This window comes from Ochotona princeps, chromosome 7, assembly GCF_030435755.1.
Source record: "Ochotona princeps isolate mOchPri1 chromosome 7, mOchPri1.hap1, whole genome shotgun sequence".
Classification (NCBI taxonomy): Eukaryota; Metazoa; Chordata; class Mammalia; order Lagomorpha; family Ochotonidae; genus Ochotona; species Ochotona princeps.
Window position 1 is genome coordinate 31,844,456 of NC_080838.1, and position 72,089 is coordinate 31,916,544.

Consider the following 72,089-nt stretch of genomic DNA (forward strand, 5'->3'; position numbering starts at 1 on the left):
TAGTGATGTGATCATGTAATCATGTGGGTAAGCAAGGGATACCATACACTGCATACACTGGATACCATACACTTCCATATAAAATGGGTTTGTGTTAGATCATGGGTAAGTATTCTGAGTATTTTACAGTGGACTGCAATTTTCAGTAGGTTTATTTTGTTACTTTTGACTTACAGTATTTTTAACTTATGGTGGTTTTATCAGGACATAACCAACCCCAATTCTGTGCTGAACAGCAACTATAAACATATATCTACTTTTTTATTAGCTGCACATGTTTAGATCTTTTAAAATTGTGTTAGCCTTCCTGTCCACACAGCTTTTACAAGACAAGCCAGTTTGTTAGATGTCTTTAGGAAAGAACTCATACTGTGAGAATGACAGAGTTTAAATAGTTTTCAAATAAAAGAGAAGACTCAAGCAGCTAAATCAGTTTGGACTATTCTACCTCCCTCTGGTTTAATCTTCCAGACTTGTGACCTGACAGGTTTGCAGTTAGAATTGATGAATAGGTGCACTTTTGTGAAAATACTATGTGTGGTTAGATTTGCTCTTAGAGGGTGCCAACAAGGAGCCACAAATCAAATTCTGAGCTAAAGTTTCTGCTTGGAAAATGTTAACATGCATGACAATACCAGCAAGAGAAAAATCTGTAAAAATAATAGATAGAGGGGCTCTTAGTAAAATCTCAAATCAGCCGGAGTTGGTTCGTAGCTCAGTGTTTGGAGTCAGACAGAATGAGGTTCTACTGTGGCTTGGCCACCTGTGTTCTAAACCTCAGTTTCTTCATCTGTGTAGTGGAAATATTACAGCTTTTACACTGGATGTTCTGGGAATACTTTAAATTTGTAAACAAAACATTATTTCAGACTTTTGTATACCTTGTCAAATCTGAAATATTATGATTTTGCTTATAAGTGATTTCCTGATTAGGCCAGGTCAAACATTTTCATGAATCTAAGGGAAACTCCACCTGTGATAAAGGTTGGCAGTTATTTAGTGCCCATACTGAATCAGACACTTTAGTCAAAATGAGTAAATATTGACAATAACTATCACAGTCATTTTTTTTATTATCCCAAGTTAACCTATCACAAACAGAATCTCTGAGAGATTAAACAACTTTGTGAAGTCCACACATTCCCAGTTCCAAAGTAACTATGCAGTGCACCCAAGATCTCAGACTTGGAAAGCTAAGTCTATATGACATCTATTGCATTTGATGTCACATAGGATCACAACACTAAAAAAATAATAAGGCTTTGTGTCTGTGTGACTTTCAGATAGTATGTACCATACCACATAACTAGCAGGAACTCAAGTCAAATTTCTCACTTAAAGGAGTTTTCTTCTTTAGCTCTACAATACTGCAATTAAATGAACCCAAATTATGGGGTAATACTTATCTCACGGTCCCAGACTCTCTGGTATGGAAGCACCTCTATTTCTGTTTCTTTCTGTCCTTTTTACACTCTAAATTGGTGGTGTGTTTTTTCTCACCTCTGTGTTTTTCTGTGCACATAGCTTTGGTGCTGCACAGTACTGCTGGCTTAGGCTCGCCTTGCCTCTCACAGCTGCATAATTGATACAGTGTAGGGTTATTGAAAACAATGTTCTGTGTTGATTTAGTAAATTGACCCAGACCAGGGAGTAGTGGTGGAATAACACAGACTCATTGGCATCACTTTATTCCTTCTTCTAGAACACAAGAGGTTCTTGGGAAATATATTCTGGTTTGACATTAAAAATATTTTAGCTTTTACATTGTAAAAGCGCACACACAGGCACACACACACATTTTTGTAGAGGCAGAGAGAACTCCCTTCCATCCTTTGTTTCATTCTTCAAATGCCTCCTGATGAAGAGAGCTAGGCAAGACTAAAGTGGGAGCCAGGAACTCAGTCTGGGGCTTCTACATGGGTGGCAGGGATCCAATTACTTGTTTTATCATCATCCATTCCCAGAGTCTGTGCCAGCAAGTGTCTAGGGTCAGGGACAAGTGCTAGGCGTGGAACCCAGGTAACTAGCAAATTAAATGCTTGGATAAACTAGTGCCTGCTTTAGTATTTCTTAAAGTTAGATTTTGCCCAGTACCAGGAGGATGAAGCCCAGATGTCTCTCTGCAACATAATCTATTTAGTCTGTGTAAGTTGTGTATTCAATTTCTTTTGTTAGGAATTTCCTTAGCATCTTAGCATTTGTTACTACTTCCTCAGGTGTAGTAACATTTGGTGTTTGATGCTCTGAGCAACATTTGAAAGCCAACTAATGGGCCCGGCGGCGTGGCCTAACGGCTAAAGTCCTCACCTTGAAAGCCCCGGGATCCCATATGGGCGCCAGTTCTAATCCCGGCAGCTCCACTTCCCATCCAGCTCCCTGCTTGTGGCCTGGGAAAGCAGTTGAGGTCGGCCCAATGCATTGGGACACTGCACCCGCGTGGGAGACCTGGAAGAGGTTCCTGGTCCCGGCATCGGATCGGCGCGTACCGGCCTGTTGCGGCTCACTTGGGGAGTGAAACATCGGATGGAAGATCTTCCTCTCTGTCTCTCCTCCTCTCTGTATATCCGGCTTTCCAATAATAATAAAATCTTAAAAAAAAAAAAAAAAAAAAGAAAGCCAACTAACTTATCACCATCATGTCATAAATCCTGTAAGGGCAAAAGTAACAATTTTCTGTTTGATATAGTGCATCCTCAGGGTCTGGAAGGTGCTAGCCCTTCAATAAATACTCATTAAATGGGAAAAGGAATGAAAGAAAATAATCTAAACTCATCTTACAGATTTGTCCTGAGCAAATGTTGTATTTCAGATACTTTTGTATTTCATTCAAGAACTCAGTATGGTAAACAAATAAGAATACATTTTTAAGAATTTCTCTGGAAACTCATTCAAATTATTTGAAGTTTTGAGTAAATGTTAACCTTTTCTATTTCAATAATTCTTTTGTAAGATGTTATGTTTTGTAAGATACTATGATTAAAATTGAATATATTGAAACAGAATATTATCATGATTTTGAAATATCCCATTTTACTTCTCATGTAAACTAACACCCAAGGAAAATATGTTGATTTTACATACATGGATATAATTCAGATGACTTTTTACAGTAGTGATTAATTTTATAACATTTCCTACATATGCCAAAATCACTGATGTCCCTTTCTTCTTTAAAATCTTCATACATTTCATATCCCTACCCTAACCTAAGATAATTAACCCATTTTTTGCATTTCTCATTAGCTTGTACCTTGACTTCCCACGTCACACTCCTCATGGACTTGCATAATCTTCCCCTTTTCTGTCTTAATATCATGTAACAACTACCTCACTCCCCACTCAATGCAGGTTCTCAGGCTAAGGGACTCACTCTTTTCATTCCCAGCAGCTAGTGCCTGGCATGTAATAGGTGCTCAACAAATATTTATTAAGTGACTAAATACCCTTGGGAAGAATAAAAGATGACTAAGACTTTGTGTTTAAGCTTTGCATTAGGTAAGTGGGTAGAAGCAATCAGATTAGAGGTAATCATTAATTCTAAAGAGACTTTAGAAAACTATTTCATGTACTTTGTAACAATCTTGCCATGGAGACAGTGGGATAGGGAAGGGCTGCGCAAATGAAATAACAGACAAAACAATGCCTAGTGCTAGATAATTAAGAGGGTGTAACACTGTTGATTTAGAATTTAGGATCTGTAAGATGGTTGTCATTAGTTATCTTGTCCCAGTCCCCATAGTAGAGATGCTGACTGTAATATTCTGTGAAATTAACTTTATATGTATAACAGGCCTATTTACCTTTGTGTATGATGAGAACCCCACCGTAAAAGTACAATTAACCCGGCAGTCAATCTATAGGCACACAATTATAAGTCTTTCATGCTGTTTCAGTCTCCTTTCATGATTGTGCCTATTGCATGTGATGACCTTAAGGACTACGTTACAGTCTTAAAAGTACTGAGGACTCCAAGGAACTCTTTAAGGTTTTTATTTTATTTATTGTCTGAGAGAGAAAGAAAACTAGTTATCTTATTACCTGGTTCATTCCCCAAGTGCCTGCGATAGCCATGGTTGGTTAGACTGAAGCCAGAAGTCAGGAGATCAATTCAGGCTCCTCCAAGAATGGTGGAGACTCACCCATTTGATATATCATCTGCTGCTTTCAAAGGTGCAGTTTAGCAGGAAGTGGGAATTCAGAGCCAACCTGGGACTGAAAGTCAGGCCCTCCATTGTGAGATTCCGGTGTCCACATAGCATCTTAGCGTCTCTGCCCAACATCCACTCCTATAAGACTGAGTCTGTCAGTATTCAACTTTCCATGAATTGCAAAAAAAAAAATTTTTTTTGAAAATACTTGCTTATTATTTATAGAATAAATGTGGTAAACCTGCCACATGTTAACATTGTAACACTATTAAAAAAAACTGTTACTTAAAGAAAACAATGAGAAAATAATATCAGTTTACGTTGTTGTTAATCTGATATCTGGCTTAACAGAAGAGTCTCATATCATTTCTGCGGTCAATCCACTGTCATTAGCTCTTCTGTTTGAAGTAAATGAGGAAAATGTTACCTTACGTAGGTTAGTAGTTGAAAAATGAAGAAATGCTTTGATAATCTTTTCAGATATTTCTGCACATTTTTCTTTCACACTAAACCTAAGTTTAAGAAATTTATAACTGAGGACTAAGAAATCCTATCAGGTAATTTTTCATACCACTTAAACGTTCTTGTTGTGTTTTTGTGCTTTGAGTGCACATTGTAGGTCATTTATGGTTTAATAACAATGTAATGATTCATGAACCTTCCAAATGTTGATTCATTTCAGTGCACAATATTTAATATCAAAATAACTCAAAGGGTCAGAATTATACCAGAAAAGGCTTGCAGTACTAGAAAACTATCAAGCACATGGTGGTAGATAGGGGTTTTCTAAATTCTAGATTATTTTTACTTTAAAAGCTCATTTTTTTAAAAAAAAAAAAAACTTCCAATTGTTTACCTTGAAGTAACAAGGTCATGTCATTCATTGTTTTCAATTTTTCTTTCTAAATAGTCTCATAAATATCCTATAAATGTTCATGTCTGAGTCAACACAGTCTGTAATGTGAAAATAGCTCGTTTTAGCTCACAACTATACATACTTTGGCATGTGGCAGAAAAGCTTGAAGTGCACTTCCACTTTTGAAACAAGAAGACAAAGTTAGGAATTTCAGTTCAATAAAATGAATAATTTTACTTCATCAAAGACTGTCTTAAGTGAACCTGACATTTATCTCAGGGAAAATACAAGAATTACTAAGACAATTCAGGGACACCACCTTGATCGTGCTATGGTGACAGCTCTTGTATATTATCAGGCTAGTAAGTGTCAGAATTACTTTGAAAAGCGCTTTGACCTTGAGGTTCTCCCTTGAAACAACCTCAGGAAACCCTAGGCTTTCGTGTACCACTCTTAGAAGAGTATTGCCGTGAGACGGATGAGAACTAGGCATTCTCTTACACAAAATTAAATTATACTCATCATTTTATAATTGTTTTTGATTTCTGTCCAATTGACTGAATATTTATGAATTGCAAAATTTAAAAGTGCCATGAATAAGGAAATGTCAACTAAACCTTAAAAACCTTGCACTAGCCAATCCTCTTTAATGTGTTCCATTTTTATAATCATAAAAAAGATACTGAGGCTTACAAATATCTTCTATTTTAGAAAATAAGTGTCCGAGTTTAGAATTAAATCGAAACCTGGCTAAATAGTACATCGGGTACATTGCCCAAGTTTCTCAAAATGCTCTGAAGATGCTAAATTTACAAATATAAACAGGAGAACACTTCAAAAATCCATGGAAAATAAATTTCATAGATAAGTTTATTTTGGTACAAAATATAAGGGAAAGAAAAGCTACGACCTTTCTGAAAACCCCTTGTATCCATGAATGTCATATTATTTTTGTACCAAAATGAGCTTATTTTAAATTCTTTCATGAATTTTTTAAATATATATATATGTATATATATATATATCCACACACACACACAATACTGTTGGTATTACAAGCAGCCTGCTTTTTTTGAGAGGATAGGACATATTTAGATATGTAATTCAAAATGTTCAAACATTTTTTAGGAATTTTCATGAAGTGTCTTCACATACCTCCTATAGAACTTCTCCTGTAGCTTCAGATTTACCACTAATTGGTTGAATTAATAGACAAGTCACTTTAATGTCTTTAGCACTCAGCTTCTTCCTGGTGGGAACTTAATTTCTTTTCTTTTTTTTTTTTTTCTTGAGAGCAGAGTTCATGTTTTGTGTATTTATATATCTATGTATATATGCAGGCAGACACAGAAGAGAGTGTCCAAGACATGGAAAGATCAGGAGACCTCCCATCCCACTGGCTCACTCCCCAAGTGCCTGTAAGGCTCGAGCTGAGTCAGGCCCAAACCATAAACATGGAATCCAACCCAGGCCTCCCTTGTGGGTGGCAGGGCCTCAGCCACAGAAGCCCACTGCCCTCTCCCAGGGTGTGCACTGGCAGGAAGCTGGAATCAAGCCAAGAGAGGACTCAGCTTAGCCATTCACTCCAGTGTGAAATCCAGGCATTCAATCAGCACCCTAACCACTAGACGAAATGCCTGCTCCCTGGAGTGGTAACTTTAATCTCCAAATCACGGGTTCCTTGAATTCCCTGTAAACACTGTGAGATTCATAAAGGAGGTACTACAGTCCTCCTGGTATTCAGAAGGGAACTGATGTAACAGCTTTCTCGGCTCTGTCTTCAGCCTCCTCCCACTCCTAATATCCCCCTCTGAATCAAGCAGTGTGAACCAGGGATTTCACTACAGAAAAAGCAACAACTGTAACTCAACAACAACTAAACATTTCTTTTCCCATAACTTTCCTTCTCTACACAACCAAACTGCTATGGAAATGAGTTCTGATCTCACAGGTCCACCCAATCACTATACAGATCCTTCAAGTACACGCAACACAAAAGCATCACTAGCATCGAGATCATGGAGGTGCTGGTGCTCATCCCATTCCAATCTGCCCCCATTCTACCCTGGCTACCAGCCCTGCTCTCACTTTTGCTGCAGCCACGCTGCTCCATCCCTGTTCCCTCCTGTCCGCTCTGCTGCTCATCTCTTTCCTTTCCAGGTTGCTCTTACTCTCCTCTTGGTCAGAACACCAGTGCTCTTGCCATGTCTCCTAAGTCCTTTCTTCCCCCTCTCACGATCTCGGTGGAACATCTGGGTGCCCATGGCTTTTGACATCTCCTCCCCACTTGCCTCTTCTCTCCCAGGAAGTCTCTGGCAGGCTGCCTGTGCAGCTCCACACCCCAGGTCACAGGGACATCTCTGACTGAAGAAGTTTCAAACAGAACTCTTTCCATTCTTTCCCAAGCTGCTATTCTCATCACGTTGTTTCTCCTGGCTGATGGTAACATCCCCTTGCTTGTTGCCCCTGCCAGAACACAGGGAACCAGCCTAGACGCCTCCCCTTTATTCCCCTTCATATCCAGTCAATTACCCTAAAGAGCTCTAGAGATGTCCCACCCTCCCAAGTGGCTAAGTTTAGACCCCAGTTTTTCTTCTGGAAACCACATCCTCACTGTTCTCTCTTACTTGTTTCTCATGGAGGTGCCAGAGGCAGTTCTACAGCACGTATCTGGTGACATTTAAAACCCTCCTCCTTTTCTACCCTTGCTGAAAACCTTTACTTTCCCAAGCACCCACTACCTCCAAGGAAGTTCTTGCTCTCTGGGCCCTAAGGGCAGGTGGAGGTCCAGCCGTCACTGTAACCCAGTCACGTAGTTCCCAGGAAAAGAGTGTACTTCCACATCTCCCTAATCCCCTCACCGCTCTGTTTGTGGAAGGCCCATCCCCTAGGCTCTCCCATCCTTGTTTACTTATTGCTTAGCATTCTCTCCCTTATCTTGAAATCTCTGCGCAAAGCACCTTCTAAAGCAGCATGAGCTGTGTTTTCTTCCTTATTCCCATGGGCCAGGTACAAATATTATAGCGCTCATAGCAGTTGCATTTGGACCTTCTGTGTGCCAGTGGGCTGTGAGCTCCTAACTTCATGTCTTCCTCTAAGATCTCAGCATCTAAGGCATAGCTAGTGCACAGTGAGAAAATTGGGACTGCTTGCTAATGAGTATTCCAGCGACCTGTGCTGCCTCCTATCTCCTAAGTCACCCCTCCAGATCTTCTGAGCTGACATCTTGCACTTCCTTTTTCACACCTCATCTGTCATCTGGAAAAAAAAATCACACACAAAAGGGGGAGGGAAAAAAGCTTCCACAGTGACCTCAGAGGTTCCCCCTTTTTTGTGTCTAAAACTCTAACAACTTTTGCAAAACTATTTGATGGCTTATACAGGGTTTCTTGAATTCACGTACCACTCTATTCTCATGTAGGAGCCACAGAACTTCAGGTGCTACATAGGGCTACCCTCTGTGATCAGACATATAGCAAAGTACTACTACTAATACTACTACTAATAATAAATAGTTCTCGAATTGATCTTGGTAAGGTGAGTGTCCTCCTTCATTTTGTTGTCACAGTCAGAGGGCAAGTGCCTTCCGCCTTTTTCAGAATTGACATCATACCTTAGCACACACCATACAGTATAATCTTAGAACTTCAAACTCTAAACATCAGTCTTAAAAAGCAGCCTTGCTGAAAACTAGGTTGACAGTTGTGAAGATGAGATCATTATATCAGCCGCTACTTTTTTTTCCCTTTGCCCAGGCCAGGTTGCTAATTAGGTAACTTCTTATCATAATTACCTAGTCAGCCTTAAAGGCTTCGAACACGTCTTTCCTTCACTGGGTCCCATAGGGCCTCTTTTCAATTGTTCAAACAGCTGCAGAGTTTCTGACTAGGAAAGGCTGGGTCCCAGAGCCGCTGGGGAAGGCTCCGGGATCAAGGGCTATGGTGGGCTGGCGTTCCGGTGGAAGTGGATCAAGAGTGCACAGTTTGCACACTGCCTCCTCAGCCAACCTCCCTCCTGGATTTCACACCGCCCCCCTCCCATTCCGCCCTCAAGGCAACCGCAGAGTTCCCCTCTATTGTATGCCCGCTTCTTCCCGACAGTGCCAAGGTCCAGAGCTCCGGTCTTGGGCTGGGGGTCGCCTGCAGTTTGGCCAAGGTCTCAGTGGGCCTCGCGGTCCTTGTCCCCAAGTGGCGGGAGGTAAGGACTGGGGCAGGCAGCCCGTGATGCTGGATCCTTGGGCTGGGCGCGCTTGTCTGTGAGAAAGATGGTGGGGAGTGTGTGTGTGTGTGTGTGTGTGTGTGTGTGTGTGTGTGTGCGCGCGCGCGCGCGCCGCTCGCTGGCGCGCCTCAGGAAGGAGGAAAGGAGGGGACAGAGTGGGAGGCAGCGGGCAGAGCTGGGAGGGAGGGGCGGGCAGGCAGCGGAGGGGTGGGAGGCGGAGAAGCTCTGCTTCAGCTGTGACACTCCAGAGCGAAAACACACTACAGGCTCTGAGCCGCCACTGAGTGCAGCGGACTGAGTGCAGCGGACAGAGCGCGCGCCGCAGTCGCCGCCGTTGTCGCCCGGTGCGCCCAGCTCGCCCGACGCCTCGCTTCCAGCCCCGAGCCGGTACTGCGAGCCTCAGAGCGCGGAGCCCGCGCCACCTCGGCCGGGCTCTGCAGCATCTTTCCGCCACCTTGCCACCTTCCCCGGCAGGCCCCGCGCCCTTTTAAAGGGATCTCCCGCCGCCTCGCAGCCCTGCCCGGGATTCCCCTCCGTCCCCCAGCCCCACGCTGCACCCTGCTGCAGTTCCCAGTAACTTCGGAGGCCGCGCGCGCCGGCCCAACGCCTGCCTTTGAAGTTTGCAGTGCGGACCGCAAAGTTGAGACACTCAGCCGACTGAATTTTTCTGTTATCTGCCACCGCCCCTGTCTCTAGTCCCCTTGGTGCCTGAATATTGGTGCTCTGCATCTTGGCCGGAGAGGGGAAAGTGGACTGTTTGGCACCCCATCCCACGGGGAGGGATTTTTCCGCTTCCCCTTAGGAAAAACTGAGTTTTCAAGGTAAGTGGAAATAGGAGCGCAAGCTTGCGGCTCCGAGACGCTGTGACTCGCCACCCCGGGACCTGGCGCGCTGAGCGTTCACGCCTGGGCGCTTGTCGCGGGTGGGAGATTGTGGCGCGCGCTTCGTGACTGGACAGGACCTGGCTAGGTTCTCGAGGGCAACAGAGCCAGAAGAGCTGAAGCCAAGAGGGATGTGGAGCGGGTCTCCTCCTGACGATTTTATGTTGGTGTGGAGGCTGGGTGGCCCCAAGCAGTATTAGGAGGTGGAGAGACTGCGCACAGGTCGGGGAGATGAACGGCCACTATGGATCCCGGCTGTGGCGGGATCGCAGAGCTGCAGAACCTTGATCCCGGTCTTGGCTACTTACTTTTCCCTACTACCGGGAGCGTGTTTATCTCCTTGAGGTTCGTGCTTTCTGGCCACCCTAGGGAAAGGAACTGGTGGGTTCTGCGCCTGGGGCGAGAAATGAGGATCGAGGCAGAGTGTGGAAGACGCGCGGGCAGAGGGCGGGCGCCCCTAGCTGCGCAGCTGGCTCCGGGATCTCCAGTGGTCTCCCATGGCGGTCCGCGACCCCCCACCGCTTAGCAACTAAATTGTCCCCCTGCTGGGTAGGCGAGAGCCTTTGGAGAAGCTAACCCAGGCTGATCAGAGGGCCTGAAACCCTTTCCAGACTTTGCTGGGAGAGCTTAGCAGCCACGGAGGGAACTGCCGTCCCGTCCCAACCGGCTCGGGGACCTCGCAGAGTCTGTGTGCCATTGAGGTTCGCTCTGTTCCGCCTGCCTTTCACTCCCGAGCTAAGGGTTGCGGCCGATCCAGTGCTCGGGAATCAGGGCGAGTGGTCTCAAATCCAAGCTGTTCTCTAGGGGTCCTTGGCAAACAGTGGACTTTGGGGTGCCGTTTCGCTTCATTGTGAGCATTTGGTTCCCACTTCTGCCTGCGGCCCCGCGCTCTAAAGCTGTGGGGATCGCAGGGATTGTGGGAGTTTGCCGAGCCCCGGTAAGCGGGCGCGGAGCTGTCCCTACATCTTCCAGGAGGACCTACTTAGAGGCGCTGTCCATCCTATCTTCAGGGTGCGGACGACTCCCTGACCTCGATACCTTGAGCGGGAAATGAACCTGAGCTAAGTCTTCTTAAACTTTTGTTTGTTAAGGAGTTCTTTCCCCACAACTTGGTTGGGTTGCTAAATATTTTATTTTTCGTTTTACAATTCCGCGAAGTCGCCAAGAAGCAGCTAGTTGTTTTCCTCAAATTGCACACCTTCCCGTGCACTGCCCTGCCTCTCCCCCACCTCCACCACACTCCTGCCGCCTCGCTGCCTGAACTCTTTTTCTTTTCCAACCGAGGGAATCTCCGCACCTCCTCCCCTCTCCTCCTCCCACCGGGTCCCTGCGCGCCCGTGAGAACCCCGGGAGTCATCAATGGAAATAAATAAGACTACTTTCCCTTCTCCCCCTTCAAACAAGTAAAATCCTCTCGGGCTCGGGGAGGATGAAGCCCCCTTCAGAGGGAGCGGCTGCGGAGGATTTGATGGGGTTGAATTGTTTTATTATCCTCAAAGAAGTGACGGGTGGAACCGACCAGGAATATGCGTGCGTGCGTGCGAGCTGTCTCCCAAGGGCGGTCTGTCTTTATTATTATTCATCAGTGTTTATTAAGAGTGATAATAAGGCCGTAACCCGAGCTGAAGCCTGTGTTTACACTCGCTTGGATTTTTATGTCAGTCTCTTATTTCATTGGTTTCAGAAAGTGAAAACACCGTAACCTTATTAATTCCTCACGCTCATTCTGCATATGGGATTAATCAGCCTTCAAAAAGATACTGTCATTTCACTAAAGTTCTAATCCACGAGTTTGCAGGAGGTTGCAGTTGTAGGAAATGCCATTTGCCTCAATCAGTCTCCCTAAAGTTACAAAAAAAAAAAAAAACCACTTGGCAACATAATTAATGATGGTCCCAATTCCCATTTTCAATCTAAACTTATATTCATGATTATATTAAAATATCCTATCATTTACTCTTCAAAACTGACTCTTAGGAATTTAAATTCCTGCTGTAGGGCCGGGGTGGGGATAGAGGGCAAATACTGAGCCTGAGAGGCCCAGAAGTTAGTGAAATCGGTACTACCTCAGAATGCTCTCAAAAACCCTCTACTTCTTCCTTCAAATAAAGGAATTCCGAATCTTTTCTCTACACAATCCTTAATTTAGTACATGCCCTAATCTACCACACACTTGCAGACTCGTCTATTAGTGTTTTCATTTTTGTGTCCAGATATTTTATTCATTAAACCCTGTGTGTCAAAGACTCAGGCTCAGAGTGGCAGTAACACTTTGTTTTAATTAGTAACTAGCATTTACAAAAAGAAGAAAGAAGAAGCAGCTAGAAGTCTGTAATGGGCCTAAATTGCTATGAATTATGTGTGGTTTAAATTACGCATTTATTTCAGCAGAAATGAAACCATGAATATAAAGCATCTTTTAATCACTTGCAGACCAGCTTTTATCTCTTCAGATGTAACACAATATATAATTGAAAAATATCCTTTGGAGCATGAGGGAAGCCTCCACGCTCAGGCTGTTTGCCCCTGGGTGAAGTGTGAGTGTTCTAACATAAGGACCGATGTCCTAACCTTGCCGAGCCATCCCGCCTTCCAAGCAGGCGTAGCAGGTTGATCTTCAAATAACTTGAGACGTTCTCCAGTCACTTCATGAGCCTGATAATTCAGATTGCAGTTCACTCGCCTGCATTTTCTAATTGGATTTTGTGGGTGGTAAGGGGGAAAAATTTGTTGGGGGAGAGGATAGGTTATCATCATGCTCTTAAAACTGTACTTATACGAAATACATAAAATGTGTTCCCTTTGTATAAGTAGAAAGTAAACAAGAAAAAATTAAAAAGGAAAAAACTCCAAAAAATTATCAAAAATGAAAAAAGAAAGGTGGAAATAAAGTGTGTCTGTAACCTTTTCTGTGTTTATTTTTACAGCAGCTCAATTCAACCTGTCCAGAGGTGAGAACACTTTATTTTGAAATTATGTTGTTTTTATGATTGTCATAACTAACCTCAGTTTTTCATGGTGGTATGATGGGGTGAGCAGGATTGGAGATGGAATGATGGTTTCTGAGTTAACAGAGCCTGGGAGCAGAGTGTGAGCTTCCATTTAGCTTGTGCTGCGTAGTTATCTTAACCTTTCCTCTCTGGTTGCTCAGCGGCAACGTAGCCCATTGGAGTGAACCAGTACTGTGTTCTCTAGGGTTAGTTGGTGCTCCCTCTGCTGTTTGAGGCTCTTGCTTTGGGAGCCTTGCACTCCTAGGAGCAACTTGTTAATGATTGAACTTCACTACAGTCAGTTGCTATCAACTGATCACTAGGAAGATAGTGTATCCAGAGTGATCTGTGTTGGGCCAAAGACAAGCATAAGCTTCCAAAGACAGTCAGTGAATTCATTCAACCTTGAAATAAAATCTAGAAACTCTAACTGTTTATTTTGGAATGAATATCCTTAGGAATATAAGTTATTCTTCTCCTGTTAGTTCACAGTCATTTCATTTAAGCCACAGCATTGTTGAGTAGTAAAAACAAACCACATCAAATTTTTGCTTTACAAACTGATTTCGAAACCCGAATTCTCTAGTATTTAAACGCTTCATTTAAAAAATACTTTGTCATGTATTCCATGAAGTTAGCACACATTCATTTTCTTTTTGTAACTACATGCCAAATGCACAATGAAATGACACCCAGGGTGCATGCGGTTATGATTTCATGTTAATTTACACTGAGAAGTAAAACATGCAAATATTTTTCTGATGCTGCATAAAAATAGCTACATGGGATGATATGGAAAAACAAGAAGGAAAATACTTTATTGTGCCATACATTGATGTGTTGACTGTGGATTCAGTTACGTTTCTGATACTACGCTAGTTCTGTATCAGCAGTTGTTTGGAGGTATGCCCCGATCCGTATATTCTTTGCCACTCTCTCAGTGACACCTGGCACCTGCTGTGCTGTAGTCATCGGTGCCCAAGTCTGAAACACAGTATGTGTACTTGTGGCTGTTTGCCTTCTTTATAAACACACGACCCAAAGGAGGATTATCCACACCGTCTCTCTTCGTTATGGTATTTTTCTGAACATTGCACAGCAACAAAGCCATGAATTTAAGTCTTTTGAAATATATGGAAAACACAATGTTAGTAAGTACTATAATATGAATTCCTCCAAAACTAAAAAAAATGTGTGACTTGTTTTTTCACTTTAGAAATTAAGGGCAGTGAATTTCATGAGTGTCGAGTGGAAGCAAACAAGAAATGTTGCTATAGATTTTTCCCTTTGGGATGAAGACAGATTTGATCACAGAACAGCTGGATGTAGGGTCCTGTTACAGTATCAGTTTATTTTTTCCCCAAGAAACTCACTGAGATAGATTTGATGTAAACTTCACTTTAAAATACAGACTCCAAGTGTATAAGAAAAGTATGGAAACTTCCAGGATTACATGCTATTATGCCTTTGATAATTTCTGCCCCCTTTGGATAATAACTCATTTTGATAAATAGATGACTCATTTTTGCCTATCGTTTGTTAATTTTTTTCCCTGTGGCAAATTTGAACCTGACACTTTCAATGTTTCACACATATCTGTGAAATATTTTAGTATCACTGGGAAGACTGGGAAGACTGCAATGGACTTCTTAAAATTTAACAATGAAAAAAATATTGCTGAATATAGTAGTATGAATGTATGGTCAACATCTTTCAAATTTCTCATTTTAAAAGAATTCTCAGCCTTTTTATACTAGTAAGAAAACAAAAACCTTTTTAGAAATAATCAGTTTATATAAAGTTTGGAAAAAATTTTATAGAAACATGATTATGCATGATTAGATGTCAACTCATTTAAGGACAAATTTCTTAGACACTGCTTCTTCAGTATGAAGACCTTTAAAAATAATCAAATCACAAAAAAATCAAGTTAGCAATACGCATGCATTTTTTTCTAATTGGAATGATTTCAGCTAATATCACAAATAATAGTGTCCAGCTGAAGTAAATGGAGACTGTACAAGTTTCTGTCTGCGTTTCTTCTCTCTGAGAGGAAATTGAGGTAAACACTGTCCTTTTCCAGCTGTGTGCTCAGAGAGCACATATCCACAATCCAAAGACATCAACAAGAGTATGGCCCATATTCAAATGGTTTGTTTTTTTCAGTAACTGAAAATCCATCATAGCTCCATCTTGTTTTCTGAGACAATGTCCTCAAATATATAGATGCAATAAATATTGAGACTGAAATAAGTAATAAAACACGAACTTGGAAACACTTGTGAATTTTTTTTAATCTTGTTTTTGAAATCACAACAATTGTTTTTTTTAAAGATTAGGCCTAGAAACATGTCACGGATGGCAAAGACAAAGTGGTGTATCTGAACAGAAGACCAATGGGGGCGGGGCATCTGGGTGTTGCTTCCGGAAAATCTTTCGTATAAAAAGAAAAAGGTAGTGCAAAAGGGTCTGGTTTGCTCAGGATCAGTTTCTCCAGTTCAGGTGCTACAGTTACTAGATGCCTCCCAGGTGGACATTGCCATAATTTACAACACACCTTGTAGTGGAAAGTAAGCTACCGTAACCAATATCCATCTCAGAGATGGCTTTGATGATTTTTCTGAGTTTAAGGCATATGTATCCGAAGCACATTAGCAAAGCCAAGTGGAGATTATGCAATGACTTCAGTTTATTTTATGAAATGTGTTTCTTATTGAATTGTCAGACACACACACACAGACACAAATGTACTTAATCCATTTGAATTATCTCATTGAAAACTACATTTAAGCACACACAGTTCATTTTTACCCATATAGGTTAGCCTATGTATGTGTGTACATGAGCACTTACATTAATGGCACTCCATGTATAACTTCATATTAAATTGTAGCATTCACCAGAAGGCACTGACATTTTCCAAAGCTTTCATTTTAGGCTGATTCAGAAGTAACTATCCTGTAACTGAAGAATCGCTTGTTGCCATGATGGGGGCAGAAATCAGAAACAGCATAATAGTTAAAGCATCTTGCAACAAACTGCCATCTCCCTGTCTCCTGAGTCTCCAATGTGTCAATTCCATGGGTTATCCTTCCAAATTTACAAAAAAATAATGGACGGTGAAGGCGTTTTTTTTTTTTTTTTTAATGGAAACAGAAAACTGCCTTTTGCGTGGGATATAAAAATGTAACACTCATACATACCTGAAGTAACAGTATGCACTGTACTAGTAGATGACCTTGGACATTGCATGACCAATAGCCTGAGAAGTCCTGGCGAATCGACCCTACAACCACAAACTTCCATGGCCTCTGAGAGTACAAGGACCCAAACAGTAGATATGAGTTCCTTGGGCCTCTACTTTTATGGATCGTCTATCCTTCTTTAGTAAATGCCTACTTTTTTAAAGATTTATTTATTTTTATAAAATAAATGCTTTCCCAGGCCACAAGCAGGGAGCTGGATGGGAAGTGGAGCAGCCGGGATTAGAACCGGCACCCATATGGGATCCCGGGCTTGCAAGGCAAGGACTTTAACCACTATGCCATCACTCCGGGCCCATAAATGCCTACTTTTACCAAGTTCTTCCTCTGATAACTTTCAAATGACTCTCTGGGCTTTCTTTACGAGCTACACTTAGAGGGTCTCCAGCTTGGTTGAAAGCACTACTGTCACCATCTTGGAATTCCTAACTTTTGAACAAGGAATCTTGCATCTGTCCCCACAAATTTAATCACTTGTCTTGATTATGACTTGGTATGAACTCAAGGCATAACATTTAATGCCATTCAGATGTTACGATATTTGAGATCTTCCGTGTAAGATTAAGCCCAGTGAATATTTGCATTTACAAGCAACCTGTGTTTTAAGCAAAATGAAAAATGCGGGATACTCTTAGGCAATTGAGATGGAGCTGTCCCACTGCCTCTCCAGTCACAGGGAACAACAGCCTGTTAGCATTCACTTTGAGAGCAGAGGTCTCTTTGGGGAAAGTCCTCTTTGCCTCATTGCGTTGGGTGTAAGAAGGAAATGTCAGAAGACTTAATGATACCTACTTTAAGATGTAAAGATAAAAAGATTAGGTTTTATGACTATTAGTTTTGTGACTTATACAAATTAATAAGGTCACTCTAAGTAAATTAGGTGGACAATGAACAACAAAAGATGACAAAGGTGATGGCTTCTATGAAGTAAAATGAAGATATTAAAAAAAACACAAAATAAAAATAATGGCATCTTTATTAACTCTGTCCAAAAATGTCCCGATAGTAATTTGGAAAATGTGTCATCCATGCAGTTCTATTATGTGTGTTTTTCATGAACTTTTGAAGTTCATGTTAGTCTTTAAAAGGCGGGAGGGAGCACCAGTATTGACACTTTTGGTTGTGATGTAAATCTGCCTGAGCCTCTCCCCTTCCTGCCTTCCAGCCTGCCAGCCATCATTTACACAAATTCTGTCCCAATCATAAAAGGCAAACTAGGTTATCCATTTGCTTTTGCAAGTGTCTTGTAGCCATGAAATCTCTTCTTAAAGCAAATCCCTTCTTTTCTACAGCCTTCCTCTTAATTAGTCTAAATGGCCAGCCATTCTAGTCTGGGCATTAAAATCCCCTCAAATACACTGTTGAATATTCTTACTTCTCTCCCCCTCCCTTCCCCAGTCCTATTTGATCATCAGTTCCTGTATAGACAAATCTTTTAGCATACCTTGGACACAAGTTATCTGCAGAAAGGATTAATATAACATTTTCTTTAGTAATTAGAGTATAGTAAGACAATTGTGGATGAGAGCAATGAGTGGTAAACTTATTAGAGACAAGTAAAGACTGAAACCTATTCCAAGACTATAGGATGACTCTAACAGTGAAAAGTTAATGAGTTGTAACATTTCTTTTGAAGTTAGATGTAATCAGTGATTCAGCTGTGTAATTCTATTTATCATGTGGCATTCTTGAAAGGTAAGAGTTGAATTAGATCAATTTTAGACTTGTTAAAATACATAATTTAAAAAAATTATGTAAAATCATATCTTACAATGATAGTTATTATACATATATAAAAGGATATTCCAAGTTTTCTACGCATGTTAAATATGAGAAAAAAGTCAGGGAAAGTATTTACACACACACACACTCATTCATATTAACAATCAGCCACAGGGTGCAATCTATTAGTTTTAAAAATCTCTGTACTTAAAATGTATTCACCTCTGCAAAACCATGGCAACCAGGAGGCAGTTTGGAAACCTTCCCCCACTTGATAGGCTCTTTGTCATGCAAGGACCCTTGAACACCTTTGACTCTCAGTGCTTTCCAGCTGCAGCCTCTTCCTTGGTGCTTCCCTTTCTAACAACAACATATATATGGTAGGAGGAAAACCACACCTAAGTGCTGTCTATTACTTCTTTGGGGAAAGGACAACATAACTGTGGCTGTATATTCCCATAACAAGTCACTATTTGTGGCTTGTCATCTCTTTATTGTAGGGTTATGTACTTGTGTTATTTCTTCTTGATTTGCTATAAACTGTTCATTAAAAATGACTGTGGGATCTGGCAGCATCATCTGCCTCTCAGAAGTGTCATTTTCTTTAATCACCTCTTAATCCAGAAATAATAATGCAGAACATCCCAGGAACTGATCCTGATCCGCAACGCTCTAATCTCAACACGTGCCTCTTCAATCCTTTGCGAGCTCAGATGCCTACAAAGCTGGGCATGTTCACCTTGGAGCTGATTTTATCCATCTTTATGTATCAAACAGTTTTGATGTCCTCAGATATGATGGATCAAGGCTAACAAAAGCAATATTGAGTTTACTGTTTCTGTGATTTTTTAAAAATCTGACATCTTGACCTTTCCTAGCCTAGCCAGTCTCTCCTTGCATGAGCTGCTAACCTTTATCGGATAGGTTTGGTACATAAAGGCAGAATAAGTCTGATGCTGAAATTCACTCATATTTCTGCTTTAACAATAAATCAAACACATGCAATTTTGCTACTGAACAAAAGTTCTGCAACTAGTTTGAGAAACTGGCTTACACTATTATCAGATAAATAGAAACTTTTGAATTCTAAAATAATAGTCATATTAATGGTTTCACTTGATCTCATAATTGTCCTGGAAATAATTGCCTCCATTTCTTAGACATAAAAATATTGGAAGACTTTAAGAGAGTCACACAAAGGAAAAGAAGACAAAAATAATTTAACTATGCTTTCTTCAATGCAGGTCTTGTAGACTGAGTGATCTTTTCTATTTTGCCTTGGTAGTAACTTTAAATGTATTTTTATGTATTTGAGGGGCAGAAAAAGACAGACTCTGCAGATAGAGCTTCTGTAGGTTGGTTCTATCCCCATATGTCTGCAACAGCCAGGGCTTGGTAAGACCTAAGTTAGGAACTGGGCACCTAATCTGAATCTCCTATGTGGGTAGGTGGCAAAGACAAATCATCATTTGTTGCCTCTCAGGGTACACATTAATAGGAAGTTGGAATTGGGAGCTGACTTACGACTCAAAGCCAAGCTTTCTAACAGGTGTGTGGGGGAGAGAAGGGATTCTCAACCTGCATCATATCTACTTGCCCTGATAGCGTTGTAATTGTCCCCAAACAGGAATGAATAGAATAGAAGTAGAAATTGAGCTAGAAGATGATGATAGAAAAGAAGAAAGGAGAGCCCATCATTTAAGCATGGGAGTTTGTAAGCAGATTAGACCCCAAAATAAAGGAAAGCCAAAGTCACATGTGAGTCCTGAGCAAGGAGGGAGAGTGAGGCAAAGGGAAATGATTTAATACTTCTCCTTTTGTACTGGGTTCTCCAAATTGTCGGAAATTAGCATCCTTGACGAGTACGATCTGGCCTCCCAAAGATGTGTTTTTGTTTGGTAGCTGGACTTGGATTTTTTAAGAGGTCTAGTAGAAGAAATACATATTTAAAGACTGTTATTGTTATTTTTTGTTATTGAAAACAAGGCAACTACATACTCGTATGTCTGCCTTTCATTTCTTATTTTTTCCTGCAAATAAAAATAATTTAGGATTTAATTATTTTCACTAAGGCCTGTGTCGCATCTATTCACTTGTGTATTTGAGGGCCGTACTATAGTTATCTTATTATTACTTCTTGGTTGTGTTGTGTACTTTGACACTGCAGGCACCCTGAGTCCTCCATGTTTTTCAGGTGGTGGTTCTGACAAACTGCTGAAGCCAGGCAATAGGGAAGTCAGATCCAACAGCTATGTGGGAATACGAGCTTCAAAAAGTTCATGAAGCTGACACCTGCTTAGCACAGTGTTTTTGAAGCTCCTTATGCCACCCACGTTTGAGGTCCAGCTCTGTGTCTAACTCCAGCTTCCTACCAGTTCACATCTTGGGAGGAAGCAGGTTCTAGTTCAAGAAGCTGAGTTGCTGCAGCACATCTGGGAGATCCATAATGAGTGACTAGACCCTGGCTTCAGCCTGACCCAGCACTAAGGCATTTGGGCAGTGAGCCTGAGGATAAAAGAGTTGCACCTGCCTATCTCTGTCTTACTACCTTTCAAATAAAGTAAGTAAATAAATATATGGATTTTTAAAATCCATGGCAAAATGATGTTAAAATAAAGTATAGGGGCTGACATTGTGGTATCACAGGTTTTGCCATCTCCTGTGGTGCCACCATCCAATATTTGAGTGCCAGTTGGAATCTCAACTGCTCTGTTTCCATCCATCTTCTTAGTAATGTGCCTAGCAAAATAATAGAAGATAATCCAAGTGCTGGAGCCCCTGCCACTTAGGTGGAATACCAGGGGTGACTTCCTGGCTTCTGGCTTCAGCCTGACCTGGTCTAGAGCATCGCAATTGCAGCCCTTTAGGAAGGAATCAGCAAGTGGAAGATCTCTGTATTTCAAATACATAAATAAATCTGGGGGAAAATAGAGTGTGAATTTTCCACCAGCTTTATGAAGCAAGATTAGGCCTGTGGAATAAAGGTAACTTCTTTTTGCATTGCACTTATTGTCCTATAGCAGTCAAAATGATAGTATTTTCTTTATTAGTAGTGTTTTAAAACTCCAATTAAGTATATGAATAAATCAAAAACTTTGCTGAAACCTTAAATCTTGTCACAATCTCCCAGATGACCCATTGATCCACACTGGGTTTGAAAATAAACTATTCAGAGAGGATGGATTTTTACTTTACGTAAAGGAAGCAGAGAAGAGAGAACACCAAATCCGCATGGATATAGCAATAATCATAAAGAAAAAGGGGGAAAGGATAAGTGAAACATTTAATCCACACTTCTCCCTAATCAGATGTTTAAAATATTTAAACCCAGGCAATGAATGAAAATTGGCAATCATAAAGCTGGAACAAGCAAAATAGCAGAAGTAGAAGAATAGGCAAAGTGGCAGGAGCATCAGAGCAGAGGAAGCAGCCTGTGCTACGGCTTGCAGGAGCAGGGCACCGGGAGCATGCAGGGCCTGGGTCTGACGGCAGGAGTGGCAGCGCAGGGAAAGGGGGGCACGTGCACCAGGAGCTTCATCCTCAGCACCAGTTTTGTATTTGTTTGGCTTTGTTTTGTGTTTTTGTTTTGTTTGTTTTGTAATTTTGGAACAAAGGCACAAAACAGGTTTTTGTTTAGAAAGGTAATAATGCTAAGTGCCACTGAGGAGAGAGGTTGGGAATGAGTATGACGGCAGGAAGGTAGAATGCAAGTCATGAAGAATTTAAGGTACTGACGCTTTGGCTGGAGAAAAGAGACCAAATTGGAAAGGACATGCAGCAGAGAAATTGGCAGGGATTAGTGACTAAGTGGGCAATAACGCGAGGTCTTTGGTTTGGTAACTGAAAGGATTTTGTGGGACTGCAATAAATTGTTCTGATTTTCACCCAGCACTCAGTTAATTCTTCAGCAGCCTCGTCAGGAATCACTGTTGCATCAATGAGAAGGAACCCAAGGCTCTGGGTGGTTCTGTTAGCTGTGCAGTCACAATGGTACAGAGATGTTCCTGGCAGAGAAAGGAGCGGGACTGAGGATCCTTCTAATTCAAGCCTTCCTCCCAAGTTGGGCTTGCAGGGGCCAACAGTGGGTTGTTTTTCTTGACTATTGGGTGTCTGTGTATCAGAAAAGGAAGAGATGTGCAGACTGAACCTTGAGGAATTGGCAAACAGCCTGCCCCAACTGCCTTGCACAATTCAGAAGTGTCAGAGATCTTTCTGATGGAAAGGATTTCAAATCACCTGAATTTCTGCTGCTTATCTCTTTGAAAAAAGTCTAACTCATAAGCATTTATTTAATACGTACTGTGTGTAAGAAGAGTCAAAACAGGTACCTAGGGTGGATAACATTGAATAAAAAGTAATTTTTGGTCATAAACTGTTGTCATTTAGCTTCATGAAGAGATCCTCCATAGGGAGGAAAAAAAGATCCAAAAAAATAATAATTTAAATGATATAAGAAAATACGTAAGAAACGGTGTCTCCTGCTTTGCTGGAATGTTAGCACTTGGGGTCTTACAATAGGCACTTACTAACCATTAGTTGACTTACTGACAATGTACAGAGAAAGCTCAGATAACTAAGTCAACACCACACCACAGCAAGAGATGTTACGGCACTCAGTGTTTTTGATAACTCACCCTGGAAGTTCAGGAAGCATCCTTTCTCTTCTGAAAGCCCTCTTCCTTTTAAAAACCCTCCTTGCCCAGTGAAACTGCTGGATATATCTTGACAACAGGATATTGGCTTGTCTGCCTCTGTCGGTACCACAATGTCAGGATACACTTAAATAGCAGAAAGATGGACTTATGACTGCTTATGAAGGACTATACTATTGTAACATTAAAGGGGAAATCAGTGAGGGGGGTGTGAGGGATTTTGGGGAGGAGGTAAGGGAAATCCCAGAGCTTATCAGACTGTATCATTAAATTAAAAATAAAATAGAAAAACAAAATAAAAACACTCTTTTCAGTGGGAAGGCTTTAGGAGATAAACTCTGTTTTGAAGCTGCAGTCTCCTTCCCTGTAATGCTCTACTGACACAGCTGGAATTCCTCTAATCCAGCCTTCATCTGATAATGGGTCTGCCAGCAGCTTAACACTGGCTGGCCTCTCCTCATCCAGCAGGGCTGCTGTGCCCTCCATGAGCCAGCACCTGCTGCCAGACCCATAGCTGTTGTTTGTCTACTTGGTGGCTGATGGCTGCTGTCAGCTCACAGGTGAGGCCCGAGGCTACGTGTGAAGTTTGGGAGGCCAATATCTGTCCTTCGCTTCTCTTCCTCAGTGTCCTCGTGTCCTACATCCCTTCTAGTTCCAACCTCCAGGGGCTCCACACGGCTTGTCTTGCTTCTCAGCCCTTGCTGATGTGTTAGTTCCTTAGAGAGGCCATCTTTGACCATTGGCCAGGTGACTTCCTTTTCGTTCAGACTTCCTTCCCCTCACTGTTGTTTCCATGTTGCATTTTCTTCATCATGTACCTGCCTTTCTGAATCACTGGTTGTGCTGAGCTGCTCACTTCTTTGCTGAGAGGGTATTCTCCAGGCACAGGCCAGTAACATGTTGGACACAGCTGTACTCTCAGGAGCATAGGCAATGCCCATCACAGAGCAGATGTGCCAGTGTCCATCACAGAGCAGATGTGCCACAGTTACCAAATCCTCCCATTAACTCTAGTTCTACCTTGCTTGCTCCCTGAAAGTGTGTCCTTTGTCACTGCCTTGTTCATGGTATCACATTTTATTACATCCCCAGAAACTGAGTCATACACGATTCTTTGATTACAAGTCTATGTAAGTTATAGTCCCGTGTCTGGAAGATATCACTGGAAGAGATGCCAGAGTGAGTTTTAAAGCCAGGCTTATGGAAAGAACGGAAGTCTCTTTGAATCTTAAAATTCAAATGCTTTGTTTTGATAACATGGACAACCTTTTGAATATTTAAAATTCTTTGTTGAAATAAATGTACTACTTGAAATAGATGGAAAGTACATATAAATGTGGTATATCAGGGACTGGGATGGCAGCACAGTGGGTGCCACATCCTGTTTTGTGACAATATCTTATTTTGGAGCACGGGTTGAAGTCCTCAGCTGCTTGGTGTCCTATCCAGCTTCTGGCTAATGTGAAGACAGCAGAAAATGGCCCATATATTTGAGGCCTTGACACCCATATGAGAGACCCAAAGGAGTTCCTGGTTTCTGGCTTCAGCCTAACCAGACTGGGGTGTTGTGAGTAGTTGGGGAGTGAACCAGTGGATGGAAGATCGCTCTCTGTCTCTCTCTCCCCCTCTTATCTGTTATTCTGCCTTTCAAATAAAGTAAGTAAATGTATCTTTTAGAATTGAATAGATAAATGATAAAAGGATTGTTGCTTATAGAAGATTGAAGAGGATAATAGTTTTCCAGACTTTTCCCTGCCAGAGTATTCTTTCAAGTTTTGTTTTTTAATTTATTTCATTTATTTGAAAGGCAGAGGCACAGAGAAAGAGCTGGAAAGCTCCCATCCATTGGTTTACAAGCCAAATGCCCTACAACATCTGATCTGGGCCAGGAGCCAATAGCCAGGGGCCAGGAACAGGAGTTCCATCCAGGTCTCTCATATGGATGCCTGGGACCCGAATGCTTCTGCCTGAAGAGCACACATCAGAAGTTAGCTGGAACAGAATACAGGACTGGGACTCTAATGCAGGTACTCCAGCATGTGATGAGGGGTCACAAAGGCCATCTCAACTGCTCTTGCCCAATCTCCTGTCACGATCCTTAAACTTTCAACTTTTATGTCATTATTAGGCAAAGCTCATAATAATCACAAGGTAGAAAATACATTGATTAGTCAGTTTAGCTCATCAATTCTTCCAAATTTATTGAGGACTTGATAAATATACGAATGAAATGTATGAAAGAATCTATTTTCCATGTTTATCATGAGAAGATACTCCAAAAAGTTCATTCCCGGAAAATGGAAATGAAGATAAGTTTATTTTGGTGCAAAATATTTTGAAGGCATTTACATGTTTGACATATATATTTTTCATGAACTTTTAAAGATTATACATATGCATAAATGTCAACTTTTTGAACCAAAATAAACTTACCTTTTAATGTCATTTCTCAGTAACCTTGTTTTTCAGGTGTTTTGTATTATACTTCAGAACTTGGTACCCATTCTAATGACCCTGGATGCCCTGGTGATTGTATTTGGTTAGCTTCTGGTCTTTTTTCCCTTAAGCTCACTTCTCGCCCATTCCTGCCTTAAACTTGTTTAGCTCTGCACCCCATATTATCCTGCTGACTTCAGGATCCCTGCATAAATGAATGATATTGCCATTCCAAGAGAAAAAACCTGAAAAAATTCTTATTCTCTTGATTTTAATCCTACTGATCATGTCTAGTTTTTGTTGTCCTATAAAGAATACATGACGTATCTTACTGAAAATTTTCTTCTTAGTTAAAATGATTATTTGAAAGTCAAAATTTTAAGGCCTGGAGCAATGGCCTAGTGGCTAAATCCTTGCTTTCCATGCGCCAGAATCCCTTATAGGTGCAGGTTCATATCCTGGCTGCTCCACTTCCCATCCAGCTCCCTGTTTGTGACCCTGGGAAAGTAGCAGAGGTTGGCCCAAAGGCTTGGGACCCTGCACCTGTGTGGGAGACTTGGAAGAAGCTCTCGTCTCCTGGTTTGTTTTGGCTCGTCTCTGACCATTGTGGCCCCTTGGGGAGTGAACCAGAGGGTAGAGGATCTTTCTCTCTGTTGCTCCTTAAAAAAAAAAGTCAAAATTTTAGAGTACTACACAGAGCAGGAATTAATCATTTGCTGGTTGACCATGGCAAGCCGTATGTCATCTTCTAGGCTGTGATGTGCTGTTACTAAATGCTACTGGCAAATCATTCTTACTCTGTAGAATTACCCATCATTTAAAATTGGAATACCCTGACTTTGACCCTCTTAGGAACTACGTACACATCATGAGGATCAGAGAATCAGGGTGACAGAATGGAAACTACCCAAATTCTTGGCATATTGCATTTTTACATTGCTTTTCTGTATTAATTTAATTTCCTTCCAGAAAGAAAGTTGGCAGGCAGTAAGAGAAGTGTTAGTGGAGGTTGGAATCACTGCAGCTTAAATGCATGTGCAAGTCCCTAATCCATAGATTATTGACATAATGAACTCTAAAGCCTTTCATAATCATGCCATTATGTAACAACTGCCTGCATTTGGAGAGATTTAGTGCATAGGTCCTGTGCATCATGCCAGTTCCACTTTATTGGGTGGAGTTGGTATATTTCATGTGCACTCTACAGTTACTGCAAAATGAAAGCACAGCTAGCACAAGCCAAGAACCAGTCCTTACAGGAGACTGTGAGTTGAATTCTATCTGCTTTGTTTCCACTCTTCAAATATGGAACTACCAAATCACAATATTCTGTATATCCCTCCAATTTTCCATCATGGTAGAAGATATATGAATTTAAAGAACAATATACTAACTTGAGAGAACACTCATTGTTTACAAAACTATAAAACAAAATAGTTTACTGTTCTGTTTCTGCGGACTGCTCAGGGATCCTGGTTGTCGTTTCGATGACCCTGGATCCTGCAAGGCAGGAATTGGGCTTCTTCCATCCCACATTGTAGGTCCAAATGGGGGTGGGTGACCTCAGAGTTCTTGGCCTCTGAAGGCACTCCTTTTCCCCCGTGGTCTCCTTGGCAGTAGGGATGTAGTCCTCGGTGATCGTACTGATAGTCCTTGGTGAAGCTTTGGGAGTCTTCAGGGTTGGGATACAAGCCTCCTCCTGTCCCCCTGCTCCACTCTGGGATCCCCTCCTGCTGTATGTGTATGACCTCCTGTTAAGAGGTTGTTAGGATTGCTCCTGATTCCCCCCACATGTCTTTGTAGTTTTGCTATTGTCTAATGCTGACTCGAGTCTGCTGTCTATGAGTTACCAGTTATGATCCTGACGGGTTATACTTCCCCCGTCTTCCTCACACCTACTGGGGTGATGTAAGATTCCTCTGCTCTCCCTCCCCATTTCCAAGTATTATAGGGCCTTACAAGTTTATTAGGTTTTACAATTCTTGATGTAGATCATAAGCAATCTGACTCATATCGATAAGGAGAGGAGCTTTCTCTGGCCCTTGCCTGCTACCAACTTTGGGTCCCCACCCTCTTTTGTAAGGACCATCAGGATTGCTCCAGAAACCCCTCATAACAAACAAACATATGAACAAACAAACTAGAATAGATAGACAGAGAACAACTAGGAAAGCTTAGAAACAGACAGGAAGTGGCCAGCCCGGATGCACTTATAACTCACTGGGTGGGACACAAAGATCAGTTACTCCTCTCTGGGGTGTTGAAGATTTCTCTGCACACCCCTCCCAAAAATGTTCACCTAAACTGTTGACATTTGTCCTATTAAAGTTACAGAGTTAGACTACCCGAAAAACAACCAGGTTCAGCAAAATCATGCTTCAATGCTATAAAAAGCTAAATACTAACATTGAAATAGACAAGAGACAGCTGAATAGCAATCTATAGCCATTTTAAGGTATATAGAACATGGTTGAATATAAACCAAAATTGAAATGTCTATGAGGAAATCACAGGTTGTGGTCAAGAACATGCATTTCCCTAGTAACATATTGGTTAATCAATACCATGTCAATTAATGCCATAATGTTGTAAATGGTTGTAAATATTATGTTGGGTTTTTTACTTGATTGGGATGATACTCTGCTGGTTCTACCTTCAGACCAGAGATGGTCTCACCAAGAAGCCATTGAACTTACCAGGACAATAAGATGCTGGACTTTATGATTGGTCAAAACCTCCAATGAAAGAATCTCAACTGAATTTGAACTATGGAAATGCAACAAGGTGGAGCAATCCACCATGGGTGGGGGGAGGGTTTGGGGGGGGGGGGAAATCCCAGTGCATAAAAAAAAATGTGTCACATAATGCAATGAAATTAACAAAATATATATATATATATATATATATATACACACTCAGAAAAAAAAATAAACAACAACAACAACAAAAAACAAAGTAGTTGCTGAGAAGTTTAGCTTTTCTGCTTTTGCATTTCTGCCTTGAGGGAAACTGGTCATTCCAGATGAAAACTGAGGGCTTTCTAATGCTTTTAATTCTTAAAATTTTATTTTTTAAAACAGTTACATTATTTTATCTTATTTTACTTTTATTTGGTAGAAAAACACAAAGAGAAAGAGAGAGAGAGAGAACTTTTTTACTCCCCAACTGCACCAAACTGCCAAGGTTTTCCAGGCTAAAGCCAACAGCCTTTGCTGGGAGGCAGAAACTCCATCCAGGTTTCCTTTGAGGTGGGAGGAGCCCTATCCCTTGAGAAATTTTTGCCTCCTAGGATGCACTAGCAGGAGGCTGGATGGGAAGCAGAGCACCAAGGACTCAAACCAACACCCTTACATGGGATGCAGATATTCCATGTGTTGTTCAACCACCCAGGCCACAATACTCCCCTCTGCTCTAGGGTGGAAAGACTCCGAGGCTCCTGGGGCTGGAGGGAAGCAGTTCAGAGCAGATACAGAGGCCCGCCCCTGACCAAGGCCACAGTTTTTTTTCTTTCCAGTTAGCTCAAATGATCCAGATTTATTATCAGATGTGGCATGGATGAGCCAAATGAAAACAAATGTCCTTGAGTTTAAAAATAGAAGTTAAAAAGACTAAATATTTGCATTTGAAAAGGAAAATACCAGAAATCTCTGTAGCCGATCATTCCTTGAAATTATCCTCACTAAATTATAATCATGCACTTTCCACTCTGTATAATTAAACACTAGGTTTCATCTGTTCCAGACACATTTGCTTTGAGTAAGTCATAATGACCATCCTTATTTTTGGTCACTGTAAATTTTTTCAAGTGTATACCCTGCACACGATCAGGCTCATTTGCTGTTTTTAAAGTGAATCTTAATGATACTCTGCATTTTTTAATTGGATACTTTTCAAGACATATTTACATGAATAAATATGATCTTGGGTTTTATAACATTTAATTTTTAGAAGAGCTTAATGGTGTTTATGGCAAATACATTCTTGTGTCTCTGCAGGGAATTTGCAGGGTCTTTGTTGCCAATAAGAGAAGTGAGAAAGTTTGCATTACCATTATCATAGGTAGACAGAACTGTTGACATCTGTTTTGAAGAATCCATGGTGTTGAGAAATGTCACAGTGCCCTCATTAATATCATGCCTGACTTTCAGAGAACCTTGAGTAGTTATATAACAACCAAAGTGAACCAGATGGGAAAATTCCTTGCATTGACAAGTTACTGTTAACTAAACAGCTGTCCATAATTACTAAAGGTATGAGTGGCCATTTGGCTCCAGGTAAGTCACCTGTCGGTGTGCCTTCATTTCATGTCAGAGTACCTGGGTTTGAGACTCCTGGCTCTTCTCCCCATTCCAGCTTTTTGCTATTGCACACCTTGGGAGGCAGCATATGGTGGCCCCAGTAATTGAATGCCTGAACCCATGTAGAAGACCTAGATGGCAATCCAGGCTTCTGGCTTTGACCCGGCTCACACCAGCTGTTTAGGGTTCTCAAGGCTTAAACCAGTGAATGGTATCCCTCTCTCGGTGTCTCTGCATTCATTTTTTTCTCTTTTTGAGAAAGGCAAACTCTGTATTGGTTTGAAATGCATCATCCTCATAAGACAAGATTCTCAATATTTGTAGTTAAATACATTTTAAAACTTTTTTAAGTAGTTTAAAATTAGCAAGATTTATTCAGTAATTATGCATGGTTTTATAATTTGAAATCATACATTTTTATGTTCACTAGGTTAACCAGTGGTTTAATCAAGTCTGTCCGCTGTGTTGACTAGTTAGTTTTATGTAACTGCACATAACCTTCCCAAAATGGCAGTCATGGAGCTGCTGCAGAGCCCTGGGGCAGATGACACTGCCCTGGAGTTATGCTGTGCTTTCTGCGGTGATAGAGGTCAGCCTGGATGGCTCCTTGATACAATGATAAATTATTCAAACTCCCTTTCATTTTTTCTTTGGCCTCTGACTTGACCATTTTACCATTGCGTTTTGACATGGATATGCTGGGTCAATTTGGCCTGTTTTGACTACACTGAAGCCTCTACAGAATAAAGCTAAAATTATTGCTAATATATATATATTTATATATATATATATATCTTAGGTATATAAGATATATATATCTTAGAACTATTTGTATGCTTCTAGTTACCCATCATTTGCTCCACTCCCTATTCCTTGTGGGACAGTATAAATGCTTCCTATCTACTCCATGATGTTTTCTTAGAAATGACCCTATAATTCATCCCGTGCAGTCTATACCATCCCACTTTCCTTCTATCATCGGGAGACTAGTGGAAGCAGCACCACCCCCCACCCCCAAATCAAGTCCTGTAAAATAATAGAAAAAAATAGATTCCAAAAACAAACAGTCCTAAAACAAGGAAAAGAAATCCCTTCTGTATATCTCTTGGATGGCATATTTACCTGCTGAATAGCAAACAAGAAGAAAATGCTCTATCCTTATATTTGAAAGATTCTTAATGTTAGAAAGCTCATTATGCACTTACTCTTACTCTCACCCCAACGCACTGAACTGTAATATTTCTACATTGGTGACCCTGAATTTGTGCATATTCATCCATATAATACAAGCTAATCACATTAAAGTGATTCACTTTGTAATGCCCAGGCCCTTTCCTAACTTTGCTAAATGGAAAACATCTGGTTAATGTTCAAACAATTCTATGTCAAGAACAGTTTCCCTTTTAACCTGGGACACATGACATTTCAAAAAATGATTAGTTCACATCACCAGTAATGTGTTTTCCAAAGACTGAGGTGTATGAAATCATCGGGTCCTTTTTTTTCTCACTTCAGCTTTGGCAAGACATGAAGCTGTGTGTGCAGAAGGCCTTTGACAAGACAAATAATATCAGAGTTTGAGTTAAACATACATGTGCTCAGTGCCATCAGAACTTCCTAATCAGAACGGTCGGAGTCTGTCTTCTCGGTCAGCAGGATGGCACCACAGAGCTTTTTCTGGACTGCGAATAACAGTGCTGCCACATGGACTGACCTGTCCAGCAAATCACGTATATTTAGAATCATCCTAGCCAATTTCTACTTGTGTTTAAAGTGGAGCTTGAATTGGAGAAAAGCAGTGACGTTACTTTCTGTCCAAAATTTCCTACATTATCCACCGGATGGTCAGAAAATGAGAAACAGTACTGAAAGGAAAATGCCGTTGCATGTTATTTCGCTTAAACTTTAAGTCTAGATAAGCTCAGAAAACCTAGATGTAACAATGAAGAATGAAAGGAAAAGCTATACCATTAGAGGGCACTTTGGTTATCTTAGAAGAGAACTCTGTTCTTAGGGACTAAGTTAACCCAGACTAAAAAAGACGATTTTCAAGTTGTTTATTTCCAGTGAGCAATGCTTTAGTTGAACGTCTAAGACAGAATATTTTATTAATAGCAGAAAAAAGCTATGAAATCTTAAAACCATCATTGAAATAATATCTAAAAGAAGCTTCATATTTTTGATCAGTGAATATAAATTGTGAAACTATGGGGAGTGCATCTGCAAAGTATTTTTTCATTAGCTACATTTAGGGCTTCTTTTAAATGCATTCTATCCAACATTTGGCCACTTCAGACATATGAAGAATAAACCAGAGAACAGGAGATCTATCTACATTTCTCTCTGATCAATTTTGAAAATAAATTAAATAAATGTTACATATTATCTTTAAAAAGTTAATATCTAAATCAGATCAAATTAAGCAAATGATCACTGTTTTGTAGTGTCTGAATAAGCTTCTCCTCAGTGATAGTTGAATATTACTGGATAACATTTTGAAAAATCATACTCGGATACAATTTAAGTTCCTTGGGTTTAACGTCATGCTAATTTTAAACTTGATTTTATAATGTTTGTTTTTCCCATAATTAATGTGACAGTTACAATGGTTTAGCACTTCAATAACCTAAAAGTGTGGTTTGATCAAATTTTATTTTGGGAGAAATAAACTACTTTTAAAGAAACAAACAAAAAGATGAAACTAATTCTACTTCTCTCGGTGTTAAATGAAAATGTCCACCATAACTAATAAGAAAGATAAATATGTAAAATAGTAACTTACTGTGAAGAACTGTAACAGATTTGAGATTTTACCCTGCTTGCAAGCTAGTGCATAAGCCTGCTGGAAGACACAGGCCTCCTGGGTCAGAAACAAAGATTTTTTTTACTGAAAGAAATAGTTGTGGGCACAGAATCAACGTTTTCTTCCACTTGTTCCCTGACCAAATGAGGTTGCTGACAGGGACGGATGGAGCCAAGACATAGAAGTAGGCTTGAAAATAGGAGAGGAACCTCAAGTTCAGGGAAACCAAAACCTTTTGTACTGGGTGGCAAACAGGCCTACTCTTCTCTCCAACCAGAAGCTTTGTCTTCCAAGGCTGTTGGTTAAACTGCCTTGCAAAAATGATATGGAACAAAGGCAGTCTGTGATCCTACTGCCAAGAGTTGCAGACACAGAGACCCAGGAAGAATTGCCTCCCAATACTCCACTCTGTGTAACCCTATCAGCTGACATTGTTCACTGATATTGAATTACTAAGTAGCTATATGAATACTATATACTAATACAGTTTGATATTTATATGTTTTAAATCATAGTTAATATTTACTTAAAGGACAGAGAAAGAATTCAGAACTCCATCTGGTGCTTCCCTGCTCATGTGCCTACCATGGTTGTGCTGGATGGACCAGCATCAGTTGCAAAATCTGTGGATGCAATTGTGTAGGCGGCAGGAGTTGCACCATCACCACTGCCCCACAAAAGGAGCAGCAATATCGTGAAAAATGTCAGGAGTAGGAGCTGAATCTAGAACACAGAAACTTCAGTGTGGGAGGTAGACATTTTAACCTTTGACTAAACACCCCCTAGTTTACCATGCTTTAAGTCAACCATATAAATCATTCATATTTTACACATCAGTAGTATTTAATATATGATTTTTACCTGAGTAGGCATATTGGCTCATCTTTAAAATGAAAAAAAAAAATAGGAGGATGACTTACAGCACAGCCAGTTAGCATGGTGCTTGGGATTCCTGAAACCTGTATCAGAATGCCTAGACCCAAATCTCACTTCTGCTTTGGATACAGTTTCCAGCTAATAATTCACCTGGGAGACTTCAGATAGCTCACATACCTGGGTTCCTGCCACACGAGCAAGAGACCGAGATGAAGTTCCAGCTCCTGGCTCCAGGCTAGCCCAACCCCTGATGTTGTGGGCTTTTAGGAACTGAACCATCAAATAGAATCTCTTTCTCTTTGTCTGCCTTTCAAACAATTAACAAATAACACCAGTTATCAATATTGATATTATCTCAAAATTCAGTTCTCACAACTATGTAATTTCATAAAGAAAAAGTTCCTCCAAAGGGCAGTTGAGGACATTGGGAAAATTCCTATCAGTCATGGCAAGTTGCTTCTCCGGCTCTGGAGGTGACCTAAATCTCCCAAGTACCCTGGGGCACAAGGAGCTTGTCCTCCTAAGTTGGGCAGTGGCACTGTGTGGTTGACAGCTTTATGGGTAGATGTGGTTCCTAATGAGATAAGGCTGCCCTTGACTGACTCCAGGGCATAGGCTTGAGTCTCTTACATTCTAGCACTCCCATGGTGTGTTTGCTCCAAGTTTCTAATAGGTACAAAAACCCAAATTCTATTTCCAAAGGGACAATTTTTCTCTTTCTTTCTTTTCTTTCTTTTCTTTTCTTTTCTTTTCTTTTCTTTCTTTCTTTCTTTCTTTCTTTCTTTCTTTCTTTCTTTCTTTTTCTTTCTTTCTTTCTTTCTTCTTCTCTTTCTTTTTCTTCCTCTGTCTCTCTCTCCCCCTCTTTCCCCCTCTCTCCCTCCCTCCCTTCCTTCCTTCTTTCCTTCCTTCCTGCTTTTTTTTTTTTAATTTTATGTCCTGTTTGCTCTCAGTAAGCAAGTTTATGGAATGGTGCTATAAAGGAAGTAAACTAGTTATGTTTTGTGCTAAAATAGAAGTATTTCTCATGAGGGCAATGTATCAAATGTTACACATATTTTTCTTTCCTACCAACTCCAGGCAGAAGAGGAGGAAAAAGGGTCATTCATTTTGTGCCACCACGTCCCTGTTTGTTTAGAACAGGATAACTGATTTTTGATATTGCGGACATAGCCCCGTCTCCTCTTTGTAACTCGTGTGAGCTTCCATTCATCTCCCTGCTCCCCTCAGCTTTCTCCTTCACAATAATCTAGATTTTGGAGTGGAAGATTATTTAGTGAAGTTAAGAAGACCTGGGTTTATTCTTAAACTGCTAGCCTCTTGGGAAGAGGATGTTCATATTCTGTCAGAATTCGTGTTCATTTTTAGAGTGTGGAGATTGTCTTTCCAAACCTTACAGGAAACCAAAGTCTACAATCTCCAAGGGCCTAAGATCATCTAGTCAGGAACTGAGACAAAAAACCTCAAATTTCTGAGTTCTGGGTCAAGCTCAGCTAATATATAACTAAGGCTTAAGGATGGGAAACAAAATCAAGATCTATTCACTCCATCTCAAATTATTTGCATTTGGCTTTTCCACTCCCTGCAGCGTTTAAATCTGCACTATCTGCAGATATTTCCCTAATATTTGCATTCTTTGGTGCCAAGAAATGAAAGAATATAATTCCTTACAATGGTTCTTTCTGTGAGAAAAAAATGCATATGTACCAAATTGTACATTGCCTCTCACTAATACATGACACATAAAGAACTCACCTACCAAGGACTTTTCCTGCGGACTCTGACCGATGTTAAGAGATAGCATCCTTCATACCATCCCTATAAAAATGAGTAATTGAGAAGTAATCCCTGTTTCTTACATAATTTTTGCTGGAAACCCACTATTTATGCTGATTCATAACTCAATGAAAAGACTCTGTTGGTACTTAGGATCAATTTCAAAGTTGCAGGTTGATACGAAAGTCCAAACTCACTTTCTAACATGGAAAGTTTTGGATTTAGTAAATGTAGGTTTGAAGAGTAATGCATTCTGTAATCCTTACGTATCAAAAAATAACTCACCATATTATCTTGGGCACATTATTTAAACCTGTGAAAAAGTTGAGCATTATAATCTCTAGCAGTCTCTGCCTTATGAAAATGTGATGTTGGGATAAGGGTAACTGTGAAAGGGAAACTTCTGGGTCATCAGTGGGTCATTGTGTGCATTGAATGTGACTGATGGATCATATCAACAATTAACAACTGAACTGCTAAACAATTTCAATTAGTCACTGGTGCGACTTTGGTAAAAGCTTGAAAAACTGACCTTAATTGATCATTTCAGCAAACTCTGAGGCACTGATGTGACATAATCGGTGACTATTACATTGCCTGCTGATAATGAGTTGAGGATATTCTCTCTTAGCACTCAGGAAAGTTAATGTATCAAGAGTCCTTTGTTTCCAAATCATTTTGATTTTTGAAATCTTAGTGGATTTGTCCCTGACCTCATGAAATTAAATATGGAAAAGGAGAACGGCTGTCAAGATCATACACCTGTGTCCAAAACATGATAAAATGTGTAAGACTGGGTCGGATGTAAAATAGTGTTAATCCTTGCAACTTGTCCAAGGTCTACCTGAGGAACTAATACGAGCGATCATTTGTGTTGGCCCAGGATGGTGCTGATCCACTGTTGTCTGCTGTGGTTGCTCTTACCGCTCGGCTCAAGGACACAGAAGCTGCCCACTCGGGATGAGGAACTCTTTCAGATGCAGATCCGGGACAAAGCATTCTTTCATGATTCATCAGTAATTCCGGATGGAGCTGAAATCAGCAGTTACATCTTTAGAGACACGCCCAAAAGGTATTCACCCCACAGATTTTCCATATGAATAAGCTTATAGAAGATACCTTCAGCAAAGGAAATTTTGGTGGACATTTGGCACAGTTGTAAGAGACCTGTTTGGATACTCACATTCTATACCAGAGTCTCTCGGCTTGACTCTTCTGATTCCAGTGTCCTGCTAGTGCACATCCTGGGAGGCAGCAGGTGACGGTCAGGTAGTCAGGTTCCTTTCACTCATGGGGGAGATGCAGACTGAGTCCCAGACTACGGGCTTCAGCCTGGCCCACCCTCAGTGTTGCCAGCACCTGGGAAGTGAAGCAGAGCATAGGTCATCACTCACTCTCCCTCTCCTTCTCTCTCTCTTTTCGCCCCTCATCTCTTTCAGTATTCTAAAAATGTGAGAATAATTTTAAAATGTTTTAAAAAGTAAAAAGATTTTAATCATTTAGATTTTGTTAGACAATTGGCATATGAATCTACGAATAGCATTGCCTATTTTCTCTAAGTAAGAAAAATATGCAATGCAACTTATAACCATTAAATGTAAAATCATTTTTGTAGAATGTGGTCTAATTTTGGATAAAGGAAAAAATTCTTACATTGTTTCTACTTTGTAATGATTATTTTCCTAATTTCTCTAAGAAGGACTCTAGGGAATAAAAACCAAAGTAATTGTATATACAAGATTCTTAAAGGTTTTATATTGAATTATGCGAAATAATATTTCTTTTAAAAATGTGTTTGAATCTAAGAGAATGAAATCAAGCAATATATTGAACTTACATGATGTCCATAAGTACCTTGGTCTTTCAAAATTGTGTAATATAAATAGTGTATATTTTATAGTCTAATTATATTTCAGTTGACTTACTTAAGAATATTGAGACCCTCCTCTCCAATTTTATAAAAGTTAGTCATTAGATAATTATACTTCAAAAACAATTTCTCCTTTTGATGTGAAAGAAATCAGCATTTCAAATGATAAAACTGTTTCCCATATTGAAGTTCCCAGGTTTGATACCCAGCTCCATCTTTAGACACCAGCTTCTTGCTTATGCAGACCCTGGGAGGAAGTGGTAATGACTCAGGAAACTGAGTTTCTGCCACCCAAATGGGAGCCCTGGTTTGAATTCATGACTCTTGGTTCCCATCCCAGCTCAACTCCATCCCCTGAGATTGTTTGGGACATGAGCCAGTTGATGGGAACTCTGTCTTTCCCATTGTCTCTCTTTATTTCTGTCTCTTGCTCACTGGTTGCCTCTTGATGTTTGTTTGTTTGTTTTTAATTTTTAAAAGCTATTTTGTATCAATAACCTATTTTCTAATGACTGAGATGTGCCTGATCGTTAGGTTATTTTTTCAGTTTGGTGGAAAATAACAGAAGGTGAGGCTCTAAACCTCTTCCACTGAGTAGTGAGCTATCCAACCAGTTAGTTGGTTTAAATGATGGTTGATGTTGTGTTTTCTTGCTTTTGCTGAAGTGAACTGTTGTTTGCCTGTCATTTCAGCACTTGCAAGGTATAATTATTTGTTTGAATGAATACAATAGGCTGGGATCAGACTTGTTATTAACATATAAAGAACTGGATCTTTGCATGACATTCGTAAGAGTGAAGACACCATGAAAGGATTATTGCATTGAAAGAACTTGGTGTTCTCATCCTTACCTGCATGCTGTCTGTGAACACAGGATGTGACGTAAAGGCAGTTCTCATACTTCAAACTGATCTTTAAAAAATAGCTGAAATCTTTCTTTACAAAGTTTGTTTTTCATATTATTTCTTTACCTAAAAATTTTGAATGAGTCACATCAAATCAGAATTTTCTTTGTCAATTACTTTCACTCCCTAAATATATTTATGCATTCCTTTCCACACAGTACTTATTAAATACAGCATTCCTCATTGCATAATCATATCAATAAAAAAATTTCTTATCATCTTTATCCTTCCAGTCTGTTCAAACTTCAGCAAGTTTGGCTTTTAGAGTGCCCTTGAAATACACTCTTTTTTCCTTTAAAATATGCTTTTTTTTTTTTACCAGATATTACAAAATAGGCTGTTCTTTTCCCTTCCTTCTTTCTCTTATTTTTTTCATTTGTTCACCCTCTGCATTTGTACTTGTTGCACAAATAATTACAGGAGCCCTTGGAAGAAATACTCAATACTACACCAGCTGAATAAAGAGTCACAGCACAAGAGGAAACAGCATTTCTAAGGCTGAAATGCTGTGGTAAGCACATATGGTCATTGCTGATGTGCCAACTAAAGGCAAAATACAAAGCTGAGCAATAACAAGTAGAAAAAGACAACACATTCATTTATTATTCTGTTGTTTACACATGAATTCCCAAAGTTACATGACTAGTGCTGTGTTTATATCTCAGCATTGGCATTGTAATTTGCTGCCATGTTTCCTTAGTTATTTGTTTCATCTTTCTCTGGCCAGTAAATACCTGAACACACACATCATGTCCTAGCAGCTTTGATCACCAGTCTCCTCTAAATTGCTTTGTGCATGGTGCACGATAAATGTTTGTCCAACTGTTACATTTATTCGGGTCATAGTTTATCCCTAATCATAAGTGCTTCCACATGAAAACATTGACTTTGAGGGACTCCCTACTGCTTTATATGTATGATAATTAATTACCTTGTGCAATGCAAACATTGTTTTATTTGCTGTTAAGTCGCTGCCCTGTGTTTAAGACACAATTGCTTACATTGGGAAACAGACTACTTACTTATAGGAAGTGAGAACAGAACAAAATAGAATTTGCACGTAGTTTTTTGCTTTGACATCGGTTAGTAGTGCTACTCAAATGACACTCAAAAATTAAAAAGCTGTAAGTACTCTTCATTTACATAATGCCAAACAAATTACTTTGTTGCACTTATATCTTTGCAACATAGGAAGCATCTCCCATGGGGCTGATGTTGTGGCAAAGCAGGTCATCCCTACCTGTAATATTGATAGCCCATTTGGGTGCTGATTCAAGTCCTAGATGCTCCATGTCCATCAGCACCCAAATAGTATATTACCTGTTTGTTAAAAATGTTGGGTTTGATTTTATAGTACCTTGTCTTTGTTAATCTTTCCATTGTTCCATCTCCACTTTCCGTCTCCAAATTGTCTTTGGTGAGGGGAGAGAAGTATTTACATTATTTCCATTCAGATTTTATACATTCAAATAGAAAAAGATTCTAGGCGTACTTCCGCTCAGGCTAGCACAAAAAGATGTGAGTTAGTATTGGGTCCTATTGATTAACTTGTAACTAATTCACTTAAAACTGTTAACCAGAGAGCTGCCTCTTACTTGCAGAAATCTGTTTTACGTCCTGGAAATCCAGTGACTTGGAACAAGAATAGCAAATAGACCCTTATGGGGAAAATTACATTGGTGACATAATATTAAGCTGTTGCCACAGATTTCAGTTAATTGTGGAAATAATAACTACAGAACACTCTGCAAGTGTTTAAGAGCATCTGATTCAAAGAAATTCAGAAAAACGGCATTACTAAAGAGGTGACATTGAAATATGAGTAAAGGCAGAGTAGTGAATTTCAAACCCAGAAAACCATCAGTAAGCTCCCCTAGGTGAAATTTGGAAAAAAAAAATAAGAAAGTTCTAAATGGTATGAGCACAGAAACCTAACGGTAGAGGCTGCCTGAGGAGAGTCTGATGCAGTAGGTGAAGCTGCGCCATTGAGCAGCTTTTTGACTCTATGAACAGTTGTTGAGGGTTTTCCCTCTAAGCTAAAAATATAAAGAAAAGGCGCTAGGTTAGAAATCACAAAAACATTCATGTTTTTAAAAATATTACTCTTGGTGAAACATAAAGAATGACTTGGGTATGTTAAAAGTGGACAAGTGGGCAATATCTTTTCAATGGCCCATTCATCAAACATTTTTGAGAATTGTTTTAATCTTTGAGTTTCATCAGTGAACCAAATGTTCAATTCCTTGTAGCTTTTACCTAGTTGAGAGATGGAAAAACAAACATGTGAAGAAATAAATGCGTAATTTGTCTGATAGAAATAAGTACCTCGAAATACTATTGAGTAAAACTTGATGGGCAGGAATGTTTCTACAGCAAGGTAGTAACCAAGTGGAGACTGTCAGCAAGGTTCCCATCAGGAGGGACAGGATCTCGGGTGAAGGGAGAGTATGGTTAGGAGTGCTGAGGCAGTAGGGTTCCATAAGCATCTCAAAGGAGCTCACAGAGGCGAAGCTGAGGGAGGGGGGTCTTGGCAATTGTTTATGGGCTGACAATGGAAGAAGTCATAAAATAATGCAAGTTTTGCAGCTCTTGCTCTTGAGGGGCAGGGACACTTTTGGAGGGTTTTTGAGCAGTGGGAAGTGACATGTTTGACATAGGTTTCCAAGGTTGACTCTTTCTGTGGGAGAGAAGAAGGACTAAGGAGGCAAAGGCTGGAAGCAGCGAGAGCAGAGAGGAGGCTATCACAAAGCTTGGGCATAGGAGACTGGGGATTTGGTAAAGTGGAACGAAAGGATAGATGCTAGAGCTACTTTAAAAATGAAGCAGACCCACCGCATGAGGGAGAGAAGGTCAAGGACTCTAAACTCTCCTGATCAGCAGGAAGGTTGGAGTTATCTGTCACTTACTGAGAAGGGATCCACTGCACAAGTTGACTTGGGAGAGACAATCAGAAGCTTAGGTTAAATGGTATAAGTCAGAAATCCTCTTTGTATATTCATGAACAGGACAGGAAGACAGTTATAATTGGAATTTGGGTAAGGGTTTAGTCTGATAACTTAGATTTAGAAGTTGTTAACATGAACGGGGTAAAATCAGGAGCATAGATGAATCACACAAAGTGTGAGCCCAAATGGGAAAGAGATTCCCAAGGAGGTAAACATTTGGCATAGCTGTGATGATGCCATGTGAGATGCCTACACACCACATTGGGGTGCTTAGGTTGAAGTCCCAGCTGCAGTCCTTATTCCAGCTTTCTGATCGTGTGCAACCTGGGAGGTAGCAGAGATGCCTCAGGAGACTGATTCCATCAACGTGGGAGATCTGGATTGATGCCAGCGGGTCCAGCCCCAGGGGTTGTATGTGAGAAGTGAAGCAGAATATGGGAAATCTTAGTCTGACGTTTCTATATCTCTTTCAAAAAATAATCCAGTAAGTGAACAAAACTTATTTTTAAGCATTTATCAAATGTGCAAGCACAGACTCCTGGCTCCCTCCAGAAGTTAGAAGTTATGGATGTGAGAAGAAAGGAGCAGAGGAAGAGTGGAGTGGAAAGCTGTGGCAACCAATTCAGAGACAGTCATGTGGTAGATACAGAGAAAATAGGGAGCAAAGATAAGCAGGTGCAGCCAACAGGAAGTAAAACTTGTTTCTCATAGACCCTGTGAGAAACTCTGGCCTACAGAGAACTGAAACTATAGTTTCCTCATTTGCAAGATTGAATGCTTTGAGGGCAACTACAATGAAATCATCGACAATATTGGAGTAAGTATGTACAGGATGTTTGTAGCTAAGCAATAGGGTGCTTTTCCTCAGATATCTTTGGGAGCATCATCCAAAAGTCAGAGGGAAAAGCACAGAGCAGAATGTTTTCATGCTTTAGATGTTGATTTTAAATCACACACATTTAGTTAAACAGAAAACCTTAAAGCAGTAATAGGCAACTTTATCTTTCACCAACTGACACAATGCCCTTTACTTTTTAAAATTCTTTCTCATGTGGTGACTTAATTTCTTCATCCAAAAATAGTTGAACTCATAAAACAAAGGATAAAATTCACTAGTTTAAAGCTGTGATTGCCTAGCTCAATCATCCGAGAGCAACATGCATTTTAGACAAAATTGCTGAGAAAGTTATGTTTCGCAATAGCTGGTGACTTTGCCAAAATGCTTAAGGGTGAAGTGCCCATTTATCACCAACTTCATAAAGAACAACAGCAACAAACAGCACCAGGCCACAGACTGGGACGTTTTTCCCAGTTGTGACTTTATAGTGGCAGAGCTCATGTTAAATAGCACCAAAGAACACAGGAACATGCTGATTTATAATTGTAACTGGAGATCTTTTTGTTACATCACACTGTGCTTGTTGATGGTCAACCTCCTCACAGAAGACTGAGGCTGCCGGACTTCCAGTCAATGCTGCATATTGGTTCTGATCACCAGCTCGTTTTAGTTTCTGTTAAATGAATGAAAATAGCTTGCACACCAAGTCTTGATTGTCAGAAGGATGATGTTGGTCTGAATCAGTGTGCTTTCCCACAGGTATTTCTTTATGGTTGAGGAAGACAACACTCCATTATCAGTCACAGTGACTCCCTGTGATGCACCTTTGGAGTGGAAGCTCAGCCTCCAGGAGCTGCCCGAGGAGGCCAGCGGAGAGGGCTCAGGTAAGCCAAGGCAGATCTGGCCCAGAGTTTTGTGTGGCTAGTGAAAGGGCTTGTAAAACAAGCCACCTGCAGTTAACAGGAAACAACAGCATAGATGTGCAGGTTAAACTGGAGCTTTTAAACCAGGGAGGAGGGAGATAGTGGAGACAACATCAGATGATGTTGATTTTAGTAAGTTAAAATGTTGGGAGACAGAACTGGGGAGAACAAAAGTAGATAAGTTTGGACTGGACACTGTGGCCATAATTGGCAGTTGTGCCTGAAATTTAAAATTACTTGAGGAGCTTTAAAGGCCATAGATGCATGGCTGGTGTTCTCAGGTGTTCTGCTTTTGTGGCTGTCACATGCAGTTTGGACATGAGGATGTTTCTAAGCTCACCAGGGTGATTCTGACATATGGCTAAAGTTAAGAACCTTGGCTCTCTGGGGAATAAAGGGTAGAAATCAACCAAGGTGCAAAGAGATCATGAACAGAAGTTACAGACCAAGATAGAAGTGAATAGGAGTGAGATGTGCATTAGAGGAAGACACAGATAGGGGTCTGTGTTGTAGCACAGTGGGTTAAGCTACCACCTACAACGCTGCCATCTAAGTGCCAGTTCAAGTCCCAGCTGCTCTTCTAGCCGTCTATCTCCCTGCCAATGTACCTGGGAAGGCAGCAGAAGATGGGTTCCTGCCACCAACATGGGAACCATGACTGGAATTCCAAGCTCCTAGCTTTGTCCTTGCCTAGCCCTGGCCAATACAGTCATTTGAAGAGTGAATCAGTGAACAGAAAATCTCTCTGTGTGTGTATGCATTTTTCTCTCTGTCACTCTAACTTTCAAATTAATAAGATAAATTTAAAAAGAAAAATGAAGATACAGGTTAGAGAAAGCAAATAACAAGATATTAACTAGATTCTGTCCTAGAGAAATAATTCAGATTTAGAAAAACCTCACACACATACATAAGGTCATTATGTATAAAGATACTAAATTAATCATCAGTATTATTTCTAGGATATTAAGTGCGAAAACACAACTCAAAAGGAGAAACTTTAAGTCCATACATGCATGACTGAGTGTACATGTTATCAAATTACAAAACAAAAGAAAGAAAAGGAAAAGACTAGCTGGAAATAAACCAAAGAATTAATACAGAAGTGTCTCTGCAGAATGGATTAGTTAATGGATGCATTTTTTATCTTGTGAATTTTTTTCTGCTTCCCCATTTGCTAGTATGAACATTCCTTATATTAATAATGGAGAAGGAATAAAATGAAACACACCCTCAGGTTGCCAAGCCAGTTTCTACCTTGATCTAGAACTCATGCTTCTCTTGTGCCTTCTAGGTGATCCCGAGCCTCTCGACCAACAGAAGCAGCAGAGCATTAATGAGAAAGGCACTGAGCTGTTTTCCTACAAAGGAAATGACGTTGAGTATTTCATGTCTTCCAGTTCTCCATCTGGTTTGTATCAGTTGGAACTTGTTTCCACAGAGAAAGACACCCACTTCAAAGTGTATGCCACCACAACGCCAGAGTCAGATCAGCCCTACCCTGAGCTCCCCTATGACCCAAGAGTAGACGTGACCTCCCTGGGACGAACCACAATTACTTTGGCCTGGAAACCAAGCCCCACGGCATCCTTGCTGAAGCAACCCATCCAGTACTGTGTGGTCATCAACAAAGAACACAATTTCAAAAGCCTGTGTGGCGTGGAAACAAAACTGATTGCTGATGATGCGTTCATGAGGGCACCGAAACCTGGTCTGGACTTCAGCCCCTTTGACTTTGCTCATTTCGGATTTCACTCAGATAACTTAGGGAAAGAACGCAGCTTCCTTACCAAACCTTTCCCAAAGCTGGGGCGTCACGTCTACTCAAGGCCCAAGACTGACATCCAGAAAATCTGCATAGGAAACAAGAACATCTTCACCGTGTCTGATCTGAAACCCGACACACAATACTACTTCGACGTATTTGTTGTCAACACCAACAGCAACATGAGCACGGCTTACGTGGGTACATTTGCCAGGACCAAAGAAGAAGCTAAACAAACAGTAGAGCTGAAAGATGGAAAAGTTACAGATGTGTTTGTTAAAAGGAAGGGAGCAAAGTTTCTAAGGTTTGCTCCAATTTCCTCTCACCAGAAAGTCTCCTTCTTCATCCACTCCTGTCTGGATGCTGTCCAGATCCAAGTGAGGAGAGATAGGAAACTGCTTCTGTCCCAGAATGTGGAAGGTATTCGGCAGTTTCAGCTGAGAGGGAAACCTAAAGCCAAATATCTCATTCGACTGAAAGGAAATAAGAAAGGCTCATCTATGTTGAAAATACTAGCCAGCACGAAGCCAACTAAGCAAGCATTTCCCTCGATCCCCGAAGACACAAGAATCAAAACCTTCAACAAACTCCGCACCTGTTCTTCAGCCACAGTGGCGTGGCTAGGCACTCAGGAGAGGAACAAGTTTTGCATCTACAAAAAAGAGGTAGATGAGAACTACAATGAGGACCAGAAGAAAAGAGAACAAAATCAGTGCCTAGGACCAGACATAAGGAAGAAATCAGAAAAAGTTCTGTGTAAATATTTCCATGGTCAAAATCCGCAGAAGGCAGTGACCACAGAAACGATCAAAGGTCTTCAGCCTGGAAAATCATACCTGCTGGATGTTTATGTCATAGGACATGGGGGGCACTCTGTAAAGTATCAGAGTAAAATTGTGAAGACCAGGAAGGTCTGTTAGTCACCCTGCATAGAGATGTGTGACGTAGGACTCTAGGAGGAACATGAAGTCACTTTAAAGATAAACTGACTACTCCCACAGCTGAGAGAAGGTGTGCCCCAGGTGTGGAAGCAAGGCTGTCAGTGTGTACTTGTTGTGTCTAAGACTGACTGCTGGAAAGGATCTGTGCTGGTGTGCCTCCATGGCAGCTGGTGGGGGTCGATGCCGCTTGATGTCAAAGAGAGAGGACATCTCGAAGGATCTGCCGTTCCTTGCTTTGACCACTTGCATGAACTGCTTCTAAATTATTTTATTACCTAAAAATGTAAAAGATGCCATTCATTGCACACATCCACAAATGCAAATCATTCATCTCTATAGATGCTAGGGGATATATATATATATATAAATTATTTTATAAAGTCTTGTCTTAAATGTGTTTCTATGATTGTAAACTGTTAAATTCTTTCCTGTTAAAGTACAGATCTAATCTAAGTATTATTAAGTGGACAGTCCTCTAGTCAATTATATTGCTATTGTAAAGTCTTATTTGTTGGATAAAATGTTTAAATGCTGTATGTATCTCATGTACAAAGTTGACATATGTTATATTCATGTACATAAAATTAAAGATATTAGATTATATGCTGTTCATTTTCCTAAGCAGTTACTTTGGAGTATTCAGTTTAATCTGTCTCTCAGATGGTACTTTTTAAAAAATTTTGCATCAAAAGTAATGTTTTAATGGTTAAAAGGAAATGCCTTGTCTCTCTAAAGTTACTATACTATTAGAAACAGTAAAATTTGTGTTTTGACATTCAATTGAAGCCATCTGTTCTGAGAATTGAGAAACTTATTTATAAGGCTAGGACAAGCCAAACACTATTTTTTTTTTTAGATTTTTATTTACTTTATTACAAAGTCAGATATACATAGAGGAGGAGAGACAGAGAGGAAGATCTTCCGTCCGATGATTCACTCCCCAAGTGAGCCGCAACGGGCCGATGCGCGCCGATCCGAAGCCGGGAACCTGGAACCTCTTCCAGGTCTCCCACGCGGGTGCAGTGTCCCAATGCATTGGGCCATCCTCAACTGCTTTCCCAGGCCACAAGCAGGGAGCTGGATGGGAAGTGGAGCTGCCGGGATCAGAACCGGCGCCCATATGGGATCCCAGGGCTTTCAAGGTGAGGACTTTAGCCGCTAGGCCACGCCGCCGGGCCAGCCAAACACTATTAATTCAATAAGTAGCCAACAAATCGTTTTTAACAGGTTAAAATGTTACAACTTAGGTGTTTATTTTAAGAAAAAAGGAGTTTTCCAAATGTTTTCCATCTGCTTGAGATTTGCAAAATAATTATTTTAATATTGACCTGAAGCTATTTGACAAACACCTCTGAGGACTTTGGTTAGTGACAAGAAAACCACCAGAGCTGCTGTTTTATAACATTAATAAACAGTCTGCTGCTTTTAACTCTAGTTTTTGCATCAATTTTTTTCAAGGGTAAGTTAGGTAAATATCAATTAAGACAATTAATAACCACCCATGTATTAGAAGTTGTGCATCATAGATTCATTCTCCACTGGCTTTATACATAAGTTATGAGTCTCTAGAACACTGGATCAGGATTCAGAAAAACCTGGAAGTTACAAACACCTAATGGAAAGTGGCTAAAGGAAAAAATCTCTGACCTTCCATCATCTTCCTTTCTCATTTATAAAGTGAGGTGGTGATGGATTTAGGTAAGATGACATTGCTGGATACCGTCTATCGTCAGAGATTGTCATTGTAGAATTCTTTGGTTCTGAACTAAAATGTGCCATAATGACAGTGGGATAGATATAAGTTCTTAAACTTTACCTTGTTGCCTGCATGTTTCTGCTTTTGTGCAGTGAATGATTACACGTAACAATCTGATAGTGTGCAAAATTGCAATGTAGTATTAACAGCACCAGTGACGGCCCATAGGAAGTGCACTCTGATCACCTTAGAAGACATGCCCTTCAAAAGCTTCCATTCAATGCCTCAGTACTAAGAAATTCAAGCAAATTGACCACATCTGTACAAACAAGTGGACCACATCTTGTCTGACTTCTGAAAGAATTTTTAAAGACCACAAATGTGTACCCAATGGTCATGTAACCAACCATCTCAGAAAAAGTCATTTGAAAGTGACAATAGCCTAAGGATGCTGTATATCCTGAAGTATCCGTGTGGTGCCTTTGCAGCAGAATCAGTTTTCTTCTGTTTCTTACATGCGTCCTAGTACATTGTTACAGAGCAATATGTTAAATGGGTCGAGAGACAATCAGAGTTAGTGCAACTTCCGAAGGTGGTGGACTTACCTCTCCGATACTGCTTAAGAGAGAATTCCTGGGAACCAGGCTAATTCAGTTTAGTGCAGCTTTGACTTTGCAACCAGCTTTGACAGTTGCTTCTATATAGTCTGAGTAAATTTGTCGCCCCAGTGACATTTGCCTCTTAAGTTTTAGGAAAATGAACGTATCATGCAACTTCTATTAATCAGAAAGGAGGGGAAGCTCTATTAAAAGTCAAGCTCTCAAACCTACTGATGTGTTTATACTTTGGGTGTATTGAGGTAAATTGAGAAAGAAACAGTTGTTGTCAACTTAAAAAATAATAGCTAACATGAAGGTATAAACTTGAATAATTTAAGCCTCAGGATTGCTGCATCGAGAACAAAGTATTTCGAATCCCATTATCACTATATTCATTGAGAAAGGAGGATGTTTTGAGCACATTTGGCTCACTACCTTTGTATTTTTAAGGGCAAAAAAATTAATTGCATAGAAAAAAAGAACAAATAAAAAAGTTCTTACAGTTGAATCAGCCAAGTAGTGTCACTGTTTAGCTTCCAAAATCCTAAGCAGAAAGTAAATAATCAATTCTTGGTTAAAATAAATTTATTTATCTATGGATCATTTTCTAAACAGAAAAATATTTTGGTGTTCTTTATTATTTTGAAGTAACATATCATTTCAGGGCATTTTAGATTTCCTTAAGCATCTCTGTGCTTCTTGTGACTGACCACTTCAAACTTCTAAGAAGAATGTTTATTCTCATCATGTTATTTTTAGAGAAATTCATACTTCTCAGCTATATTTGCACACATAAAAAATTGAGGTTTGGAAACTATTAGTATTTAATAAGTTTCATCTCTTTGAAGCTAAAACTATTCTTAATATAAATAATCATACCATACTATTTTCTTGGTTAAATTACTTTACAAACAATGTCTGGACTGATTTTTAAATATGCATTAAAGATTAGTATCAAAAATATATAATGTGCTTGTTATTTTTGTTACTCAGAACATATTTGAGAAAATTAAATATTTGATATCCTGAAGACTCAAATGAAGAGATTTCAATTTAAGAAATAATATAAATAAACTTGAGTTTACTGATTTTTAGTAGTCTGAAGAAGGGATCCAGACTTCTTCAATGAACACTACTTCTCTCCCCCACCATATACACAGCTTTGTGTAGAGTTTGAGGATTTGGTCTACCTGAAACCATGCCGGTATCTCTTCTAATCCTTGACCGAGTCTTTTTTGAGATCCTGTAGCTCTACTGTCCCTTTTTACAGATGAGAACATTGAGATGCAATTAATACCAGACCCTAGATTTCTCCTCTCCAAATCTTTCTTTCAAACTTTCCTTAAGCTTCTCTCTAGAAGGCATGCAGCAGTAGGTCCAGAGGACACATCTCTGTCTCCTATCCTTAATTGACTAATAGAAACACAACAACAACAACAAAACCCACAAACATATCACTTACGGAAAGTCATTTGGAGCATCTCGAGCCTCCTCCTGCCCTACTCGGCTATGCTGTGTCAGAGATGAAATCTGCTGGGAACTTACCTTTTTGTTTTCTCTCTAGGCCTCAGCAGGATGACTGCTGTCAGACATCACCTTTCTTTTATTATTATTATTATTATTATTATTATTATTATTGTTTAAATTACATTTGATTTTATAACACAGTTTCATAGGCTCTGGGATTCCTTCAACCCCTCCCTGTACCCTTCCCCCCATGGTGGATTTCTCCACCTAGTTTCAGAATTACAGTTGAAATCCAACCATAATTCTTTCATAGCAAGCAAGTGGTTTGCATAGTGTTCAGCATCTTATTGTCCACATAAATTCAACAGTTTCTTGGGAAGACCATCTCTGGTCTGAAGGCAGAGCTGATAGAATATCATCCTGACCAATTAAAAGCCACAACATAACATCAACAACTGTTTACAACCTTATGGAGTTAATTGACATGATACTGAGTGATCAGTATGTTAGAAAAATGCAAGTTCTTAATCACATCCTGTGATTACTTCATGACTTTTCAATTTTAGTTATACTCAACTGGCTGCTATACACCTTAAAATGGCTATAGGGTACTATTCAGCTGTCTCGTGTCTATTTTCATTTTTGTATGTAGTAGTTTATAGTGTTGAAGCATAATTTTTACTGAACTTGGTGTATTTGGGGATAGTCCATGTTGGCTTCTAACTCTAACAAGGCATACAGACATTACCTTTCATCTCTTTGTAGCTCTCTGAAGGTCCTGGGGGCAGGGAGGAAAGGGGACCAGGGGACACCCATCATTGTGTTTTTCCCAGAAATGTTGGGCCAGAAAACCATGGAATTGGAGTTTTGTTGCTGTTTTGAAAGAAGGAAGCGAGAGAAAGGAAGCAGAGCATGCAGAGTACAGTTTTATGTAAGTTTCTTCTCAGAGAGGCCTATGAGATCAAGAGATCAAGGACAAAGAGCTTTTATGTAAACTGATTTTATGTAGATTGTTCATTTTGACCTATAAACAACCTTACACTGGATAGTTTGCCTTGAATCCCAATCCCTATATTAAAACCGTATCCCGTTGGCAATGTTTTGTTTAGGTCCTGGTAGAAACAGAGTCTTCCCACAGAGATAGGGAGAGTCTTTAGACATAAGAATGAAGTACCTGAATGTAACTCACCGCCTAGTGGTGCTATCAACAACGTTCATGGAACTGTAGTGAGGAGGTTCTTGAAACTGATTCGAAATGTAATCTAGAGAATGTCATCCGGGGACGCATCCATCAAGCTCTTCCCATGTAACTATGCTCTGGGACTCTTGAGAACTTAGAACAAATTTGTAAGTTAAGACAAAAGTGTAGAACAGAGAGATAAAAGCAAATCAATTCTAGTTATGTATGATAAGATCCAAATAGCATCTCAAAATGGTAACCCTCTTGCAATCAAGCGATGTTCTAAACAAGTTGCTTTGGTTTTGAATTTGGTATCACTGTCTGAAAGTGATCATTGTTAAGTATCACTTCAAATCTTTGTCTTTCTTCCAGAAATATCTGCCAACATTAACGTCCCATCAAATTGCCATTAATAAGCAAATATCAATTTCTTGTCTCTTTTACTTTGTCTAGAGCATGGCACAGAGTGACATAAACAATGGTTTTGTTATACACGAAACCCCACAATGTCTGCATTTAATTATAAATGTGCCACAGTGTGGCTTCTGAGAAAGCTTCTTTATGATAGACCAACGAAGCCCATTCATAACTACACAGCAGGCATCTGGTGTGATCAGTCCCTGATCAATGATCCTCTTAGGCTGTCCATGGGTAGTCTTCATGTATCAGAGAAGATGGCAGAGGGAGGAAAGCAGGGGAAGAATGACTGCATGTGTACATAAATTGTGCTATGTGCAAATCCTATGGGCTAATGGTCCAGAGCAGCATGCTGAGCCAACTGAAGCCTTCTGGAAATCAACCACCAGTACCTTTGCCAGTTCCATGGCCAGCAAGCAATCCGGGAGGCCTGAGCTGAAACATGCAGATAAATACTCAGTTCTGTAGTTTCTGCTGCCAAAGCACACAGAATAGTTATGCTCTGCTATGGAAACCTGAAAGAAGAGAACTTCTGTTTTTAATATCTCTATGGATTTAAAACATTTCTAAGACAACTGCCCACTTTCAGTGAAGCTCACCCCTCCTTTAAAAGCCTCTTGGTGACTCACCTATATTAGAAAGAGGAAACTAGTACTTTTTCATTAAAGTGAGTTTCCTCTTCTCCACTGAAATTAAGCCATGTAATAATAATAAGACAGCAACAGGAAGGGTGCACACGTGGGATGTGGGGCCTTTGGAAAGTGTGTGGACTTGTGCTTTCTCGTTTGTAAAATGAGAAGACAATGATCTCTCTAAGATTCCTTTCAGAGAAATCAGGAAAATCAACAACCTTTAAGCACAGAGTGTATACTAAGTAATTGAATTACAGTTACTGAATCCCTGTAGGAATTCTGAAGTGAAGACATTGTTGCATTCATTCTCATTGCATGAATGAAGAAGCCCAAAAACAACCAAAAAGATTATATAGTGTGCACCAGGTAACAAAGTTAGCACAAAGTGAGACTGAATTTTAAAAGCGGTGAAATTTGACTCCAAATGTATGCACTTTTCTGGATCCCTCAGTGTGGATGTGAGCTCTACTGCTTAGTAGTGGAGAAACATTTCACCAGGACAGAACACATGAGGAATAGATTGCCAAAAAAGGGAGGAAAGTTGAAGTATAGTCAAGGTTGATCTAGACACGTGTAAAATTATAATTAACATAGGTAAATATGATGGAAGATCTAGAGACATGAATGGAATAATTGACAAAATCTTGCTGGGTTCCTCTCACTGTGCAAAATGTCCTCATTTAATGGTGATTTAAGCCACTATACCAAACCTGCTTACTATTTCCTTAGATATCTTGTTACACAGAATTTGCTGTACTGCTTACATATGATGTAATGTGTCTGTAACATGATCTTAATAAATTTTAATAAACAAGTAATCTTTCTAATGTCTTTTGTGTGTTTTACTATATAAAGGGATGTCTGTGGTTGTCTCATTTTTGTTTCTCTTTTTCTACTTGCACTTACATGTTTCTTTTGTTGGAGTTTTTCTCACAGCAGGTATTTACCGGGTGTCCATAATATGACAAGCCCTGAGCTAGAAGTTGTAGTCTGAGGAGAATCGATGAATCTTTTATCTATACTGCAACATTACGAGACAGATGCCGGTATTGGCCACAATTTTACTAATTAAGAAACCAAGAGTTAGAGAAGTTAAATAATCCTTTCCAGTTTCTTGAGGCTCCTAAGTGACTCAACTCTGAATCTAATTCAAAATTACGGCTAAAGCCAGTGGTGGTAGAGATGATTCTATTACTGTCTTTTGAAAGCTCTTCTGACTGATTTCCATAGAATTCACTGACACAGTGTCCTTCTAAAGTTGGTTAGACTTCTGCTCACTCTGTGTAATACTTGCTTTGAGGGTGCACCAAGAGTTGCTATAGATACTCCAATAATGTCTTTTGATACGTCTTTGTTCCTCTATCAATTCTTTCTCATTTGTCATTTAAGAAGCTCACATGGTCACTACTAAAATTAGATCAGATAGACAGAGACCAATAAGGAAAGCTTAGAACAGGCAGGAAAAAGTCAGCTCGGACTACCGTATACCTTACTAGGTAGGACATGAAGATCAGTTACTCTTCACTAAGGAACTGAAGATTTGTCTGCATACCTCTCCTGAAATTGTTTTGCTCCTGAATTGTTAACATATGGCTTATTAGAGTTATAAGCCTGTTTAGATGATCCTAAAATTCGTGAAGTTCAGTAAAAATCAGTTTGAATACTACAAGCTGCTAAATTTAAAAATGAAAAAGGCACTAGACAGCTGAATGGTACCCTATAACTATTTTGGTTTATAGCAGCCGATTGTGCATATACTAAAATTGAGATGTCAATGAAGTAGTTACAGGATGTGGTTATGAATTTGAATTTTCTAGCATATTAGTCACTCAATACCATGTTAATTAACTTCATAATGTTATAAATTTCCACGTTTCTTCCTGTTGCTGAAATTGCGTAGCGGCTTTTCATAGGAGGGGATGATATCCTGCCAGCTCTACTTTCAGACCAGGGATGGTCTCCCAATGAAACTGTTGAATTTATCTGGACAATAAGATGCTGGACTCTGCATGGTCCATGCCCGCAATGAAGGAATCATGATTGGATATGAACTGTACTACTGTAGCAATATGGAGGCATTCAATGTAGGGGGAGGGCATGGGGAGGGGTTGGGGAAATTCCAGAGATTATGAAACTGTGTCATAAAATGAAATATTAAAATTTTTTAAAAATCCAACTTTAAAATGACTGACCTTTGTGCTCCAGATGGGGAAGAAATAAACACCCATCAGGATGCACTTGCTACCACTGGGGTCTAGAAGTTAGTCAATATGACTTTTTGGATCAAACTTTCCTAGACAATTTTAAGAAAGGGTGTAGGTCTTGCTGCCCCTCCTGCCCTTCCCCTTGTTGAGTTTTTCTAATTGTTAAAGTAATGTTGTGTGTGTGTGTGTGTGTGTTTGTTTATTCAGTCCTATACGTAAGGGGATTAGAAAACTATGAAAACAGAATTAAGAGTAAAGTCATGGGGCAAGAATACTTTGTAATGCATATATTTTATTGTAATATTCATCTTCCATGAGCTTTTTAAAGATTCCTCATATACTTGGTTGTCAAAATTTTTGCAGCAAAATGAAGTCATCCTTAATTCCATTTCCATTAAAAAAATTGTTATTTTGGGGGCCAACTCCATGGTGTAGTAGGCTAAATCTCTCCTGCATTACCAGCATCCTAATTGGACATCAGTTCCAGTTCTGGCTGTTCCCCTTATAAACCATATCCCTGCTCATAACCTGGGAGAGCAGAGCAGAATGGCTCAAGATCTTGAGCCCATGAACCAACGTGAAAAACCTGGAAGAAGTTCCTGGTTCCTGGTTTCAGATGGGCTCAACTCTGGCTGTTGTGATCATTTGGGGAATAAACCAGCAGATAAAAGATTCTCTCTTTCTCTCTCTCTCTCTCTCTCTCTCTCTGTGTGTGTGTGTGTGTCCTTCTCTCTGGCTTTCAAAAAGGATTTTTTTTTTATGTGAAGGATAGATGACAACAGATTTTTCATCACCTGGTTAATTTCTTGAATGCGCAGAACAGCTAGTACTGGACCAGGCTGAAGCCCAGAGCCCAGAACTTAATCCTGCTCTCCCAGAAATACACGTACTTCAGCCATCACTTAATGCATCCCAAGGTTCACATTATCAAGAAGCTGGAATTAGAAGCTGGACACTTGGATATGGGATGCAGCTGTCCCAAACAGCATCCTAGCCACTATGCCATATGCCTGCCCTTGCATGAACATTTTTGAAGTGTCCTCGTATGTAAATTACATTAAATACGTATCATGAAATTTGAAACCAAATTCCTTTCTCCAAAGAAAATATTTTTTAAAATTCTACTTATATTCTATTTTTTACTTCATTGTACATGGAAAATTGTATTTCATTTTTATCAGATAAAGAATTTTAGTTTTACAACTGGCTCTTTTCAATGAACGCGGCTTTTTGGTGCATATTCTGTGCCAGCATGGTTACATTTTTCTCCTGAAGTACCAGTTCTTCCCAGATATTTTCCCTAGGTGTGTGGTGCTGTGTATCCTGATAGTACATACTAAGGGTCTATGTCAGTAACATGTAGGAGCATCACCTGCCTCTCAGGTGTTCACTGTTGCATGTGAGCCTTTTCTCCCAAAAGTAGAACACTTGTACAAAGTATAGAAATTACCTTCATCTTCATTCGCTCACATATCTCTCAGGGGATCAGGCTGTTCCCAGACAATATAGAATATTGCTTAGGGGTTAATAAACACATAATTCTATGACTTGAATGTAAGTTTAAAGAAAATGTTTTAAAGCCTAGTCTAAGTGATTTTTATATTAACATTTATATTGAACATTTTACAAGGTGACCTAGTGTTTATGGTCTGCACCAATCATCTTGACACTTGTTAGGTGGAACTAACACTTTGGATAGAAATATCCCTTCAGTGCAAGCAGCTAACTGCTTGAATTCTCTTGTACTACCCTCGCACAGATCTCTACTTCTCCAACACCTATTCAGACCAAGAAACAAAACATTTTGTCTTTTAAATCATTATTGTACTGTGGTAAACACATACATGAGGTGTGCTCTTAACAGCAGTTGAAGGGTATAATGCATTTTTGGCTAAAGGCACAATGCTATACAGTAGATCTCTAGCACTTACCCCTTCATCCTTATTGACAAGCCACTACCCATTCCCACCCCCCCACAACTCCTAACAACTATTATTCCACTCTTTCATTCTATGAATCTGAACATTTGAAATACTTATATAAGTGGAATCGCCAAGTGGTTGGCTTTCCAAGATGGGTTTATTTTCCTTCGCATAATGTTCTCCAGACTTATTTGTATTATTGTGTATCACAGAATTTATTTCTATTTTAAGGTTGAACAGTATTCCACTGAAAATATGAGGGCACTTGAAAAAATATCACAGAAAAATAGAATCAAAAGTATGATTTTGTTAAATACAAGTTGTTTTAAACCCATGCACAGTTTTGTCATGATATTTATTTTTCATAAACTGCACAATTGTACATAGTACATGCAAAACACATCTATGCAGAAAAATCTCTAAAATGGATTCATAGTTTCAATCTGATTTTCCATGAACTTCTTTTTAAAGACTTATTTTATTGACTTGAAAAGCAGAGCTACAGGGAGGGAAAATAGATTTCTCTCTTCACCTGTCACCCATACCCTGCTTAGAACACCTGTGTTCATCCAGGGCGAGGCAGAGTGCTTCCCTCATTAGAGACGGGATCATTTCTCAGGCCTAATCGTTGATGCTCCCTTAATTTCGTAGTTTGCAAGATTTGGAGAGTTAAGAGTTTCTGCTCTTGTGTCTTACAAGGGTACCCAATTATCCACCTACATCCCAGACACTAACCTGGGTGTTCTCACTTTCTCAACTTTCCCACAAGGCGAAAGGCCCAGAGGCCAAGAAGGTAGCTCTGAAGGTGGTGCCCAAGCTAAGGAGGGTCTAGGAGCAGGGTGGAGCAGGCTCAGTGGCTGTCACAGTACAAGCATGGTCAGGACGAAGCTGGCTATGAATTGGATCCAGGAGGACTACCAGGAGCACAGTGCTGACCACCAACAAGTGGGACACACGGAAGAGGCATGTGCTGCTGCCATGCTTCATGACAGCTGACATGAGCAGAATGCCTAGTGCCTGACTCAGCACCATGCATGTTGCCTAACCTGGGAAGCCCTCCAGAAAACCCAGGCTGGAGTAGACTCAGGAGCACACAATAGTAGAGCAGAAGAGGAGCTAACGTGCCAGGGGCAGCTGCTATTGTTTCCTAAGTAGCTATGTTAAAACAGATGACAAGCTTAAGTTGACACAGGACAGGACTAGAAACAGTTGTCCCAACTGGGTGATATATGGGCACATGGACTTGGCAGCGGCTGCCCCAAGGGGCTCAGGAAGTGTGTTCTCATGGTTTTAAAAGGATTCATACATGCTGAAGATAGACCACTGGATTGTGATTATCACTACAGAGCAGGGTTGTTGCAAAGCTGAGGAGGGCCAGGAAGGCACAAGACCATTTACGTTACATGGTGCCAGCAATGCAACATAGGTGTCACACATGGGCAGGAGCAGCATCAGGGATCAGAGAGCCTGCCTGGGACAGTTCAGGCCTGGCATATTCCTGTCTTCCACATTCATGCCCATATCAATCATTGAGTGGCCATCAGACTTTGAGAAGCCATCAGGGAACAGAAGAGATTGTGATATGTTTAGGAGATATCAAGTTATGGCACTGACTTATGGTGGGTAACGTTTCCAGGGAGAATATTGAGGCTTAGAATCAGCAGTAGACTCCACTTCGAGGGCTGGGAGATGAACAAATTGGTAGCCCTTGAAGCGAAAGTCTTGGAGACAGTAATATAGAGTTTAAAGGGGGGAGAAGGAGTACAGAGTGAAGGTGAAAAGCCACTACCCATCCTCTACAGAAAGAGAAGTAAAGATGAAAATTCAGGAATGTTGGAAAGAGCCAACAGCAACAACCAAGCAAGCTAGACAGAGTGTCCGTGATTGAAAGACCTCCACATGCAGGCTGCAGCTGCTCATGTGGCCTCCAGGTGGGACCCAGAATTTCTGTGGTCCCTTGTGCAGTGACCAAAAACAGTCCCTCAATGTCTTTTGTACATTGGACACAGTATATTCCTGAGCTGTGTAAATGCCACTGCAGGTGCCCACATCAAAGCTCAATGCTGCTGATGCCTTCAATTTGGCCAGCCAGCAATTCCTTGAGGAATGAGGAGAACTAGAGTGAGCCACTTTGTCTCAAGTTTTGTTGACCTACATGTATCACTGTAGGATTTTCAGCTGGTTATTAATGAATGCCAGGTACTTTCATGTGGGTGGCAAATCCTTGTCATCTGTCTTCTTCAAATTCATTTTTACTTTTTGAGGAACTCCCATACTGTTTAGTGGCTGCACTGTGACACTCTCCTTATCAGTAACGTGCTTGAGCTCTATTTTCTCTACAGCCTCAGCAACACTTGTCTATTTTACTTGTTGGTTGGTTTTTCATAATAGCTAAGTTGATCAGAATTCAAAGGAGAAACATAGTCAGTTACCGAGATCTCATTGTCCCAGACAAAAAAATTAATTTCTTCAGGAAATTAAGTTGTCTTTGTAACTAAGTTCTAAATAAAATTGTATGTGAGTGGATCTGAAAGTGTCTCAAGCACCCTTTTGTCTGCCAGGGCTATTCACATGATCTGATTAGCAGGCGTGCTTTCAATCCATACCTCCTGTATGCAGGCAAAACAACAACAATGACAATAAAGAACATATCACAGAGAACAATTTTCCCAATGGAGGAAAAATTTCTTTGAAAGGATTACATAAGTTATCATATTCCTCTAATTAAATATCCAAAATATTCTTTTTTGAATTGGCAAATTGTATTCATTAAAATATTGCAAAACCATGTTGTCATCATTTTAACACTTGCCACTTCCTTAGAGATGCAGATGGAATTTATGGCTGTGGGAAGCAATGGCTCATTGGTTGTGCGATTATCATACATTTTATTTCCAAGAAAGCATTTTCTCCAAATAGATGTCTAGTGCATTAGAACTAGGAAGTTGTTGGGGTTTTCTTTTCTTTCTTATTACATTTTCTTACCAATGGTGATTTTTAGAAAAAGAACTAGAAGTGATACCTCCATTCCTATTTGCTGAGAAAGTTCCCATATGTGACTAGAACTCTACATATAGGCCTGAGTGCCTGAGGAAAAAAAAAAGAATTTAACATAACTGCATAAGATAGGTTGTATAACAAGGAAGAAATAAAGCATAACATTTTATTCCCACAGTGAGTCATGATATCAAGAAAACATTGACTTTCATAAGCAGGGAAAACAAACTATGGCTGAAGAAGTCCTGAGCTGGACATCATCTTCCTTTCCAAGATCTCAACAGTTCCACAGAATGCATATTTTTCCCATTTAATCTGTAATCAAGTAGCTTCAAAATCTTGAGAATTCATATGCCAGAGAGAAGTCTGGAATCAGCACACTTACCAAATTAAAGGTTCCATGTTTTCCCTCATGTGTTGCTGTTGACTGCTTAGAAAGCCCATATTTCCACCCCATTTACTTCAAATTCATTCCACTCCAAGGTGTTATTTTGCATGGCCAGCCCTCCTGTGTTACCCTGGCACAGTTGTTGATTTCTCTGTAATTAAAATCCTTGTGGGGAGAGCAGAAAGCTGGCCTTTCACATCGTTTTCTCATTAGTTTGGGTTTTCATTCATATTGGATCATTGTTTAGGCTTGTCACAGGCAAGCTTTCATTAGTCTTTTGGCTGCAGTGTTGTTTTAACAGAGCAAATAGAATTTAGGAACCCAAACATCTCTTGATCATTTTTCATGGATAAAAGAAAGATGTTACCAAACAAAGTTGCCTTTCAGGATATTATTTCAGCTGTAATTAATACTTGATCTTCAAATTTAGTTAAAGTATCATTCAAGAAATTTTCTGAATGTCCAGTCAAAAATTTAAGAGTATCAATTGTGTTTTCTCCTAGGTGCTTAATCTAACTGCCAGAAACTCAAGAATTTGGAAACCAATTCTGTGTTGGTGACTTTCTATTGGTGTAATGACTGTTAGCCTTAATTGCAAACCCAAGGAAACAACTGGAAACTTCTATTTGGAAATATTGTAATCAGTGTGAATTTGTTTTGTTTTGTTTTGACCTCAGCCATCTTATTTTAAAGTCAACTTACAGGGGCCATATTTGAACGCTTATTTAGAAATATATGTGTATGTCTGGGATATATAAGTCAATATAACTCCCTCTAAATTTTCCTCTTTTGTACCTTCCCAGTTCTCATTCTAACTACACATATTGTTGCTAAGTCATACTAAGGAGAGTAAAGATAGCTGCTTCCTCTTGTAAATGCAATCTGGTCTGACCTTTATCACTATGGTATTTAGGGATGCCTGGCACGGTGCTTCTCCACAAGGCAAGATTATACCACAGAGCCATAAATAAACTCAAGGTTACTGACACCATTGCAGACAGTGGGATCAAAAGAGGAAACTACACTGAAACTAAACCTGATTTCAGATAAAACGAAGCCTTATCCTTTCATTTTTTTTTCGTTTTGTTGACCTTGGCTTCACTCAAGTTTCCTCTTAATAGTGCCTTTGCCCGCTTATAAATCAGACTGAAGTTCCTGATAAACATGGTTTTAACAGAGTCCTGGAAAGCACATGCATTTTGAAGCTAAAAATTCAATGACTTCTCTTTGACTCCATCACAAAATTACTGTGAAGCATTTTATCAGTTCAATAAAAGAAGGAAAAGTGTGAGTCAATAAGAGCCTCTGCATCGGGAGCTGGCATGTCCTGCCCTTTAAATGTTTTATCCAAATATTACACTCTGCCATGGGCCAAATGAAAATGACTGCTTGCAATAGAGTGCAAATGCCCCTCTCTTGGGTCTGCTCAATGTTCTGACTTGAAAATCTATGATTAGTTTATTAAACACATGCCTGTTCTGAGAAGCTTATGTAATGACCCTGCTGCTTCAGTCCTAACATATTAAAAACACCCTGCGACCCTCCACATTTGCAATATAGATAATGCAGCTGCCTTGACCTGGAGACTGTAAATCCACAATGTTGTGAAACAGATGGACTCAAATGATGAGAAATAAGCAATATGTCCACCAATTTAGAAACCAAATACAAACAATTCCACTTCTCCAAATTTACAAATTTCTAACAAGTGAAAAAAAAAAACCCACAGAAATATAGACTATTCTAGATAATTAATCCTGGAACAGCTCTCTTGGACATGTCCACTCTTGAAGAGACAGGCTCCGAGTGGAGAGGTAGATTGCTAAGGGTCGCACAGCCAGTTACGCAGGCTATCCTTAGATTCTACTCATAAATTTTTTTCTGGCATATTTCTTTGTTTGGCCACGTTATTCACTGACACAATTTCAAGGTTAGTTAGCTAACTTTATTGTTTTATTTTATTTATTTTTTTTAAGATTTATTTATTTTATTACAGTCAGATATACAGAGAGGAGGAGAGACAGAGAGGAAGATCTTCCGTCCGATGATCCACTCCCCAAGTGAGCCGCAACGGGCCAGTGCCCACCGATCCGAAGCCGGGAACCAGGAACCTCTTCCGGGTCTCCCACACGGGTGCAGGATCCCAAACCTTTGGGCCGTTCTCGACTGCTTTCCCAGGCCACAGGCAGGGAACTGGATGGGAAGCAGGGCTGCCGAGATTAGAACCGGCACCCATATGGGATCCCGGGGCGTTCAAAGAGAGGACTTAAGCCACTAGGCTACGCCGCCGGGCCCAGTTAGCTAACTTTAACCTGATGGTCATAAATGTCTTTTCCAAGTATTTCCAGTTATCAAAATACACACAAACGTAAAGTTCAGATTTAAACGGCATAACTGATATCAGCAGTAAGCATTTTTTTAATCTTTTGCCATTTTCCAGGTTGCAATAATATTGATCATTAAAATTATATATCGGCCTGGCGCGCTGGCCTAGTGGCTAAAGTCCTCATCTTGAACTAACCGGGATCCCATATGGGTGCCATTTCTAATCTCGGCAGCTCCACTTCCCATCCAGCTCCCTGCTTGTGGCCTAGGACAGCAGTCAAGGACGGCCCAAAGCCTAGGGATCCTGCACCCGCATGGGAGACCTGGAGGAGGTTCCAGGCTCCTGGCTTCAGATTGGTGCAGCACCAGCCGTTGTGGTCAGTTGGGGAGTGAATCATTGGACGAAAGATCTTCCTCTCTGTCTCTCCTCCTCTCTGTGTATCTGACTCTCTAATAAAAATAAATAAATCTTTAAAATATTATACATGAAGTTTTGCTTTAGAATAGTATTTACTAAAAACCTTAAAAACGAGAGATAGGCATATAGAATAATTCTCCAGTTAGTTGCACTTAGTACAAACCATATCTATTCAAAGTTCATTTTCTTATGGTAACAAGCCCCGACCAACACTTACACATGGAGGTGTTGAAGAGCAGTGGTCAGTAATAACTGCTATGACATTTAGGACGTATGTGTTGTCACAGGCTTCTGGATGGAACTGAAAACACCTCTTGCCAGAGCCTAAGGCAACAAGGACAAATAAAATTCAGAAATGGTGCATGAATAGTTTGGTATACTTGTATCATATAAAGTAAGAACACTTATGTCAAGAACAACAAAAAAGCAAAGGTGAGTTCACCAGAGTGGATGTAGCTGATGGGTTTTATTTTGCGTGAAATAACGCAAAGGTCTGTAAGAACAGTTAGCCATTGTAGAGCAGAAACAGACTGAAGCCAGCACAGTGCTCTGTCAGAGTCTCTGCTCCTCCTAACCTACAAAAAGTATTAGGGGATCGATGAGAGGGGCCGGGGTTGGGGATTTACATTACTGTCAACAGGCAGAGAACAGACACAAGGTTATGTTGCTTGATTTGTTTTTCTTCCTTAAAGATAAAGATTCTTTGGGGATTTCAAATAAATATAGGAGTCAGGGGTGGTCATTTAGCAAAGCAGTTAAGAGATCTGTTTTCCACAAAGCATACTCATATTTGATTCCTGTTCAGCTCCTGACTGTGGTTTCCAGTTAGTGCAGACTTTGGGGGTCAGTGTTGGCAATTCAAGTGATTGAGTTCCTGCCACACACTTGGGAGACCTGGACTGAGTTCTGGCTCCAGGCAGCAGCCTAAGCCAGTTCCAGCCATTGCAAGGCATTCGGAACTGGACGAGTGATTTGGAAGTATGTCTTTCTTGGATTCTCTGTCTAAAGGAAAGAATGGTGAGTCATATCCGAATCCCAGGCAAAAGCTAGACAACTGTAAAAGGTTAAATTATGAAAGATACCATTTTGTTTGTTTATGAACCAACTTATAAATCTAACACAAGTGGAGAAATTGAGCGTAAAAATGATGTTTGACTGCTCTGCTCTTAAATTCCAGAGCTTGAATGTTACAAGGGAAACATTTGGGTGACAATTAATGGAACTTGGACCAAGATAAAGGGAAACAACACATTCAACATGGAAAAAATTTGAAAATATTTAACCATAGAAAAGGTCATTTTTCTATGGAAAAATAACACTAATGTCACCTTGTAATGTAACAATTAAGTTTTCATCTGCTGTATCACTATATGCATGTGGAGGGTCCAGCAGAACTTTCAAAGCAGCAGAAATGGTGGAGAGGCCTGATTCATTGTAATGAACACTAACTAGACTGGAAGGAGTCAAAAGTCAAGGGGTGTTCCCTGGCCACTGACTTCACTAGCCCTGGGTAGAAACCATTTAGCTTTTCAGTTACTCCATTCCACACCTGTACAATAAGGGATTGAGTTGAGAAGCCCTCATGCTCCTTCTAATAATAAAACTCTATGATTTATAATGTAAGTAGCCTTACACACTCTTTGCTTGAGTGAGATCATCAAAAATAATATTTGGTGAAAATGACATAACAGAGCAAAAATGCAACTGCTCATGCATTCAACAATATTTAAATCAAGAAGATAGCTTGAAGTTAATAAAATTGTAACACATTATGCGCAATTTGCAAAATGCATTTTCAGAAATAGCAATAAGTGGATACCTATCCTTAATAATAAAAATCTTGAATATGAACATCACTCAAAGATTATTTCTAATGGTAAATAATAAAAGAGATCCTGGAACTTTCTTTTTACTTTTTCTTTTTTTTTTTCTTTTTTTTTCTTTTTTTTTTTTTTTTTTTTGAGATCGTGGAACTTTTAAAGCCTGATATGCTGTTGATGTAAAAACACACTTTGCATTCAGGTAGTATTTCCCAAGATTACACAATTACAACAGAAAGGATTTACATAAAGTATCCTTTAATAATACTTTCTATAGATCAAAGTTTGTCATAGAAAATAATTTCATGGGGCTGGTGTTGTGGAACAGAGCATTAAGTCACCACCTGCAACACTGCCATGCCGTAGGGGTGCTGGTTCAAGTCCCAGCTGCTCCACTTCGGATCCAGATCCTTGCTAATGTGCCTTGGAAAGTAATGGAAGATGGACCAAGTGCTTGGACCTCTGCCACCCAGTGAAAGAGCAGGATGAATCTCCTGGCTCTTGGCTTTGGCCTGGCATAGCCCCTACCATTGCAATCATTTGAGAAGTAAGCTACCAGATATGACTGACATCCTCTCTCTCTCTCATTTTGCCTTTCATATAAATAAATAAATATTCTTAAAAACACTTTCATATTATTCTTAACTTTAAAAAGTCCACATCTGATTATTTGTTTATAATGATTTACTTTAAAAAACAGAGATAGTGAGAGAGCAGATACAGGTAGCCAGAGAACTCTCATTCACTGTTTGTCTCCCCGCAAATGCCCAAAATGACTAGAGCCTTTCTGAGGCAACTAAAGATGGCCTTTTTATATTTTTTCAAGTTTTTCCACTTGAGTGGTTGTGGGTGTAAAAGTCCTACAAAGTGCTGTTTGTTTAGAATTAGTGAACAATTAGATTATTATCATGGAACTTTGTTGCATTAAGTTTTCAATGAGTTTCTACTTTTAATATTGCTAAGGGTTCATTTCAATTTTCCAAGAAAGTCTTAATAAAGATTAGCAAACTTCTCTGATTCTAAAAATTACTATGCCTTAGAACTACTCTAAATAATTAAGTTATAAATCTTGTTAATTTGCGGTCAGAAAAGTGATAAATTCATTCCTTTGAGTTGTTTAACTTCTGATAGAACCTCACAGCTAATGATGAATTTAGGTTTGAGATAATTTAACATGTGTAACTCTCTGCATTTCTTTTTAAAAAGATTTGTTTTTATTTATGTGTGCCAGCGACACAGGTATCTAGACCACCTTCATGCTACATCATTCCATAACAGGAAGCAGAAAGCAAGAGAGCAAACTAAGCAAGGAACCTAGCAGGTGCGTTTTGTCTTTTATGAGAACCTTAGTTCTTTTATAAGAACCTTAGTTCTTAGTGAGTGAACCACCCTCTTGTCCTAATTTCCTAATATCGCCCCACCTTCTAATATTACCACATTGGCTAACACCTGAAATTTGGAAAGGACATATTCAAACCATAGCAGGGATTACAAATTTATTTATTCTTTGAGGCTACAGATGTAATTCTGTCTTCTTTCCCTGCTTAAGTTTCTCCATCTTGCTATTCAGTAACTAACACTTACACTCAAGTGTGTAAGACCAAGTACAAAAAATCAATAGTCAACTCATTTGCGTTATAATAATCTGTGTCTCACCAAGATGCCACTTCTCATGTGGGCAACGGACGTTTCATTGTTGCAAAGTCATGTGTATGTACTACAACAACTGTTGACTTTCAACCTAGAAATCTCAAAAATGGTTGAAAAAAACTAAAAACAGAGTACTGGAAAACTCGTGAAATAACATCCGATTGCTTCCATGTGTAGTGCTATTCTAAAATAAGGCAGAGTTTAATTCAAAAATAAGGGATTAAATATACACCTAACCCAGGAATAGCTTATCTACATTTTAGGGGCTGTTGAGAATTGTCAATACCAAGAATTGTCATAAATAAAAATGTAGCCCTTGATTTGTGCTATCTAGATAAGGGACACTGTGTGTCATGGTTACAACTTTTTGTCATGCCCATATAAATACCACTTGTCAAGTAGAAACCAAATATAGTCGAGGAAAATTCCACCCTTCTGTCCAGAACAAATTGAGTTGTTTCTACAGTTCTAATTTTATGACCTCCAACAATAATGTAGTTCCTTGACTTCTCAGGCATTTATAATGAGTAACAGTTATCTTGTTTCTTGTAATTAGCTGCATTGCAGTTAACTGGTGCCACATTTTGTGAATCTTACGTGTATTGGACAGACATAAGCATCAGAAGACATAACTGCTCCTTCTACAACAAAAGGTAAAGAATAACCTTCCTCTTTGAAAATAGTATGTACCAACCTTGTTCCTTACTATTTTTTGGTTAATAATTATATTCAGTTTCTTAACATGGAATAATTGTACTTTGGAATCAATTGTCTATTCTTCAACATGAAAGGTTTTACTTTTGAAACTCTAGCTCTAGTAAAAAATGTGGTTAGAATGTAACCTATCATGTATATACATTTTTATAAAACTGAAAAGGAGTGCTGTTTAATAATATTTAGCCTTCATGCATGGTGCATAGGGTATTTTCTGATGTTTTACTTTATATTTTACTTATTTTGTGAAGGGCACAGCGTGATAGTCTAGTGGTTAAAGTCTTTGCCTTGTCCATATGGGCACCGGTTCATGTCCCAGCAGCCCTGCTTCCCACCCAGCTTCCTGCTTGTGGCCTGGGAAAGCAGTCTAGGACAGCCCAAAGCCTTGGGACCGTGCACCAGTGTGGGAGACCTGGAAGAGTCTCCTGGCTCCTGGCTTCGATCGACTCAGCTCCAGCCATTGTGGCCAGTTGGGGAGTGAATCATTGGACAGAAGATCTTCCTCTCTGTCTCTCCTCTCTGTATATCTGCCTTTCCAATAAAAATAAATAAATATTTAAAAAAAATACTGGATGCAGCACAATGAATTGGTGGTTCACTAAAGCCAGTGTTTGGATTGCAATATATTACTCCATGTAAAAGCCTTAGTCACATGTATTTAGTTGTGCAAGATTTTTGTTTTAGAAATTTCAACTTCTCTGCTTCAAGCTACTACTGTCCTGAAAGCAGATCAAGTGATACTTTCACAGTTCTCAGTTAGTGAAAGTTTAGACTGAGTCACTTGTTTGGGAAAACATCTGCAGTCACAGGGATTCCTACAAAACATAGCTGAGTGAGTTTATATGCCACAATAAACATAACCTTGGGCCAGGTGGTCACTGTTGCTCCAAATTCACCCCTGCGATGTCAGTACTCATACGTAGAATGAGTTTGTGGGGCTGCTTGAGGTGTTTACCGTCTTCCAGCTAGGCAGCTAGTTCTACTGTATTCTTCCATGTTGACATATAGTAACTCTCAGGCAGCATTTCGAGCCTAAAATTCAGAAAGGGCACAAGATTCATCTATTCTCCAATATTTCATTTTCTCTTGATTTTTTTTCCCCCTGAGCTCTCCAGACGTTAGCCCAGGATGGGGTAGTTCATGCCAAGACTAACTCATCTTGCTTTACTTCTGTTAGTTTAAGAGGTGATTAAAGTTTAAGAGAAAGACTCTTGATTAAGGCAGTTTTATTAGGGGAGACAGTCTGACAGACGCCTCCCTGACGGGAGACTGCATGAGACCACTCCCACATGGCTGCTAAGGGTATACAGCACTGGGTTTGTACATATCTTAGGCACAGGGGATGGGAGAAGTAAGCAGCTCCTCAATTTGTGCATGTGTGTGACATGTTGTTCTGGGTATCCATCATGGCAGGTGCAGACCTTCTTCACAGAGCAAAGATTAAAGCAACTTGGCTTTCCAAACATTTCTTGACTACTGCAGGGTGGTAGAGTCACTTCTGCTCTACCCATCCTAACAACATCCTATTTCTTTTTGTCTCATCCTAGCACTAGGGGTAATTTTTGTTTTCTTTCTTTCTTTCCCCCCCCTTCTCTTTTATTTTTCATTTTATGATACAATTTGATAGGGTCTGGGATTTCCCTTACTCCCTTTCCAAATTCCCTCCCCACTCCCAACCAATTTCATCCATAGTATTACAATAGTATAGTCCTTCATAAGCAATTATAAGTCTATCAATCTGCTATTCAAGTGTGTCCTGACATTGCTAGTACAGACAATGGCAGAGAGTGCAGCCTCCTAGTGTCAAGATACATCTGACAGTCTCATTGAGAGTCCGTTGATTTGGAAGCAGAGATACCTACTGTACCATACCTTCACATCTGGATATAAAAGTCTCTACCATTACAATACATTCCATTAAATGAAAAGCTGGTTTGGCGCGGTAGTCTAGTGGCTAAAGTCCTCACCTTGCAAACACCACGATCGCATATGGCTGCTAGTTCCTTTCCGGTTCCCTGTTTGTGGCCTGGGAAGGCAGTAGAGGGTGGGCCAAAGCCTTGGGACCCTGCATCCACATGGGAGACTCAGAGGAGGCTCCTGGCTTAGATGTCATGTTATCGCCTTGCTTAGATTTCACGGGAGTAGGGAGAACTAAATTGCACTTATTCTTACCAGAAGGAATGTTCTGAAAATATATTTTAAATGTTTTTTTCTTGGTAAAAGCAAAACTTTTTTTTACGATTGTTCTGAGAGAGTGGCACTTAACATCCTCTCCTAACTCTGCCAGGGAAATCTTCCTGTCCTCCCGGCCATCTTATAAAAGGGGTGTGCGTGCTGGTTTGAAGTTGCGGCCATCAGAAAGAGTCATGCAGACTTTAAAGGCCAGTGGGGCAGAGCCTGTCTGTCTGCTGGTCACACTTTCCTCTGGGAAGCACACTGCACTCTGAGATTTGCTGAGATAGCACTGTGAGGGCGGCAGGTCCATGCCCTTATCTCCGGACCTCATTTGCTGCAATGTGCTTATGCAGCTGCGGCTCCTATTGGCAGTTTTCTGAATCCAGTTTTCCTGATTATCACACGAGTAGAAACTCCTTTGGTGGCCAGGTATGCAGTTGTTCTGAAACACTTCTCTGTTTTTTCTTAAGATTTTTAAACAGATAAATCCCTTCCTCTTTGTAACTATGAGCACAGTTTTACTTTTCTGTGCTTCAACCCTTTCTCACCCATGAGGCACTTTCAGAATTATTGCAAGCAACTAAGCCTTAAGTGTGGGAAATGAAATACAGCCATATAAGGGAAAATACTTTTTTTTCTATATAAGAGTCCTGAGGTCACCCAGAAGAAAATGTTGTTGAAGGCCAGGTTTGGACAGGCTGAGTGGCTTTTCTAATAGCAAGAATGTGAAGTACATGAACTTGAAGGTCGGTTGACTTTGATTTTTTAAATATTTAAGAAAAAAAAAGTATAAGGTTTAGGAATTCGATCTTTTATTTCACTTAAGGCACAGCACCAGAAATCGTCTCTCAAAAACTGTGTAACGACTGGTACAACTGAAAATCAGACGAAGGGTACAACTTTACCATGAAAGTTGAATTCATGGTAACCTCTGTTTCCTATGTGAAAATTAAATTATTGGTTGGTGAAGTAGGGTACTGACTCTGTATGGAGGCATGTAGAGGGAATTACATTCATCTTATCACCCCAAGCCAAATCTCCACCAAAACTTACCTTTTTAAAACAGGGGTTTGGGCCCAGTGCGATAGCCTAGTGGCTAAAGTCCTCCCCTTGCATGAGCCAGGATCCTATAAGGGCACCGGTGCTGGTTCATGTCCCGGCTGCTCCACTTCTCTTCCAACCTCCTGCTTGTGTCCTTGGAAAGCAGACTAGGACAGCCCAAAGCCTTGGGACAGTGCACCAGCGTGGGAGACCTGGAAGAGGCTCCTGGCTCCTGGCTCCTGGCTCTGGATCAGCTCAGCTCTGCCCATTGTAGCTATTTGGGGAGTGAATCAGCAGACAGAAGATCTTCCTCTCTGTCTCTCCTCTCTGCATATCTGACTTTACAATAAAAATAAGTAAATAAATAAATAAACAAACAAAACAAAAACGGGATTCTCCCCTCTGTAAAGAATGGTGGTATAAAACACTGCTGCTGAGATTGACTGCTGTTTGCAATGCAGATGATGGTGGCCAAAGCTGAAGGGCAGCCATCAATCATCAGAACTAAGATGTGTGAAATCGTCATTGTGGTTAAGAACGGCCACCAGAATGGCTTGATCCATATGAAATTCGAGCATTGGAGATTGGGTGAATGGCATCTTCAACCTGAAAGAGAAGGGAGTTCATTTCCAAGTACAGGAGATTGGCAAACACAATAACTTCACTGACAATACATAGGCATGGCTTCGCATCCAGTTCCTAGAGGTCCACTGTTGAAGGTGTTTTGAGGAAGAGTTCTGTGATAAAATCTAGGTTTTTTTCTGTGCGTATTTAGAATGCATTTTATGGAAAGAATTCATGATAATTTACTCAAGTCCTTCTGCAGCTAGACTTTCCAGGGTTTTTCGGGATCTACTTTAATGTTAACATTTCTATTTAAATATTGTTCTCATCCACTAATTATGGTTGAAGGTTATGAAGCTGATATGATAAATGTAAATGTTGTTCTGAAGATTTTCTCTTGGGGATGCAGTGGCTCCATGAACATAGCCTCTGTATTTCCACTACTCATAAATACTTATTTGAAGTCGAAGTATTTGGCGATAGACTAAATGCTCACTCTGGCTCCCTAACTGGCTGGGTAAATATGATTTTGACAAAAGCATTAAAAGGCAGCAGCTGAAGGTTCCCTTCCCTATCGAAAGTGTTAACAATGTCCCACCTCAAAAAATAAAAAAAAATAAAAAAAAAAATAAAAAAAAATAAAAAAACAATGTCCCACCTCAGGGAGTTACAGATATTAGTGCCATCTTCAATGAGAACCAGAGGCCACATTTGCTATCATATTCCCTTTTAACATGGTATTTGGTCTTGAAGAATAAAAATAAATTTTCCCCTGAAATTAATAAGGTGATGACTCAAATAACAGCTGTTCCAGATGTGCTAATTATAAAAACAAGTCAGTACCACCCCTAGCATTTGGAATACAGTCATTGGTTTGGAAAATGCTTTTATTGAACCAGCTGGAAAACCTTCCCATGCTCAAGGCCAATCAAGGATGGCAGCTTTATGGCTTATCTGGCAGAGCAAATAACTCTCTCTCTCTCTCTCTCTCTCTCTCTCTCTCTCTCTCTCTTCATCTCTCTCTCTCTCTCTCTCTCTCTCTCACACACACACACACACACACACATGCCTGTTCTTACTGGTGGTGGTGAAGAGTTGCCAATTAGACTTTATTTGAATCTAATATTCTGATATGCTTCAGACTCCAGAAAACAGCAATGATTCAGGAGGATTCTGTACTTTCTCAGATTATATCTCTTTCTGGAATATAACTCTTTGGTTAAAATGTTTATGCTATTCGCTACTTTTTGCTTGTTATGGTCTATCATTGTGTTCTTCTAGCAAGTTCCTCCTCTGCCAACCCCAGATGGTGGGTGAGTGGGAGAAAGCCTGGCTCTCTGGGACGCTGTGCATGTCACCCACATGGATATCGGCCCTTGAGCTCTGTTGTTGATGCCAAGTACTCTCCTTGTCCGCTCTCCACCCATCTGATGTTCTCCAGTCTTCCATAACGGCAAAGGAAATGTGAACCTCGACTTGTGCCCCAATTTATCAATCTTCTTGCTTTGAGTCTCTGAGAAGAATCTTGAAGCTCTCCCTGAATGCCATGAAAAGAAACCTGACCTTGTAGGACACGACATTGTTAACTTACTTAGACCTGGGCTGAAATCATTGCTGCAGCACTTTCAGAAATAGTTGCTGTTCTGCATAAAAGTCAAAATGGCATTTTATTCTCAGGTTCTGAGTGGCTAAAATTTGGATGTCAGTAATGCACTTGTGAAAATACAGCATGTTATTTTTAAGTGTGAGTACTAGAAGCCATGGCTTCCCAGGAGGAACCAGTGTTTATCATCAGCTTACTGGCTTTTCCTAAGTCATGGCACCTTTCCTCCCAGTAATCTAAGAGAATTTATTGAACAGTGCAGGCGGTTCCACAGTCGAATCAGATTTTCTTATTTTTTAATTTTTAAAAATGTTTATTTTAAAATTTAATCTTGTAACTAATTTTTAATGGATTCTCTGTTTTGTAAGTACAATTCTAAAAAGATTGTGATCTTGAGTACCATTTGATGTGAAAGAAAAGCAGAGGATTTTGTTTATTTAATGTTGGTTTGATTTCCACCAAGGAGGATTTCCGTTAACTGTATTTATTGAAAGGGCTATGTGGTGTACTTTTAAAAAATTCTAACTAATTATATATTCATATAATGCAATTTTATTTGAGAAAAAGGGAGAGTACATGATCATTTACTCTTCCATTACGCAAATGCCTATAATGGTTACAGTTACACCTAGACTGAAGCTGGGAGCTCAAAAATTGATCAAAATCTCCTACATATGTGTCACAGTGACCAACTATTTGAGCCATCAGCTCTGCCTTCCATCTTGCACTGCTGGGACACTGGAGTCAGAAGCCAGAGCCAAGAATTGAACACAGACACTCTGATGTAGGACGAGGGCCTATCAGCCAGAGGCTAAATGCTTTCTGCAGGGATAGCTGCTCTAACATAAACAAGAAGGTCTTCTGGGAACACTAATTTGTTTGATCAGCTTGTCAGTGAAATGGTTTGCAGCAACTGTGAAAATCAGGTCCTGTTTCTCAGCCTAAAGTCATCTAAGCTCTCTAAATCCTGAGCTGTAAAGCGATTTCAGGACCCAGCTAGGAGGCTAGTGTACTGGAAAAAGTGGGAAGTACCAGTGGAAGAAGTATAAAGCACCCAGAATCTCCCCAGAATATACAGATTTACTTCACATGAGGATCTGAAGAACGAAGATATCAAAGCTTTTTGTTGTTGTTTGTTTGTTTTTTTTCCCCGCATGCTAGGTATTGGCCTCAA

The 72,089-nt window shown here is 40.0% G+C and overlaps 1 protein-coding gene across 1 annotated transcript; it reads left to right on the top strand.

Moving 5' to 3' along the window:
• Positions 1-9,685: 9,685 nt before the first annotated feature.
• NDNF (neuron derived neurotrophic factor) lies at positions 9,686-45,713 on the top strand. The gene is made up of 4 exons (XM_004594534.2): positions 9,686-10,043; positions 35,800-35,988; positions 42,234-42,358; positions 43,692-45,713. The coding sequence occupies exons 2-4, from the start codon at positions 35,801-35,803 to the stop codon at positions 45,080-45,082; spliced, it is 1,704 nt and encodes a 567-aa protein (XP_004594591.2). The 5' UTR covers positions 9,686-10,043; position 35,800; the 3' UTR covers positions 45,083-45,713.
• The last annotated feature ends 26,376 nt before the right edge of the window (positions 45,714-72,089 follow it).

Bases quoted from the DNA above. Each gene is read 5' to 3' on its own strand.
- NDNF (XM_004594534.2), top strand. From the start codon at position 35,801: ATGGTGCTGATCCACTGTTGTCTGCTGTGGTTGCTCTTACCGCTCGGC. The intron at 35,989-42,233 runs GTATTCACCCCA...GCTTTCCCACAG, and splicing joins TTTAGAGACACGCCCAAAAG to GTATTTCTTTATGGTTGAGG. The intron at 42,359-43,691 runs GTAAGCCAAGGC...TGTGCCTTCTAG, and splicing joins GGCCAGCGGAGAGGGCTCAG to GTGATCCCGAGCCTCTCGAC.